The sequence below is a fragment of the Hippopotamus amphibius genome, chromosome 5, assembly GCF_030028045.1.
Source record: "Hippopotamus amphibius kiboko isolate mHipAmp2 chromosome 5, mHipAmp2.hap2, whole genome shotgun sequence".
Classification (NCBI taxonomy): Eukaryota; Metazoa; Chordata; class Mammalia; order Artiodactyla; family Hippopotamidae; genus Hippopotamus; species Hippopotamus amphibius.
Genome location: NC_080190.1, coordinates 2,865,716 through 2,937,804, shown reverse-complemented (window position 1 = coordinate 2,937,804; position 72,089 = coordinate 2,865,716). Strand labels below are relative to the sequence as shown.

Sequence of the window (72,089 nt, the reverse complement as noted above, 5' to 3'; positions counted from 1 at the left end):
ACCTGCTCTTCTTCTGTTCCCCAGGGAAGAAGCACTTTTCTTCAGAAAACACTTGTGACTTGGTTCATATCACACGCCGCTTTGGGGTGTTACGGGGTGAACTGGGAAGTGAGAAGTAAAGCCCTTCCAGGCTGCTCTCCACAGCGAGCCTCCTGCATGGGCCGAATCGTGCCGCCCCAGACACACGTCCACCCAGAACCTTGGGAGGTGACATTATTTGGAAACAGGTCTTTGCAGGTGTAACTAGTCAAGATGAGGTCATTCTGGATTAGGGTGGCCCCAAACCCAATGACTCGTGTCCTCGTACGGAGAGGAGAGACACACACAGGAACAGAACACACAGGGAAGACGGCCACGTGACGGCGGAGGAGCGGCCATCCGAGGAACGCCAGCAAACCCCAGCACCCAGGGGAGGCAGGCGGGACCCCTGCAGCGTCCGGAGGGAGGCGGCCCTCCCAGCACCTTGACCTTCTGGCCTCCAGAGCGTGAGGGAACAGATCCTGCGGTTTTAAGTCGCTCACTTTGAGGTGACTGGTTGCAGCAGCCCCGGGACACTAGGGTGGGGAGCAGCCCCTTAGCCAGGCCCCTGCCAGGGCCCAGGGCCCACCGGGGCTCTGGTTGTGTCCTCTTAGCGGCCAGTACCCGCCCCCCCCACCCCCCGCCCACAGCTCTCACTCTGCCTCCTGAGCTTCCAGGTCCCCTGGCCCTCCTGGAGAACCCGCTCTGTCCTGGGAGGCACCCTGCTGGCACCTGGAGCTCCCGGGGCCCCTTCCTCCGGGTTCCCTTCGCCTTGTGGAAACAGCCACGTTGACGCCACCCTCAGAAGATGCCAGCGTCTCTGTCTGCACCCGCCACCCTGGCGCTGAGCTGCTGGCGGTGACCCCGGCCCCAGCCGCCTCCACGCCCGGCCAGAGAGGCAGCTCCTGAGTGGGTGGCCGAGTCTGCTCACGGGTGGAGCCAAATCGTGGACGCACTTAGGCACCAGCCGGGGCTTCGCTGGCAAAGCAGGGATTTGAGAAACAATTTCTTGTGATGATCTCAGGCATGACGTACGTCAGCTCTGGCCTGAACCCGTGTTGCCTGGGTGGATTCATTTCTCCTCACGCCATCCGACGGGGGTCACGCTCAGATCCCCATTTGACAGGTGAGGTGACGGAGGCCTGGGGTGCCCGAGGTGGCCCTGGCACCTCTGCCAGGAGATGGGGCTTTTAAAGAGGTGACTAAGGTTACAGGAGGTCGTCAGGTCATCTGCTAGGACTGGTGTCCTCATGAGAAGAGACAGCAGAGACACATGAACACAGAGAAGAGACATGTGAGGACACAGGGAGAAGGCGGCCGTCGGCAAGGCAGGGAGAGAGGCCTTGGGAGAACCAACCCTGCCGACCCCTTGACCTTGGACTTCCAGCCTCCAGGACTGGGAGGAGATAAACTTCATTTTGTTTAAGCCACGCAGCCTGTGGTCCTTTGTTATAGCTGCCCTAGCAGACAAATGCAGCAAGCCTCCTCGCTCTTATCTATTTGTCCTTAAAATTCAGTTTTTAAAATTGATTCCTCAACTGATGCTCTGCCAATCCAAGATGGAGGTAAGTGTTTCAAAATCGATGTTGACAGGTCGAGGGTTCCCGTGAACATTTTTGGAAGCCACCACCCCCACCGCACCCCCAGGGTTGAGAGAATGATCCGCTTACCTTTGCAGGCGTGTGGGTCAGGTGCTCCCGTTTCACGGGGTGGTTTCACGGGCTCACGGTACCTGTTTGCAGCCCTGATGTTGGGTCACCGGCGGGAAGATGTCGTGACCCCACGTGGGTGGGTCGTTGGTGCTGTGTCCAAAGCGTTGCCAGTGTTTCCCCAGGCTTCACACTGCCTTGATGACACACAGTGGAGGGTTCTGACCTCGGAGCTCTCCAAGTCCTTCTCCCACGAAATTCAGGGTGCACCTATGCACCCCTGCAGAGTGTTCTCTGTCAGGCGATTTCAGGCGATGTTCACGGAGGAGATATTTCCTCTCTCTCTCTTTTTTTTTTGGTGGGGGTGTTAGGAGCGTTGTACAGATGATGCAGGAGAGGTAAACAGGAAGCACATCATGAGAGCAGAGGGAAGACAATGTGGATGATAATCTGCAGGCTTAGACAGGAGGAGAGAGAAAACCGGCTGGGAGATGAGAAGTGATGCGAGACTCCAGGCTAGCCCGTTGTCTGCAGCTCCTGGGGGTGGGCCGCGTTGATTTCCTCTCTCTTTTGAAATGCACTTACAAATGGTTGTGTTGGTGAGGCTGGAGACTCCACCTGCTCCCAATCGCTGGAATGTTCTCCCTCATCTGAAATGTCTTCCCCCTCAAGCTCCCAAGAATTCATACAAACGTTCCCAGGGTTCAGGTTTGCAGCAGAGCTCCAGTGCTGGCTGCTGCGGTGGCAGGTGGAGAAGGCAATTCAGGCATTCTGTTGAGGTGATAAAAACCCCTCCACGCACACTGAAATGTAGAAACGGAGCAGGGACTCAGAAGTCAGCAGCTGAAACCATTTCCTTGTGGGGCCCCAATGAGAAATAGGTCTGTTAGTCCCCTGGATGCAAGGATAGGGCTGGGCGGTCACGTGAAGAGCAGGTGACTCCCCTGAGCCAGGACCAGGTGCTGAGGTCCACTGGGCATCTCTCTGCCTCCAGCAGTGCTTCTGAGTGGGGAGGACTTGCCGGGGGATGTCCCCACACCTGTCGCTCGTTGGCCATAAGGGAGGTCCTGTGAAGCCCAGACTACGGAGTGTCGGCAAGTGCCCATGACCAGGACTCCAGGCCTGAGATGCTCCAGGGCACACGGCTCTGCCAGCGGCCCCGGCCAGTGGGAGGCAGGAGGCAGGTTGCTATGTGACGTCGGCCAACCCCACGGGCTGTGCCGCAGAGCCGCAGGATGTGGACACCCAGTGTCCCAACGGCTCACAGGACTAAAGGGTCCTGAGTGAGGGGACATCCCCACACCCTCCACCACACTCACAGCCCTGAGGGTTGTGAGATGGAAGCAGAATGGTGGTCTCGAGGGGCTGCAGGGCGAGGGGGCAAAGGGGAGTTTCTTCATGGGAGTTGAGTTTCAGTTTTGCAAGATGAACAGTTCCAAGAGTGACTGCACAACCACGTGAAGATACTCAGTGCTACTGACCTATACACTTAAAAATGGTAAGTTACACTGAAGCCACTGAATTTTTATGTTTTGTGTATTTTACTACAACTAAAATAAATTAAAAATAGCAAGACCCAGCTGAGCATAAATAGATGGGAAAAGACATACCCTGACACCAGTAAGCAGAGGAAAGCTGGGGGGGCTACATTAACATCAGACAACATAGAACTCAAGGCAGCAGTAAAAGAGAGAAGGAGGAGCATCTCATAGTGAACAGAAAGTCAGTGCTTCAGGAACTCTGGACTCGGAGCCCGCACACTGGCCACCTGTCCACAGAGAGTGTCCCTGCTCTTTTTCCTTCTCTGGCTCCCATGCCCAGGTCGGGCAGATTGGTGGGCTGTGCCCTGCCACACCAGGGGGACAATCTCTGGCCAGGGCACAAATGCCCAGAACTCAGCTCTCACTGGGGCCGTGTGTCTGGGAGGGACAGAGGTCAACGCCGCAAGACCTGGCCCTGCCCCTGGGCCCGGCCACCAGCCTGCCCGCTCAGGCCCACAGCCAGCCTCACAGACGGCAGCACCGAGCAGTGACCAGAGGGGCTGCGCAGCAGCGGCCAGGTTTCCCCAAGGGAGGGAGCTCCCGGGAGCTGTGCTGGGAGACAGAGGGAAGCAGGAGGAGGAGAGTGCCAGCCCTCAGTCTGGGGTTTTCCTTCCTGTTTTTAGTCAAAGCAGGAGACGGCACGTGAGGAGTGGACACAGCCTGATGTGTCTGGACCTCAGGGCTCTGAGCACGGCGGAGGGTATGTGGATGCCCCTCCCTCGGTACTCAGGGCTGTGACAGACACATCTTAGCATAATGTCTTCAAGGTTCATCTATTGTTGTAGCTTGTGTCAGGATTTCCTTTCTTTTTTTAAAAATTAATTAATTAATTAATTAATTTTGGCTCTGTTGGGTCTTCACTGCTGTGTGTCCGGGCTTTCTCTAGTTGTGGCGAGCAGGGACTACTCTTCATTGTGGTGCGTGGGCTTCTCATTGTGGTGGCTTCTCTTGTTGTGGAGCACAGGCTGTAGGCACACGCGGGCTTTAGTAGCCATGGCACGCAGGCTCTAGAACATAGGCTCAGTAGTTGTGGTGCACAGGCTTAGTTGCTGCACATTGGCAGGTGGACTCTTAGCCACTGTGCCACCGGGGAACTCCCAGGATTTCCTTTCTTTTTAAGGCTGAATGATATGTCCTTGTATGTATCTACCACATTTTGTTTTTCCATTCATCCATTGATGGACCTATGGGTGGCTGCCTCATTTTGGCTACTGTGAATCATGCTGCCAAGAACACGGTACAAATATCTCTTCACATCCTTGCTTTTCATTCTTTCGGGTGTACACGCAGAAGGGGAATTGCTGGATCATCTGGTAAGTCTATTTTTGGTTTTGAGGAATTACCACACTGTGTTACATAGCAGCTGTGCCATTTTACATTCCCACCAATAGTGCAAAGGTTTCCAATTTGTCCATAACCTTGCAACCTGTTATTTCCTGGTGGTGTTGACTGTAGCAACCTAACATCTGCCTTTTAATTGGCATGCTCAGTTCACAAAAATGTGATGTAATTTTTGATGTGGTTGGATTTAGGTCTGCTAATGTATTATTTGTTTTGCTTGTTCCCTCTGTTTTGTGTTCCTTTGTTCTCCATTTTCTGCCTTCTTCTGGATTATTTGAATATTTAAAAAATTCGTTTTAACTAACCTATCGTGTTTAGCTGTACATCTGTACATGACACTACTAGTGGTTGCTTAGGGATTATAATATACATCCTTGACTTTTCAGTCTAGTTAGAGTCGATACTGTACCTGTATGTAAAGTGTAGAAACCTTATAACTCCATAGGTCCATCTGTGCCCCCAGTCCTTTAATCTATAGTTGTCATGGGTATGGTACCCACACACATGATAAACCCCAGAAGACAACGTTATAATTTTTTGCTTTAAACAGTCTTATGTGTTTAAAGAAATTAAGATTTTAACATTCATTTATATGTACCCACATGTTTCCCAGCTTTGATACTCTTCATTACTTCCCTGAAATATGAATTCCCAACTGGTATCATTTCCCTTCAAAGAATTTGTTTTAGTGTTCCTCATAAATAGCAACAAGTCCTCTAAGCATTATTTAATATGAAAACATTTTCCCTTTTGAAGGATACTGTCCCTGGTTACAGATTCCTAGATTGATGGGTCTGTCTTTCAGCATCAAACACATTGTTCCACTGCCTTCTGGCCTCCATAGTTCCTGATGAGAAGTCTGCAGTCACTCAAATCACAGTCTTCATGCACCATGCATGTAGTTTTCCTTTGCGTGCGTCAGAGATCTCCTCTTTCTTTTGATTTTCAGCAGTTTGATTATGATGCTTAGGCATGGTTTTATTTATATTTATCCTGTTTGGGGTTCACTGAACTTTTTGAAACTCAAATTTATGTATTTCACCAAATTTAAGACATTTCTTGGCCACTCTAACTTTGAACACTTTTTCTCCTACATTCTCTGTTTTCTCTCCTCTCAGGACTCAAATTGCAGATGTGTTAGACCTTTTGATATTGTCCCACAAGTGCTCTTCATTATTTTCAATCTGTTTTCTTTCTCTTCTTCAGATTGGATCATTCATATTCATCTATATTAAAGTTCACTGACTCCTTAATCTATTTCTATGCTGCTAATAAGCCAATCCCCTGAATTTTTTATCTCAAATATTGTATTTTTTTCAGTTCTAGAATTCCTTTTTGGTTCTTATTTTTATAATTTCCACTTCTTAGCTGAGATTTCTTACCTCTTCTTTCACTGCCAGCATATTTTTCTTTACTTAATTGAGTATAGTTATAAAATCTTCTTTAAAATTGTCTTCTAATTACAACATGGGGTCATCTCAGGATTGTTCTCAGTTGATGGACTTTTCTCTTGAAATTGGGTCACATTTTCCTGTGTGGGGGTGTGGGGGTGGGGGTGTGTGTGGGTGTGTGTGTTTCATATGTCAAGCAATTTTAGATTGTATCCTGAATGGCATGTATTGGGAATGTTATGTTGCAGAGAATCTGGAGTGTATTCTAATCCACCAGAGAATGTTGACTTTTTTGTTTAGGTAGGCAATTAACATAACTGGACTTAAACTGCAAACTCTGTGTCTTTAGTATCAGCTCAAATCATGATGCAGATCTTTTATTTTAACTAAACTCCTTTGAGTCTGTCTATAAGCATGTGTGGTTCAAGGGTCAGGCAGAAAGTTGGGTAGAGTTTTTTTCTTTTTGTTCAGAGCTTTTAGTTTTTATATGTAAGAGGGTTAGGTTCAGTAGGAGTTTGCTTGGCTATACCCATATGCTTGTTTCAAACGTACAGATGTTTTGTTCACCTGTCACAAAGCTGGGAGGCCTCTGAGCAGGTGACTTAGTGACAGGTAGAGACACCTTCAGAAGAGATTAGGGAATAAAAAGCCAACTCTCTCTAGGCTGAGGGCAAAGCCTGCTGTGGGCAAACCTACCTGTATCAGTCTGCTCAGGCTGCCACCATTATGTGGCTTAAACAACAGAAATTTATGTTCTCACAGTTCTAGAGGCTGAAAGTCCAAAAGTAAGGTGTCAGCAGGTTTGTTTTTTTCTGAGGTCTCTCTCATTGGCATGTAGACGGCCATCTTCTCCCTGTGTGTTTGTGTCTTTTCCCTCCATGTGCCTCTGTGTCCTAATCCCCTCTTCTTGCAAGGACAACAGACATATTGGATTGGTACCCACCCTGATAACCTCATTTAACCTTAAACACCTTTAAAGACTCTTTCTCCAAATAGAGTCACATTCTGAATTACTGGCAGTTAGGACGTTGATATATGAATTTTGAGAAGGAAACAGTTCATCTCATAACACAGCCCATCAAAGGTTAAGGACAAAAAAAAAAAAGGGATTAAGGACTTCCCTCTCTTACAAGACTGTAATTAATTCAGTTGAGCCACCCATTGGCACCATGTTATCCCTATATTCTGATGGAGAAACTGAGGCTCTGGGAGATGCAGTCATGAAGCTACTGAGTGGCACAGCTGGTGCCCACTTCCCAGGTCAGCCTGCCTGACCAGGAGCCCATTTCAGGTCTTGGGCTCTAGTCCTCCAAGCTCAGTAGGTCATGGGCATCACCACAGACCTCAGGACCTCGCATCACAGGACCAAAATTACCAATTGGGGCAGTTCCCATGTTGGATGGAGGGGTCCAGATGGTTCTGTGGGCTCTGTCTGTAGCTCAGCATTGCCTGCTGGAAGCCCCAACAGCCTGACCCAGAGGCAGGCAGCTCTCTCCCCAGGCCCCCAGCACCAGGGCCTGAGCATTTCTAAGGCCTCACCTGAGAGGAGGGCTCCTGGCTCGTCGGCAGCTGCCTCCTGACTGTGTGGTGCTGCGAGCATCCCACGTCTCAGCGGTCTGTGTTGGACGATCCGAGGGAGAAGCAGACGTGGCTCCATGCAGGTATGAGTCACTGCACAGTGTCCAAGTCCCCGAGGGTGGCGCGGCTGTAGGTCAGCTACACAGCCCCCTTGGGGACTGCCTCGGAAAAGAAAGCTTCTAGAGATGTGTCCTTTATGGAATGGGGTTGGCTCTTCCGAGGTGCAGCTGGAGGGAAGAAGCTGGAAGGAATAGAATTGAAATGTTTTGGAAAATTTGGCTTCAACGTCATTTTAAAGTGCAGATGATACTGAAGAGCATGGTATGGCCCTGAGCTATGGGCCAGCCTGGACCAGCCCTGAGCCACCAGAAAGTCTGGGTAGAGATGGTGGAGGGGAGGGAGGGGACAGACAGGCAGGAAGGCTGCTGGCCGTTACAGCGCTCCACAGCTCTGTTGCTGGCTCATTTTCATGTCATAGAATATTTTTAACCAAGCAGGGTTGCTGTCCCCCAGCTTGCTTCATGCGGTCATACTGAGGCAGTGTATTCGTGCCATTTGCCTCAATTACACAGTCTGGAGAACAGCCTGGCAACCCATCAATCCCTGGTAAAGTATCTGACCAACAAACTCCAAGGAGGAGCATTCACAACCCTGAATTCCACCAGCTCCCCTTTTTTGCAAAAGGAGTCAGGGCGCTTGACCTCCCAGGAGGAGGCGTCGGCTCTGCCCAGCGTCCTAAGGGCCCGCCCTCCCCACGGTGCAGCCACCCGAGTCTCCCCCTCCGAGGAGGTGCCGTGCACGGTGCCCGTGCATCTTGCCATCAGGTAACTGTAGCCCAACACGTAGGGTCACAACAGGAAGATGTGCAATTAAAGGGACAAAAATACCCCAAGGAAATCAACACAGGACTTATTAATATCAGACCCATAGGTGACAACTGTCAGACAATCGGTCAACAAGGGGCCCCGTGTCTGCGTGATCCCAGCTAACCCATTATGATCTTTATGAAGTGTCCTTCTGGGGGGTCTGCATCTGCAGATATGAGGGGAAGCCCCTTCCCTTTTATTAGCAGCTAAGCTCTTTATACTTCGCCCATATTGCAGCAGGTTGGAAGTCTAAGCTTTATTGTCTTATGTTATTGAAAATCCAGATTCCGGCAGGCTTCTCCCTCAGGTCACGCTTTGTCTGCGAATACATTCTCATTTTTCCATGTACAGAGACCGTCTGGAGAGAGGCAGAAAAAGATTAGGACTGTAATATACTTAAATCCAATTTATTTGCCTGGCCAGAAACTTCCACCCTCCACAATTGCTTCCTACCCAAGATGTTGTCTTTCATTCTTTCGTGACAGGGAGAAACACGGGCGCCGGCTCCCGGCAAGTCCAGGCGGAGAGGAAGGGCCTGGGTCCTGAGGTGTCCATGCCTGTGGGGGATGGGACGGGGGTGGGGGTGGGTGGGCAGAGGGGGGCCAGCCACAGACTGAAGTCTCTGGTTCAGAATTTCGCATTTGTTAATAAGGAATGAATCTTCAGTCGCACGTCATTCGTCAGAAGAGAAGCCCGCTCGTTAGAGAATGGCAGGTCCAGAAAAGCCCTCTGGGCCGCTCACTTGTGCTTGGTGTCATCCAGGAGCATCTGTCCCCTGGCCGCTGGCTCCTGCCCAGGTGTCGGCCCCAACCAGGGTGGTCCCTACAGCTGCTGCTAAGGTCCATGTTAGCCTCTGGACACAGGCAGGAAGCCTGGCAGGGAAACGATCTGGGGGGATTATTTTGTTAATTAGTTTGCTCAGCTTCAATGGTGGGGCACCGAGGCCCGCAGGGCACGTGGGGAGGTGTGGGGGGAGGTGTGAACAGCGTCCAGCTGCCCGGAGGGTGCCCTCCCCATCCCCTGCCTGGCAGAACAATGCCTGCCCTGGCCTTGGACCACCCAGCTCATGAATTTGGGACTGGTCGCCTGATTATTACCTGCAGGCTCCGCCCACAGTCAGTGCAGCGTGGCTCAGAGCACAGCCTCTGAGCACCGACTGTGCAGCTCGTCCACAGCAGGCCTCGACAGAGGGAGGAAGCAGAGACGGCAGCCCAGAGAGAAGTGATGAACTGGGGGCCTCTGAGCTCAGGGCAGGGGAGTGGGGCACGGGGACTGGGTCCCAGCTGGCAGGGAGCACCCAGGACGGCGCCCGGGAGAGGCTGCATAGAGTGACCGACGGGGCCGGTTTGCCTGGACTGTCCCTATTAACGCTGAGAGGCACGCGTCCCAGGAAACCTTCAGTTGAAGACAAACCAGGACAGCTGGTCGCCCTGGCAGCCAGAACCCAGCTCAGTGCTGCTCTCTGCCATCTGGATGACCCTGGAAGTCAGCTCACAGCCTGGGCCTGTTTCCTCATCCACACACCGTGGACGATAAAGATGCCTGTCACCTCTAGGAGACCTCGTGGCTTTTCATACGCTGTTCTGTTTGGGTCCATGGCATTCCCTGAGGCACTCTGGATGCCTTTAAGGAAGATAGCTTGCTGTTCCCAGAGGGCCAACGGGTGTGATCCGTTCAGAGTCATGCAGGTCACACGGCATCAATGGTGCAGAGCTTGGGATACGAAGCTGAAGAAGCGGCAGCTCCACAGGCAGCAGTAGGAGGCCTGGACGCTCCAAGCTCTCGACACCTTAGCCAGTTGGGTGCTCCAGGATGGGTGAGGGTGATGGTGACACATCGGAGGAGCAGGAGGAGATGCTGTTGGACCAGTCTGAGCCTGGGTGCCGCCTCTTTAAGGGAATGCTGGGAAACTCAGCTGCCCGCAGCTCCAGCAGGCCCGGGTCCCTGCGCCCCCAGCCCCCAGTCCCTTTTGGGCGAAAGGCACCTTGTACCAGCTAGCCTGTGCCAGGCATCCCTCAAAGAGCTACCCTGGCTGTGTTGTACCATCTTCCTGTCCCTGTAGTGCAAGGTACATGTGAGCATCTGGGTCATTCCAAGGTGAAGGCCATGTCAAGGCTCCTTTTGCAAAACATCTCAGGAAGTGGGCCGTTTGGTTCATGGACATCAAATTCTGTACTGGCATCAAATTCTTTCTCCTTCCTGGAAATAAGACAGCAATGAAAGTGCTTGGTGATTCTCCCCTGGCCCGGCCCCGCTGCCGACCCCCTGTGAATAAAGCGCCTTATTCAAAAGAACAGAAGGAGAAGAGCCCACAGGAGCGGAGCTGGAGGCCCAGCGAGAGGGGGTCCCGAGGGCCGTGGGGGGCTTGGGGAAACGGCACGGCCTCCGTGTCAGGGCACCATTCCTGGGCATGAGCCAATATGCAAAGGGATGCTGTGTCCTGGTGAGGCCCCCCCCCACCCCTGGACCTCTGTGAGGCCTCTGGCGGGGGGGGGCGGTGCTGTGCCACCCTCAGGGCCTCCACCTCCTTCCTGCCACCAAAGGGCAGAGTTGGGGAAATCTGCTCTGCTTCGAAGGAGACAAGGCGTTTCCCGGCAGGGAGGCCGTGGGGGAGGCGTCTCGCCTTGAACTTGCACTACAGCTTCCCTGCTCCCGCCCACGAGGCTGGACAGGTGACTGCCTTCCCAAAGCGCGACTGTCGTGACTGGCTTCCAACGAGCTGTGCCGTGCTGCAGAACACGTGAGAACAGAAAGGGGAAGCTCCGCGTGTCTGACCCTGGCAGGTCATTAAAACGGCAGGGGCCCCTGCCACGTGCGCTGACGACAGCCGCTGCCCTCGTGCCCCCCAACACGGGTCTCAGCATTTCTGCAGCCCCCCGGGCCCAACATCGCTCACTCAGAAACCACGGCACGGCCTGGCTGCGAGCTGCTTTAAGACCTTAACTCCAGACACGCTTTTCTGCCGCGGAATTTTCATTCCAAGCAGAGGCTTCAAAAAAAATGAATGCAGACAAGAAAGTGTGATCAGGCAGCCACGGCATGTCCAGCCACACCCGCGTGGAAGGAGGTGAAGTCACGACTCAGAAAGTCACAGCCCGCACACGGCGTGGCTCGTGTCCGTCAGCGGTGGGGACCACGGAGGCAAACGCTGGGTCTCCTCTGCGAGGTGACCATCCCCTAAACCTATCAAGTGCTCTCCCATAATCCCGGGCAGACCAATAAATGGTTTGATACAAATCAGTTGTAGATTAGATTCTGCAAAGCACGTTTTCCTAGGAAATCCAATTGTACCTGCTTTGGTTTCTGCGGCGGTATTCGTTATTTGGTGATGGTACAGGAATTGTGCTTAGGCTGTTTGAGCGGAAAGGGTGTGATCCTTCATCCGACGGGCGTGGGATGAGACTGCGCCAGGAGATCTGGCGGGGGAGGGGCCGCAGGGGGCACCCTTGGGTCCCGTGCCGGCTGGGCAGCCCTGCCTGTGCCCTCTGCTCGGCCGCTCCCCCACCAGCACCTGCCCCAGGGGCCCAGCCTACAGGCCATACATCCGAAAGCAGGCGTTTGGTGGTTCTCATTGCAATTTATTTTAATTACGTGTGACATAAAAAGACCACCTACAGATGAGACAATGCTGCCGTAAGAGTCTCAAGGTTACTGCAGGGAATACTTCATAACCGAAGTGTGTTTTCCCCAAGGAGTTATACTACCATTTGATTTAATTTTTAATTTTTACATTTTAATCAAAAATAGATCAAATGGTGGTGGTCTCTCCGGGGAAACATACTTCAGATCGGAAGCCGGCCATGCTCCTTTTAAATATGTAAAGCTGCCGTCTCCCTGTAAGTCATGGATGTTGCCTGCTGCCAGCCGCCCCTGCGATGGGCTGGGCGTGTTTCCCGAAGAGCAAGGCCGCCGGCATCTACACCTGCTCCAACCTGTCACGAGCATTAAAAAAGGACGAGAGGCTCGTTTAATCAAGGCACCTCCGCACCGGGTGGGGCCTCAGGTCTCCCCGGGGTGGGGCCCGTTACGTCTCCCACGGGCACTCCCCTTGCCTGGCCGTGGGCAGTGTGGATCACACCTCGGGGCGTGTGTGTGGCACCCCTGTGCACACCTGCTCTGCACACTACACAACAGGCAATAAAACGTTTCCACTGCAAGGCAAGGCATGCATGTTCTCATCCAGGTGGGTCTTCCACCCACGAGGGTCACCGGCTTGTCCCATCACCACCTTGGGGGTGACCCGGACCCCGCCGATATCCAGGTGGGCTCCAAGAGCAGCCACCCCCCCCCCACCGTGTGACCTCAGAGGACACACGTGTACGTTCTGCAGCTTCTCTGGACTTGATGTTCTCACCTGTAAAGTGGGGACAGAGCTGTGATATGCTTCGCTGTGGGGCTCAAGCATCCATCGAAGGAGAAGCGCTGGCCACACACAGGAAGAGCTCCCGAACGTTATCTTGTTAAGGTCTTACTCCTGCCTGGGGGACACAGGTCCCGTGCTTTCTCTCTCATCCTGATGTCGCCACAGGACACTGGAGGCTCTGTTCCAAGCTGGGTGCCTGGTGGGGAAACAGCCTGGACAACGAGGAGAGGGGGAGGCCAGGGCCTCCAACAGCCCTACCCGCCCAGGAGCTGCCTTAACCTCGGCAGTGCCCGCAGCTCTGCAGCCTGCAGGGCTTTCTCAAGTGCCTGGAGCTCCGTCTGTGAGTAACCCGGACACCGGCCCTCCAGGCTTCCAGGTTCCCCCATTACGGAGCCGGCAGATCCCAGGAAGCTGGGGGGCGGGCCCGTAGGCGGGTAGGGAAGTGGGGCAAGGAGAGGGGCGGGAGCACCACCCACTTCCTCTCACTCCTGTCCCTGCATCCGCTGAGCTCTGCCACACCCTGGCCACATCAACCTGGCCCCGGAGACACACTTTCACATGTTTATATATTCCACACATCCCTCTGGTGCCCTAAGTCACGGATGTTCCTCACCTCCTATCAATGTCATTTTCATAAAGACCCACTGGAAGTATTTTTTCTGAATTAGCTCCAGGGAAATAACGCAGTTTCCCCTAAAGAACAGGTGTGCCTCCTTTCTTCGGACCAGCGGGGCGGACACCAGTGCCTGCTGCTGGGGTCACCGTGGCCTCTTCCATTTGCTATGGCTTTGGGACGGCATCGTGGGCCCCCAACTCAGGATGCAGGGTGAGTGGGTTTGGCTGCTGTTCCAGACCCGGGGGGCGCAGGGGAGGTGAGGCCTGCAGTCAGCTTCAGGCTCCCAGGGCCACCCCCTAACCCCACAGTTACACAGGTCCCCGAAGTTCACCAGATTTCCTCACAGACCATGCACACCCCGTGTGTCACAGAGAAGACTCAAGAGTCAAAGGAAGCTGGGGAGACTTGCTCTTAATCCACTATATTATTAACGCAGAGGCCGCAGAATGTCCGGTGAGGGCCCTGGAACAGGGGCTCCAGCCCTCAGCACCGTCCCAGGTGTGTCCCCGAGGGGGGCCGGGCCTGGGCTCACTCGCACGTCACGTGTCCGATCCCAACTCTTGGCGAAGGGGAAGAGCAGGCATCCTGGCGCCAGGCGGGGCTCGCACCCCTGAGACTGGGAGGATGGAGATGCCACCTGGCGGGGCAGGAGGTCCAGCTCGCAGACGCCTCCTTTCTTCCACTGGGTTCTGTCTTCATGTTAGAATCCGTGCTCCACACAGTGCCGTCCTGGGGCAGAGAGTGTCATCGGGGCCGGACAGCCTCTCTCCAAGACACCGGGCGGGTCCGGGTCTCTCCACGCGAGGCTAGGGTGGGTCCCGGGCAGGGAAGCTGCGGAGGCGGCCGGGCTCACGCGTGGTCACTGAGGTGGTTTCTGATTTACAGTCATTTTGTTTGTAGGTTTTGCTGCCAAAGTGACAATTCTTTCTTGGGCTACATGGAATAAGTGCCACTTCCAGTCCTGGGAGGGAGAGCATTCCACTGGCTGAGCCTGGGTGTTTAGACTTTCAGGTCTTCTCATTTAGACTTAGAAAGTCAGGGGAAATATTTAAAATGTTAAATGAAACACAAGATATTCAACTGCGTATTGTTGGGAATCAAAGCAGAGAAAGAGGAAATCCCGCCACATGTAGAAACTGACTGTCCCTCGGTGATACCCTGAGTGATTTTAACCTCATCGCCACGTGTTCCGTTTCAGCCTTCTTGCAGGAGAGAATGACCAACAACGGGGAGACACTTAGAGCTGCGGGTAGGGTCTGGAAACGGGAAGCAGGTGGTGGACTCGGCCAGGAGGTCGGAGCCCTGCAGGCTGCGGGAGCAGGACCAGAAGCCGAGGGGCCTTGGGGGGCCCCTCCCAGCCCTCCCAGCCCAACTGGCTGAGCAGACCGCCAGCCTGCTGCTGGCTGGGCTTCTGAAGTTCAGAAGCTCATTAAAAATCAGTTCCAGTCCACTCTGTGAATACTCACTGAACCCGCCTTGGTGCCAGGGAGCTCTGCCCAGCTCTGGGGCACCACTGAGCGAAGCACCGTCCACACCTCTGCTCGGGCCCGAGCGAACCCTGCACCCCCGCCCTCCAAGGCCAGCCTCCCCCAGGGCTCTGGGAGGGGGCATGGGTAGACAGGGATGGAGAGGCACCTTGGCCAATGGGCTGACAGCCCAGCCAGTGTGCACAGTGACCTGGTGTCACCCATGACGTATAAACGTCACTAGGGCCACAAAAACCAGGCAAGGTGGGAGAGAAAATACAGTGGAATCACAGTAAGACTTTAACATATAAGGTTTCTAAAAGAAATGTGGAAATCTACATGACACTGTCTACCTCAAGTAAGAGTCATGTGAATTCATTTCACATAAGCAGTCAAAGAAACACCAGCTCTGAATGCCACTCTGAGGGCGCACCAGACCATCTTACTCATTTATACAAACTGTGTCAACACGTCTCTTTTCTTAAGACCCAGACTTCCTAGGAGTGATGCAGAGCATGAGAGGATGGAGACAAAGCTCCTTCCTCTGCTGGGTCCATCCCTGCTGTTCACGTGGTTTCGGGGACAGAGTCAGATTCTCCGGGTCGAGTCTCTGTGTCCGTGGTGGCGTTTCCCAGGACAGGGCCCAGAGCACGTCGGGCCCTCACAGGAGTGTGTCCACCTGTGTCAGGGTTCTGCTGTTGAACGTGAGAACGGAGGGACAGCTGGCCAGCTGCGGGGCACTCTGCAGTCCGGGTGGGCATAGCAGCCAATGCCGGCTGCTCCCGAGCCTGGACCTGCGGACACGGGGTCTTGAGCGCATCTGTCAATCACCCCGGATGCCAGTGAAACCACGGCATAAGTGGAACCACCTGGAGGGACAAAGCGCCTTTGTGGAAAGTCTCCTCCTGCTCCAGGAGAGAAGAAACTGCTGGCCATGGGGAGAGGGAGGAGAGGTCCTGCAGCGGCGACCACGGAACGGGGCACCTTCCGCAGGGAGAAGTAGCACCCAAACCCACGTGCAAAGACCAAGAGCAAGGGCAACCCTCCCTCCCAAGTGCCACTGCGGGGTTTTTAATTTTACTGTGGAAAGAACACTTAACACGGAATCCAGCTCTCTTGGGTTTTGAAGTGTGCAACACACAATGTTGACACACGCACCTGGTCGTGCAGCAGAGCCCAGAGCTCAGTCACCCTGCACATCTGAAACTCTATGCCCCACCCTGGCCTGGCAACCACCATTCTGTTGCTTGCTTCTATGAGTCTGACTCTCTTAGATTCCTCATATAAGCAGAACTGTGCAATACTTATTCTCCTGTGATGGGCTTATCTCTCTTCGCATAATGTCCTCCAGGTTCATTCTCGTGTTCACATAATGCAGGATTTCCTTCTTTTTCAAGGCTGAATAATACTCCACTGTGTGTGTATACCATATTTTCTTTACCCACGTATCAGTGGATGGCCATGTAGATAGTTTCCACGTCTTGGCTGTTGTGAATAGTACTGCAATGACCACGGGAGTGCTAATATCACTTCAAGATCCTGATTTCAAGTCCTTTGGCTGTGTACCCAGACACAGGATTGCTGGATCATCTGGTGGCTCTATTTTTAATTCTTTGATGAGCCTCCATACCATTTCCCACAGCAGATGCACCATTTTGCATTCCTCCCAACAGTGGACAGGGGTTCCAGTTTCTCCACATCTTCACGAACCCTTGTTATCTTTGCTTTTTTGGCAACAGCCACCCTAACAGGAGTGAGGTGCTATCTCCATGTGGTTTTGATTTGCATCTCTGTAACGATTAGTGATGTTGAGCATCTCTTCACATGCCTGTTGAAGGCATCATACCTCCTGATTTCAAAATACACTACAAAGCTATAGCAATCAAAAAAGGATGTAACAGTCTAAAGACAGACATATAGACCAATGGAACAGAAGAGAAAGAGCTCAGAAGGAAATCCATGCACATGTGGTTCAGTGATCTTCAGCAAGGGTGCCAAGAAAACACAATGGGGAAAAGATAATCTCTTCAACAGATGGTACTGGGAAAACTGGACATCCACACACAACATAATGAAACTGGACTTTTATACCATACACACAAGTCAACTCACAATGGAGTAAAGATCTGAAACTGTAAAGCTTCTAGAAGAAAACACAGAGGAAAAGCTTCATGACACTGATCTCAGCAATGACATAATATAACACCAAAAACACAGGCAACAAAAGCAAAAACAGACAAGCTGGACTACATCAGACTAAAAAGCTTCTGCACAGCAAACAAAACAATCAACAGAGTGAAAAGGCAACCTATGGAATGGAAGAAAATATTTGCAAACCATATATCTCATAAGAGGTTAATTTCTAAAATACATAAGAAACTCCTATAACTCAACTGCAAAAAAAAAAAAAAAAAACCAAATAACTCATTTTTAAAAGGGACTAAGGACTTGAATAGCCATTTCTCCAAAGATGACACGCAAATGGCCACAGGACGCTGTTGATGATCAGTAACTTTCAGGACCTGGAAAAAGCATTTATGACCCCTGGGTTAATTTCTGCTGCTAATTCAAAGTAATGATGAAGAGGCTTGTCAAAAATGCTGAAAAAATTAAGAGATTTAGATCATCACTGAACTGGCTTTCCTGAAACATGAATAAGTTGGCCTTACCTGAAGAGTGACCAAAAAGATTACTTTTAATGTTATATACTTTTGTGGTGGGCAGTTACATCTTATAACTTTACTCTTAAGGTCATAACTAAATGTGATTTAGGTTTGGATTTTTGTAATTATTTTCACCTAAGTAAATTTAGGTGTCAGTAAATAAATCTTGTTGGTCCTGAATTGGGGCTAAAAAGTCACTATGTATTTAGTAAATGGTCAGGTAGCCCTTGTTGACCTGAGCAGGCCACTGGGAGGGCTTGGGCTCTGGCTCTGAAAGAAAGGGCTGCCCCCAGGCCTCCAAAGCTCCCGGCTCCCAGCGTCACCAGGAGTCAACAAGCGGGAGTCCTGGGACCAGCAGGACAAGGAGAGCACCTTGAGAACCATCACTACAGGCACATGGGGCGTTTCACCTGAGGGGCTGACAACTGTCACAGTGGCTCTATAAGGAGATGTCGGCCCCAAAATACAGTGGAGGAGACGGGTGGCCAGACAGAAACCCCAGCTGAGGCTGGGAGAGTCGGGAGATGCAAACCCACACTCGGCGATGTCTCCATCAGTCACCGTGGGAACCAGCTACCGCCCCCGGCCGTGAGGGGCGCACGGGGGTGGGGGTCGGGGGCTCTCTTTACCAGGCCACCCAGCCTCCCAACTGCCCAGAGCCGGCCCAGTAGATCAAACCGACTTGCCGTCCTGGACCCACCCCGAACTGTCTGTCCTCAGAGCGACTGGAAACTAAGGAACTTGATGTTGTGGCGGAGGCCGCCCCGCCCCTTCTGGAAGGTCACCTGTAGGGATTACTGGTGAGTTCTCGAGAGAGATGGTTACTTCTGCCCCATATAAGCTGTGGGGCAGGGGGGTCTGAGTGTGAAAGACTGAGGGGGCTGAGGAAGGCTCTGAGCAGAAATTTACTGCACAGCTCGAGCTTCGAACAGAGGAGGCATCTCTCTTCTCTTCCTCCTTTCTTCTGCCGACCAGCTCTGCCGTCCCTGCGTGCGGTGGAGGGAAAGGCCACAATCCGTGTGGGCGCCGCCATCCGTGACCCTCCCCTGCAACGCTGACTAAATGACCCAGTCGCCACCCTGTGTCACTGTCCCCAGCCTCCGCCCTCCAGGGATTACGACGGGAGGCCCACCGGCACCACCAACCCCTCCGGGACACCTGAGCGCGGCCCAGAGGAATGGAGTCCTTCCAAATGATGAGGTCCGGGAAGGTGTCCTGATTGCAGGGGAGGGGGCTTCACGACAGAGTCCATGTCAGGGGCGGAGAGAGCCTGCTTTAGCCTCCCTGTCGCTGCTACCTGTGACCCTGGGTGCTGGGCTGTGTGGGCTCGAAGGCCCCACACGAGTGGGCCCTGTTCCAGCACCTCAAATACATCACCGCATCGGCCCCGCTGCAGCACGTTACGAGGTGGGCGCCGCGGTTCCCATTTCACAGGCAGGAACCCCAGGCGCGTGGTTAGAGTGAGGAAGCAGCAGGAGTCCTGGGCCCCTGACCCACCAGAGTCACCACTTCAGGTGCTGGACACAGAGGCTAGGGACTTTTCCAGGAAAACGGAAATGCCTTCCACACTGGAGTCCAGGGGCTGCCGGACCCTCCACGAAGGCCTTGCATCACAGGATCCTAAGTGACTCGGGGGCGCCCCGGCTCTGAGTGCCGTCAATGGCATCTCCCGGGAGCTCATTCAAAAGGCAGCATCCCAGGCCCCTCCCCAGACCTGGAGACTCTGCTTTCTAACCAGCCCCTCCCACGCGGGGGATCCAGGAGCACTTTGAGGCGCGTGGGCAGGTCTGGAGGGGCAGATGCTGGGGTCCTAGAGGCCCGTTCGGACCCGCGGTCTGGCCGCGGACGCGTAAAAAACTACGAACGGGGAAAAATGTTTGTAACAGAGAAGAGATAAACAGACTTAACAGCCTTCATATTTAAAGAACTTCTTAAAAGTAAATGACGAAGACATGCACCTCGACAGGAAATGGCCAAAGAAGGGACATTCACAAAGGACACGCACGTGGCTGGTAACACGCGGCAGAGAGGCAACTCGGGGCCCGCAATTAAAACCACAGAGCTGGTGCAAAGGTCAGACTGGCAGGGATCGAAAAGCGACTTTTGCCAAAACATCAAAATTGAATCTGATCAAGCTTCTGGATCAACGCTCACTTACAGGAAGTCCAGAGGTAAGAGGCGCAGGTAAAACACGGGCGATGCGATTAGCAACAACCCGACACAAACTCTACCAACAAACCAGTTTCCTGCAAATACACTGAGCAGTGGGGGCCGGGGGGCAGCGGGGAGGCCCGCGGTCAGTCTCAGGACGGATCAGCTGGGCAGGTGTGTGGACCTTGTCTGGGTCCAGCTGAAACAAGTCATGAAAAACCAAACAATCATCTATGAAATCAAAGAGGCGTGTAGGAATTTGATCAAAGACTAGAGACTTCATAATATAAGGAATTATTGTAAATTTTGCTTGAGGGCAGACAATCACATTGTGGTTCTGCTTTTTATGCTGTCTCCCTGGGAGGACAGGCTCAAATAATTATAGTTGAACTAGTATTACATCTGGGATTGGCTTCCAGGGCACAGGGAGGGGAGAGCGGGGGGAGGACTGGCCACGGTGACCGTTGTTGGAGCAGGTCAGAGCTAAAGGTGGTCCTTGCACTACTTGTTCTGCCTGCTTTTGTGTGTGTTCAAGATGTTCCAAGTTAAAAAAAAATAAAAGAGTGGGTTCTACTCAGTGTTGGTGAAAGGGAAGGGACAGGGACCACCTTTCCAGAGGGCAGAACACCAGCAATGTAATTTTTAGAATATTCTTTCATGAATATAATTGAAACTTCATAAAAATGTATGTGTGGGAATATTTATCCAGCAATTTTTGTGAAAGCAAGTAGGTGAAAGAACGAAAGACTGACAATGAAAAGGACCTAAATGCACATTACGCAGGAAGTGGGTGAACGCCCCGCACATCTCCAGTCAAAGAAATGAACAATATGCAGGCTTCTTTTTTGGCCGCACCATGCGCCTTGTGGGCCCTCAGTTCCCTGACGAGGGACTGAACCAGGGCCCTCGGCAGTGAAAGCGCCAGTTCCTAACCACTAAACCACCAGGGAACTCCCTACGCAGCCCTTTAGAAGGACGACCTGATACACGCTTACTGACATGAAAAGAGATGTACGCGATGTTGACATCAAAAGCACAGGCCTGTGGGCGTGTCTGCTCACACGGAGCGAGTGTGATAAGGATACAGGCTGAAATGTGAACGAGTCATCTTCGCGTAATGGGATTATGGATGACTTTTATATTTATATCTCATTTCAACTTACCTACAATTAAAACTTTTCTTTAATAAGTATGAATTTGAGGTATCATTTTGAAATGTGTTATAAACACATTTGAAAATAAACTGTATTTCAAAAGGAGGCAAAAACACTGCAAGAGATGTTCACGTCTTCCATAACCATTTACCACGCTTTTCAATTTTCTGAGCGTTTCGTAATTTGCTCTAAGGTTTAGAAACTATTATAAACTTATCTTGTAAAATGATAAAAGGTATGTGTTGATATTTTTGTCCCTACACGGAAAGCAAACGACACATGAATAAAGAACGAATGGAAAATTTAACGGACGTATATTTACGTGCATGTGTATGTAATACACACGCGCAGACGCCTGGTCTGTTTCCTCAGGGTGTTCCTCCCCTTTTGACAAGAAAAGAAAGAGGAAGCACTTCAAAGGGATGATCCCATCTCACACTCGTTCCGTGGAATCTGTGCAGGTCTTGCGTGCTGGCTCACCTGCCGTCGTACCTGTGGTACCGACCCGGCAGGGAGAGGCGGTCCCTGTGCAGGGTCCCTGGGCGGCAGGCCTGCCTCCTGCCTCCTGCCTGTCACAGACTTTAAAGCCAGCCCTTCCCGACCGAAGGGCACAGTGAGGGTCAGAGCCTTCAAAACGCTGGCCTGCTTGTTCCAAGGTGGGGCACCCTGCCACCTCTTACAACGACGTTTTCCTCCGACGACGTGGGAGCATGTTCACTGCATGACATTCGGTTAGAAGTAAACAGGAAGTCCACACCTGGAGGGCAGCCCGCCAGCAGGCCGAGGGTGGCAGTGTGGGGTTTTGTTTTCCTTTCTCTATTTTCTTTTACGTGAACCAGTACTATGTTTATAATCATAAAAAAGCCGGTTAAAAAGTTTTATTGAAACTTCATTCCCCTCATCTGTTTCAGGCTGCAGGGCCCAAAAGGAGGCAGGTTGGGCGGGAGAGAAGGGATGATTCTGGAGCCGGGGTGAGGCCAGAGGCCAGGAGGACGAGGTGGGCTGCAGGACGTGCCGCGGGCTCTGCTGCGCCCGGGCCTCTGCTGGGTGAGAAGGCCGGCTGGTGGGCTCTGAGGGGTGCAGGGGTGGTTCTGGAAGCCTAGACGCCGCACGCTCTACCGCAGGCCTGTTCTAAAGGGACAGGGAAGGCTGAGGCCACACCTCCCAGGGCGCCCACAAGCTCTTCCGTGCTGCCTTTCCTCTTTACCATCTAAGAACTGTAGGAATTCAGGATAAAACTGCTGATTTCCACACGCCGGCCGGCTTCACATCACCCCTCTTGTCACATCCACTCCTCGTGCGCAGCGTTTCCAGAGAAGATCACCTGCTCTGGCCTCAGGGCGGGGGCGGGGGGGGGGTGTCGCAGGGCAGGGGACGGACCCTGAGTGGTGGCCAGGCCTCGTGTCCCCTCGGGGTTTCCCGCTAACGACAGCCCGCGGGTCACCGGATGGGAGTGAGGCTGAGACGCTGGCAACAGCGTGGGGAGGGGAGCCCTGACCTCACGTCCACCAGACCCTACCCAGGCGCCCGTCCTGACCAGGCAGGCTGCTGCGCAGGGGCTCTTCCTCCCCCGGAGGCTTTCCATCCGTGTAAACAGCTGGGGTGACCCGTGTGCTGCTTCCGTTACCAAACGCCTCACTGCGAACCTCCCCATGAATGGGGGGAAAGGCAAGCACTTACACACAAAACAAAATGTTGTGATCTAAGAATCTTCATGTTTTCCATAAAAATTAAGATGTCTACCTCATTCTGAGAAGAGAGAAGCAAAATAAACCCCTTTAAAAACGTATTTTTAAGGCCACAAATCTCAACAGTTTCTCTCTCTCGGCCTTGACTGGCGTTTCATCAAGCCACAGCTCCGCGATCTTACTGGGGGTTAACTACTTACTGACTCCAAAGATGCTGGGGGCAGAAAAGTCAGCGCCTGGAGTGCGTCCTGGGACTGCGGGTAACCCGCCTCAGACGGCGGTGCACGAACCTCCTTCCTGCACCCCGTCCTCCTCCGCCCCATCCTCCCAGTACGAGCCCTCCACGACGACACACCGTGACGGTTTATAGACGGGGCTCCTCGGGACGGGGTGCTGCGGGCCGCTCACCGGCAGAGGACACGGCCGCGTGGATGCCACACGGGAGCACGGCCAGCACAGGGCGGCGTCCGCCTGGCTCTGGAGGGGAGAGGGCCTGGGAGCAGGCCTGCACCTAGAGGTGCCGTCGGGACCCAGCTCTAGGTGACAAGGGCATCTCAGGGAGCCTGCAGTCTCCACGGTCAGACCACGCACTGAAAACCCAGGAGAAGATGAGAAATTCCCATTTTAATATAAAAGGGGTCCCGCGCCTGATAACTTCAGCTGGGGAATCACCCAGAACAGACTGGACACCAGCAAGGACTAAAATTCAGCTTCAGATTATAGAGCATTTTCAATATAAAAATAAGACTTTTAATAAAAAGGGTACACAGTGGCTCTGGATACAGCCACACAACGGTAGAAAAGTATAAAGCGGGAGACATCTGGGTACGGCTCCCTAAGCCACAGGGCTTTCAAACCTCACAGGAAGTTTGATACCGAATTTTTTTACATTTAATTAATGCAATCGATCTTCTTCTCAAGGAAGATGCACTTGAAAGGAGGCTTCGTGAGGAGGAACCCTGGAGGCTTTTGCTCCGGCTCTGGCACGGAGGACGCTGGGATTTCCTGACGGGAGGACACCGGCCGCTGTCTGAACAGGTGGGCGCCCAGTTCCTCCCAGGAGAGGCTGACATCGCTGCCTCTGACACCCAGGCTGACACGAGGGCTCCAAACCACAACTGGAATCTTCCTTTTTCAAGCTGCATCTTCTACCGACTCTCCGCATGGTTAAGGTGTCCCTACAACGATAAAGCGTCGTGGGAATTAACCTTGGCTTCACAGTCACCAACACAAAGCACTGCATTTAAAACAGCTGAGCTGCCACTTATTTCTGAGGTAAGTACATATTTACAGGATATATATATAAAACATCATAATTAAGATATTTAAAGCACTTCCTACAGTGCCTGGTACATAAAATGTTCTCAGTAAATGTTATTTCTCTTCTCTCCTACAGTTCTACGAGAGGGGAAAAAAAAAAAGAATAAAAATATCATTTATATAGATTCATACACAGGATTTTAAAAAATGATGTTTAAACACGGAATATGGATTCCGCAGAAAAGCCCTGCGGCAGGCGCCTCACAGGGGCCAGGGTCCGGAAGGGACCAGCTTCGCGAGGCTCCCCGACCCCCAGAGCAGACCTCCTGTCTCCTCACCTTCGCCCGCAGAAGTGGCTGGGGCGGACCCGCGGCCAGACACCGGGCCGCCATGAAGGAGGGGGCTCAGCCATTATCCAGACATTCTATCACACGCACCGCGATCCCAGCAAGAGCCGTGCGGCTCCGTGGCCCAGGGCAGGGGCTGCGACGTGCCGGCGGGAAGGTCGCCGGGCCGGCTGAGGCCAGGAAGGGAGCGGTGGGCCAGGCAGTGGGGGCACAGAGCAGTCTGGCATCGCTGGTTCCTGGAAGGCGGGAGCCAGCCTGAGCCGCGGGGACCCACAGGAGAGACTGAGGACCAGCCGTTGGCACGGGAAGCAGCACCCACTTCGCGCGGGTGGACCATGGGGCGGTCAGGACAGGGCGCTGCGGCGGCCACTGACCTACCTGGGGGGGGGGGGGGCCAGGGAAGGCACCGCAGAACCTCACAGGACGGGCGAAGGCACCCAGGCAGGAGAACGGCGGGCCGGAGTGTTCCGGAACCGCGGACGCCGTCTGTGCCGACTGGAGCCAGGGTTCACGGCGCACACAGAAGGGGTGGGCGATGTGCCTGGAAGGTCAGGGGAGGTCAGGCGGCGCCAGGCGGCGAAAGCCCCGAGCACCACGGGGAACACAGGGGTCGGGTTTGTCTGATGGGCCTGCGCTTCCGAAAACAGTCTCAGAAGTATGTGTATAGCAGGCGTCCCTTCACAGAAGGGTGTGCTAGAAACACCTGGCTGGACAAAATCAAACTCGTCTCTTCGCTGTGATGCTCGGGGCCAACAGTCTACTGTACAGCAAATCTCCAAAACGTGGGGAAAGGATGCAGCATTTCCCAAACTTCTCTGGCCGGAAACTCCTGTCAGGAGCCCCTCAGCGGCAGGACCCCAGGTGGGGAAGCGCTGCTCTGGGCAGGGGGAGGGGGAGAAGAGGTCGGGCCGACCTGGGGATGCTCAGCTGAGGGGCCGTGGGAGAGGGAGCGGAGGGGAAGGTCAGGAGGCAGGACGGCAGGGAAGGCGGCCTCCCAGGAGAGAGACGGGACTGGGGAGGGTGCCGGGGGAGACGAACAATGCTTTTTAGTAAATCTCATCAGCGTTACTGTCAACACCACCACCGCGTGCTCAGAAACGTTTTTTTAAGGTCTTTACTGAGATGTCTCACTCCTGCCCCCGTCCCCACCCTCCTGGTTGGATGGGGTTTATCTGAAGACAAGTTGGAGGCAGAATGAATAAGACTTGGGACATTTAGACACAAAGAGACATATCAACAAGGGGACCGAGATCTAGAATCTTTCACACAAAAGAACCTGCAGGAATCACTCATTTAAACCTTTCATCCAATCTCTGTTCCCTGCTATGACTTCAAGGTCCCCCATCATCGTGCTCTTCTCCCCACGGTCCAGCTTGTCAATATCCCTCTCAAAGCCCCTCTCAAAGCTCGGACCCCCAGGGGCACCCACAGAGGACCTGACCTGCCCCTGACACAGGAGTGAGGTCTGACGTCCTCAGACTCCGACACACCCGATGGCAGGGACCAGCCACTGGAGGCATGTCTGACGGCAGAGGTCTGGGCACTGAGCCCCTGATTTGATAAAGTCATGAAGGAAGAGGATAGCTGTGCCTTAAATGTCAGTCTTATTATTGACAATTAATATGCCTGTTGCCTGAGTAGGCTGGAAAAGTGACATTAAAAGCAATACTGGGAGATACTAGACTTTTGATAAAACACAATTCCAATATTTTTCCACCAAGCATGAGAAGGATGTCTTCTCAAGAGAGTTTTTTTGTTAGTTTCTAATATTGGGATCAAAGGGACTTAGGTCCAAAGAGACACCTAGACACATCATAATAAAACTGTCGAAAACCAAATAATCTTGAAAGCAGAGAGAGAGAAGTGCCACATCAAGTATAAGGAGCCTCAACAAGACTAACGGTGATTTCCCATCAGAGGCAGTGAGCTGAAAATTCTAGTGCTGAAAGGAAGTCAAGCAAGAATTCTGTACCCAACAAAACTATCCTTCAAAAATGAGAAATTAAGACATTCCCAGATAAACAAAAACAGATAAAATCTGTCATTAGTAGACCTACCCTACAAGAAATACTGACAGGATCCTTCAGGTTAAAATTAAAGGATATTAGTAACTCAAATCCACATAAAGAAATACTGTGAATGAGATTTTTTTTTCTAATTATTACCAATAAATAAGAGTTTCCCTACTTCCCCCCTGCATCCCAGCTGTCTTATTTCAACAGTATACCCTCTGCCTTGGTGCATGCTTTAAAGGGACCCCTCTGGCTGTACCTCTCCATGGACATTCCCACCCAAAGGCCCCGTCCCCTTCTAAAGCAGCAGCCTCCCCCAAGGGGCATTCTCCTGAGATCAGAGCACGTCACTAGTGTGCTTTCTACAGGCCTGCATTGGAGAGGGGTGTGGCGAGCTGGGAGCAGGAATGTGTGCTCAAGGCCCCTGGTATGTAGGACAGGGCCTAGGCTGAGAAGGGGGGTGGGCCAGGGGCCAGCTCTCCCTCATTCCACCATGTCCCAGCGTGGGACTCTGAGAAATTCAACAGTTCTGTATTTGAAGCTGGCCGTCCACCTTGCTGTGAAGGATTGTTTGTCTGTGTAAGTCTGAAATAGTGGCAGAGAGCAGAGCACACACCAAGGAAAAGACGTGATTCCTGAGCTCACGTCTGCCTCTGTTCCACATGGTCCTGAAGCTCCTGCATGCTGGCACCCGTCCTCGCCCAGTCCATGAAGACCATTCCGGGGGCGGGGGTGGACTGCGCGGACAAAGCTGAGTGCCCATCTGTACCCAGCGGCAGCTTCTGCTGAGCAGCTCAGAGCAACAACAAGCTCCCTCTGTTCATAATGGGTATCCTGCGGGATATGCTTGAAGGGCTCTGGTTTGGGAAATGATCCATTTGGACCAGGGGAAGGATGGGTGGCGGGCCCTGAAGTCGGGGAGCTGGGCGAGAGCGAGGTGCCCTCCCACAACCGTCTCTGTTCTTCTGAGGCTGAGTCAGGTGCGCGTGCTGGCCTGAACCCCGGCCCAGGCTCCTGAGGGCTGCAGGTCCGCCCGCCGCAGCAGTGTGACGGGTACACTCTCACCCCAGATGTGCGAGGACCAAGCGCTTTGCAGAGGAGCTGCTGCTGAGCTTGAGAGACAAACCGGCAACTTTAAACATAGAGTATAAGGATGAACACATGTTCCAGGAGATGTCTTGCATTTCAGACTAAAAATATTGTACGCACAGCTTGCCTGGACTTCAAAAACAGGCATCGAGGACAGACTTTCCAAAATCCATACAGGCTGTTTTCTGAGCTAAGTTTGCTTTATCTCAAATTCAATGCCATGGGCTCTAAGGGAGGGACATCCTGGCACCTTGGAGGGGATGTTGATGTCTTTTTTTTTTTTTTTAATTTTATTTTTTATTTATTTTTTTATTTATTATTTTTTTGGGGGTACACCAAGTTCAATCATCTGTTTTTATACACATATCCCCGTATTCCCTCCCTTCCTTGACTCCCCCCGCCTCGAGTCCCCCCCACCCTCCCCACCCCAGTCCTCTAAGGCATCTTCCATCCTCGAGTTGGACTCCCTTTGTTATACAACAACTTCCCACTGGCTATCTATTTTACAGTTGGTCGTATATATATGTCTGTGCTACTCTCTCACTTCGTCCCAGCTTTCCCTTCGCCCACCGCCCCCTCCCAAACCTCGAGTTCTCCGGTCCATTCTCTGTATCTGCGTCCTTGTTCTTGTCACTGAGTTCATCAGTACCATTTTTAGATTCCAGGATGCTGATGTCTTAAGAGGCTGCCCTGGAAAGAGCTTGAGGAGCTTCCAGAGCCCACGTACCCACTGCTGCTGCTGCTTTTAAAAAACATTTTTGTTGTTGTTTTCATTTTTTACCTTTTGACCCCCTTCACCAATTTCTCCCACCACCACCCCCCCACCCCCACCTCTGGAAACCACCAATCTGTTCTCTGTATCTATAAACTTGTTTTGTTTTGGGGGGTTGTTTGTTTTTTAAGATTCCACCTATAAGAGAAATCATACAATATTTGTCTTTTTCTGTCTTCTTATTTCACTTAGCATAATGCCCCCAAAGTCCATCCATGTTGTTGTGAATGGCAGGATTTCCTTCTTTTCATGGCTGAGTAATATTCCATTGTATATACAGCACGATTTCTTTATCCACACAACCATCCTATTTTTGCAGTTCATCTTATATTCAACAATCTTGTCGAACGTTAGTTCCAGTAGTTTTATCTGTAGATTTTCTTGGGTTTTCTATACAGATAATAGTATCAGGAAATAACAGTGCCGTTTTTTTCCTTTCCAGTTCTCATTGGCTTGGTTTCTTTTTCCTTGTTTAACTGTCTGAGTTAGAGACCCTGGTAAGCGGAAGAGGTGACAGCAAGCAAACCTGGGATTCTCTTCATCACAGAAATGCTCCGGCCAAGCGTGATGACCCTTAACCTTCCAGGACAAGCCTTCCGTCCCTGGTTTTACCACGAGTGGGATCTGGAGTGACTGAACGCTGTTTCTGCCTCTATTCAGAGGATCACTTGGTTTTTTCCTTCTCCTTTGACCAATGTAGTGGTTTTTCCCTTTTTTTTTTTCTTTTTTTAAGGTAAGAAGTGGATTTATTTAGAGAGAAACACACTCCACAGACAGCGTGTGGGCCATCTCAGAAGGCGATAGCGGCTGTGGTGGTTTTCCTAATGCAAGTCATCCGTGTGCTCCTTCATGCAGGATTTCTTTTAACCTGTAAAACCACCTGAGCTGGTAGCTTTTGAGAATGTTCCCACGTTATTCCATTGTGATTGGTCTATGTTCTCTCTTCTGGAGTCAATTTTGGCAACTGAATTACTACTGGGGGCGGGGGGCATTCCCACTGCATTGGCCTTCCCAGCGCTGAGCCTAGCACAGCTGGCCCAAGTGTTCACACAGGACAGTCCCCTTTGCATTTCAGAGCATTATTCCAAGGTCCTTGGTGTCCGCTGTTACTAAGGGGGGTCTGTTGTCACTAAAATCATGGATTTCATGGACTGTTCCCTCATGGGTAGCATTCTTTCTCTCTAGCAGCTTCCCAGAATTCGGTCCTTAATGTCCTTCAGTTTTGCCATAATGGATGTGCAGATACATCACATCCAAGACTCAGCAGGACTTTTCAGGAATACAAAAAAGTATAGACTGCAACACAACAAACACCCACCAACCACCACATGCCTTCAGAGATACAACATGACAGACACAGCTGAAACACGCTGCATCCTGGTCCCTCACTCCCTGCCTAGAGATAACCTCCTCACGCTGACTCGATGTTATCACTCTCAGGAATGTTTTAATTCTTTTAGTTAATATGTATCGATATTCTACATGTTAAAAATTATATCTAAACGGTGTATTCTATACATATCCTTCTGTAATTTCCTTTTTTAAGTTTATCCATTCTCACTGCAGTGTATATTTCATTGAATACATATAGCCAATTCACTTCTCCATTCTCCTACTGGTGGAAGTCTACGTTGCTTCTGCCTTTCCGCTAAGCAGTTAGTGCTACAATCACTTTGTACACATTTCCTTGGGCACCTGCGAGTATATACCTAGGACTGAAACTTCTGGGTCACAGGGATACCCACCATCCCCTTTACTAGCTACCTGCTCTCGAAGTCACTGTGCCAGGTGATACTGCCTCCAGTAACGTGGACAGGTCCTTCAACTCACATCCTCACCCACACTTACAACACCAGACATTTTAATTTTTGCTACTCTGATGCTTTACTTGCATGCCCTTAATTATTAGTGAGGCTGAACATCCACTCATATCTACTGGCTGATTGGGTTTCCTCTTCTCTGAACTGCCAGTTCATATACTTGACTCACTTAGCTGCTGCTCTCTGTTCTGTGTGTTGCAAGTGTTGCCCCTGCCTCATGGTATTTTCTTAAACAGTGATGGAGGAATTTTGATTTGCAGCATCTTATGTACACAGTCAAATAAATTAGTCCTTTGCCTTTGGGTTTATTAGGTTTTCTAAATCATCCCAACATCATAAATACATTCTCCTATATTTTCTACTGAAAGCTTTAAAGGTTCATTTTGTTGATTTTTTTTTTTTCACATTTAGGTTCAACTTCCCCCCACTTGCAAGAACTGGATTTCTGTGTGGGGTAGAGATCTAATTTTACTTTTCCTCATATGTGAGTGGCCAACTGTGCTGGCATAATTTTTAGAATAGCTGGTCATTCCCAACTGACTGCAATACAATGTCTGTAATACATCTGGCCGCCGTACATGCTTTGTCTGAAGCTCTTGATCTTCTTCACTTGTCTGTTTGTCTATGCCTAGGCCAATAACACTGTCTTAATTACTACAGCTTTCTAATACATCTTGACATCCAACAGATGATCTCCTTCACTTTGTTCTTCTTCAAAACTGTTTGGCTACAAATGCCTTTCTTCAATTTTGGGAAATTCTCAGCCACTCTTCTTTTCGAATCAGATCTTTTCATTATCCTTTTCTCTCCCATATCCTAAATTCCTTCCTTCTGGAAATCCTAATGAACCTTCTCATTCTTTCTTCTGACTGTTAACCACACTTTTTCTCACTTTATCTCTCTTGCTGTATTTTGGATGATTTCCCCAGATAAATCTCCTAGTTCACTAATTCTGTCTTTGACTGTGTCTAACCTGAGAATTTTTTTTCAGGTTAGACCATATCATTCATTTTTAGAAGTTCTTGTTTGTTTAATCTTCCAATTCTTTTTTCAGACTGTCCTTCTCAGCATCATGGCCGTATTTCTTTTTAAATCATTTTTAAAAATTTAAAAATATTTTTACCTTTATAGTGAACTTCAGGTTTTTTATGAATTCAGATTCTTGCAGGTTTGCATTCTCCTGTTGGTTAGAGTTCCTGACGTGCTCCCCCACTCCACCCCCAGCTCCTCCGTGGTAGATCTGTTTACACAGTTTACATCACTCTGTTGTGATCTCATCCTCAGTGCTAGCTGTTTCACCTCCGGACCCTGTATGCTCTGGGTGGTGGAAGCATGCCTACAGGCGGACTCTGCCTTTGCCACTGTCCAAGGCTTTAAGGACTTTAATAGTCTGTGTCTATTTTTATGTTCACGCTCTAACTTCTGGTTTCTGTAGCGCTGAGACGGAAAAAACTTGGAGCCCACACCCATGATGGCCTGGTATTTTACAGTACAGGCCGATCTTCATATTTTACAGTACAGGCGGATCTTCAAGGCACAGAATTTTATGCAAGGGTCCAAATTCTAGCTCCCGCATCTCCGCTGGCCAAAGTCTCATCTATCTCTGGACCTTAGCATTCTACCCCCATCCCCTGGGCCCATTCTAGGTCCAAACCCAACAACAGCCACAAAGGAATATGTCTGTATTCACTGCTCTGCTTCTTTCCTCATTTATATGAGTAACCATATTTAATGTTTTCATCTGTAGCAGGAGGAGATACATTTGCATTAGCTTAGTCTAATGTGCTTATAGGAAATCTAAATTGCATTTTTCTTAAAATACTAACTTTTCTGTGAAAATTCATTTCATCATCTCTTTATAGTGTAACATTTTATTCCTAGAGAAAGAAGTTTTAGTTTTGTTCTTCTAGTAACCTGAAGGCTCTCTGTTCCTTCAGAGCCTGGAAATGATCTCAACAACACAGTTTAACTTTTTTAAACTATTTTTCTGGCATCCATATTCAGAGAAAACGTTTACTGTCAGAAGCAATATCCGAAGATTTTGTCAGCAAGTCTACTCAAACTCATCTATTTTGGGATTCACACTTGGCTACAGTGACACAGCCAAACTCCTCTCTTGGCCGGCTGCTTCTTCCACAGGTTGAATAATTCAGCCCTATGTCTCAGCCAGGAAGCTCTGATGGTGTCTGGGAGTGACATCTCTGAAGACCCATCGCCTCACTGCTGTGCTTCTCAGGGGGCGTCAGAGCAGGCTGGGCACAGCCTGGGGGTGATGCCGCCACACGGGCTGTAGGCACAGGACCAGCAAGGAGAGCGGGAAGAGGGGTGGGCTGCGGTGTGGGTCCTGGAGCCCTCGCCCCCCATGAGCCACAGCGCATGTGGGCCAGTCACTTAACCCCTGTGGACCTTATCTGCAAACTGACGGGGTTAGACCAATGAACTCTGGGGCCCCGGAGACCCAGACCTCAGGGAAAATGCACAGAACACAATCTGATTCCTACAGGATGATCAGTGAAACCCCCATGGATCCCTTTGTGACTGCCTTTCCTTCTCTCAGGACATAAGAAGAAGGACCGACAAGCTGTTGCTGAAGCAGGACACAAAGAGCGACCCACCGCACGCGGATCTCCTTTCTCAACCTACGTCAGAGCGTGGCATTCTCCCCCTCGCCCCCTGCTCCCGCCTGACACCTGGGCCCAGGCAGCACTCCCGCCGCCTCCACAGGCACAGGAAAGAGAGAACCCTGTTTACACCAGGCTCTGGGTCCATTCCTGCTCTGTGCAGTATTTATAGATGCTACAGACGTAGGAAGCAATTGCTAATAAGACGGACAGGTAAATAAAATAAAGTAAATATTTTAAAGGTCACCCATTTGGAGATAAGAAGTAATACAAGGGGGAAAGCTATCCATTTAGAATCAGAATAATCATCGTTGGGCTCTCCTGCTGTCCCTACAGGGAAAACCGAATCCAGACAGCAGACCACCCCCTCCCCCCGCCCTCTCCTCCTCCCTCACCACCGCCGTCAGGCAATGGATTTCAATGTCACAGAGCAAGTCATACAGAGGCTTGCTAAGGCGGCTCCCTTAGTACTCACCCTCCACACTAATGAAGAGGGTGTTACCCAAAATCAGTCTGTCAGGGGCCGGCAGCAGGGGGGTGGTCCACAATAGCAAACGCAGCGTGCTGTGCATGTCGGCTTTTGTGTGGCAGTTCCCTACCACCCTGGGTAAGAGCCCAGTAACCCGACACACACGGGGGCAAAGGCGTGTCCGTGATGGGCAACGTAAGGGCCTGACTGCCTTTTGCAACCTAACGCCCAGGTTCTCACCGCTGCCCATGACGCCTGGCTGGGACCGGCTCCGCCAGCACTCCCGCATGCCGAGCCTGCGGGCAGCCAAGACCCCAGGCCCACGTTTAAAACCGCAGGCTTTTTGTTTTCAGGAGGATCTGTCCACTCCTTAGGTGATAAGCCCAGGTGGGGTCTAGTCAGAAAAGAGAAACCAATCTTGGTATTTCAAACAGAAGGATGTGGGATTCAACTGCACAAACGATGGAGGAGAAGAGATGTCACACAGGGGAAGGGAGGCACACTTTCCCCCAGGAGAAGCCCCACCCTCCCTGGGCTGAGCCCAGGAGCCACCCAGCAGGAGCTGGGACCCTGGAGGGAGGGACGGAGAGACTGCCTCGGGTGGAGGGAGGGGGAGGGAGTCATGCCCCGGGAAATGCATGGGAGAAGGGCGCGGGGAGCGGCGCTGAGAGGAAACAGACAAGTGACAGTCACGCTCACCCAACTGAGTCTCCCCGAGGAGCTGTAGAGCATCAGTGGCCACGGGCCACTCAGAAAACGGGGCGCTGAGGACACAGCGCCTTTCCCCAGCGAACACCCTAACTCTGTTCTTCCTGTAGTTTTCTGCCTGTTAACGCACCCCCTTTCACGCATCTTCACTTGGTTATCGTGGAGACCTCTCACAGTCTCGCTAGGTTTCACTTAATGGGAAGAATTTCCAAGAGCGTGATTTCCACAGCACACTTGGCGACTGCAGACCCTGTGCCAAGCAGGCTGAGCTGACCGGGAAAGGAAGACGGCTGCAAGGCGTGGCCCGGCCCTGGGCCACTCATGGGAGGAAAGGAGCCTGCTAGAGAGGACGACCATTGCTCTGCTCCTGGACTTGCAGCTTGGACGGTGCAGAGCAGAGAGGGCAGCCCACCCTGGGGTGCAGGGTAGACACCCCAAGTGCCATAATACCAAGTCCCTCCACAAGAATCGGGATGGCTTTGCCCCAGCTGTCAGTAACATGCACAGGGTGACTCGGGGTGAAAAGAAGCTGTTTCTAGATAATAATTTGTACTAGGAGTTGAACTTGAGCAGTGATCACCCTGAGAAACTGTCAGCAAGGACTGAAACAGCCATCCCATGACGAGAGCTGGGATGGACCAAACAGGAGTCTCACGTGCCAGCCTGGAAAACGCGTCTGAGAAAGTCAGCGGAAGAAACCCTTGCAACGACTCACAATAACAACAAGGAAAAGCTTTGCGGGAGAAAGAGGACAGGAACTCAGGCATCAAGCAGAGACACCACGTGAGAATGCACGGCAGAACCGATGAGATTGGCTGATACCCCGCTGAGGTCAGAAACACACCCGAGAACTGGGATGCAAAGGAGGTTCTCAGGGAGAAGCACTAAACAGGCCAAGAAGCACAGGTAAGTTTCCCGTTAGGGCTTCTACACAAACTCCCCCCATAACTGCTGCTTCTCCTTGAGCCAAGGTTGCCACCCCAGGTCCGCTACGGGAACCATGGGCAGGACAGGCGGGCTCGTGTGTGAACGGGGGTGCACTTGTGAATGGAGCTGTGTGTTTAATAAAGTCTTCTGAAATTTGGAATTGCTGCCCAGTGGTGATTTACCATTAAGCACTTCTCCCTGGGATCTTGCATTTCTAAAAATACTATTTGCTTTTTATTTAACACTGAGCCTTTTGATGTTCTAGAATACAAAAATAGTTTCTTATTATTTTAAAAGCTTAAGAGAGAAACTAGCCATATTATTAGAAAAAGAAGATATATGCAGCTATAGTCTGTTCAAATATCAAGAGGTGCGGCTTTTCAAATTCACATTTCAATCTTTATTTACATAAGACTTTTAGAAATAGTAGGTGTAAATATTAAAGCACCCAAGCCTGGGTGAAATTTTATTGAGAATAACTACAAATAAAGGGAAACTGATTTTTTAAAGTCATTTTCTGAAATTTAGATGAAAAGAATATTGAGCATTAACGAAAAAATGATATATTTACATATCAATATAGGTTTTCTGTGCGCAGATTCCTCTCCTAGGAAACACACGGAGGCAAGCTTGGGGAATTACAAAGGAAGGAAAACCCTAATCAAATAGGTACTGTTGTTCAAACAGAACATTAGCTTAAATGATCCAATCAGTTGCTTGAGCCAAATTTTTTCTTTAAGCCGTTCATGCCAGAAGACAACCTCTCCGAGCACTGAGATCCATATTACATCCCAACTGTTTGCCCAACAGCTGGGGTTTGAGAGACACGTGCCAGGGAAGTGGGATAAGAACAAGGAAGGCTCCGAGTCAGTCACCAGCATTAGAGCAACCCACCCACAATGCGCGCGTTCTGTTCATCCCAAATCCAGGGCACGTCTGGCAGTTACAACGAATCAACCAAAACACAGGAAGTTCAAGTTGCTGGATCTTTGATTTCACCACAAAATGCAACATACCCTGCGGAAACGTTCCTGAGGGTGGAGGACAAGATGCAGAGAAGCACATCGTCACGGGGTCGGTCTGCCACCCACCTTCGTCTTCACCCTTGTCTAATGACCGCATGTAATCAGAGGGGCACGTGGGTGATAACGGACTCAGTTCTAGCCCTTGGTTTAGAACAGAATCATTGCCTCTCTCTACAAAACCATCGTCTGCAATGCATCAAGTGACGATTCCAAGTTTACTGACTCAATCTTTTGCCTGTCAAAAACAGAAATGCGTTTCTCTAAAGATCTTCAGGGACTGATCCTGAAAATACTCACAAAGACACACACACACTCACAGACACAAACACACTCACACACACACACAGTCACACTCACAGACACACACACACTCACAGACACACACACTCAGACTCACACAGACCTTCACACTCACACACACACAGACACACTACAGACACACTCACACACACTCATAGACACACACTCACAGACACATTCATATAGACACACTCAGACACACAGACACACACAGACACACTCACATAGACACACACTCGCAGACACACATAGACACAGACACACACATAGACACACTCACAGACACACTCACACTCACACAGACACACTCACAGACACACTCACACGGACACACACACACTCACACACACACTCACAGACACACTCACAGATACACTCATATAGACACACACTCAGAGATACTCACAGACACAGGCACACACACTCAGACACACAAAGACATACACACACACTCACAGACATACACACACACACTCACAGACACACTCACATAGACACCCACACACCCACAGACACACACACACTCACAGACACACTCACATAGACACCCACACACCCACAGACACACACACACTCACAGACACACTCACATAGACACACACACTCACACACAGACACACTCACACAGACACACACTCACAGACACAGACACTCACAGAGACACTCCTGGTTTCTATGTGGATATTAAACACAATTCTATTTTATTGCAATATGAAGACTGCAAATTTAAAATAAAAAAAAACAGCAAGAATTACAGAGGTTTCAAACCTATTAACTTCTTTTCAGAACACGTTCAAACTTAGCAGCGAAGGCATCATGGCGCGAATGCACACATTACGATTTTCTACCCAGCACAGGAGCCGGAGAACCTGACTCCAGCACCATTAAGACCTCCCTTTATTCTGAATTAATGGTATGAATACTGTGCTTCTCCTTCTGAAATCTGTGGTTTATGTGATGTTTATGCCAACTTGAAAGAAAAGCTTAAAGAGGGAAAAGGAAAAAACATTGATTCCTATTTGGATAAGTAAATGAGGTTAGGGCTTTTCTCTAAGATGTCCTCAAATAATCTCTATGTTAACCATATCCAGAGACCGGTTCCCTTCCTTGAACCCCGTTTTTAGAAAGAATTTAAAATGTATATTCAATTTCTAGTTCCAATCTGAAGCTGGAAACAAATTAGTTTGCAGCCGGGTAGAAAGCTAAGAAAAGCTTAAATCAATCTGCACCTTTTTACTTACATCCCGCACGCCTCAGAAACGTAATGGCTCCTTTTATGAACTTTGCTTTATGGATCTAATATTTAAGGACCAGCCTATCTGTGATGTCCCGGCAAGAAGGTTAATACACTTACAGACTCCCCCGCAATGCACCTTGGGCAAGGCTGGGCCCAGCTCCTTCCACCGTCCCGAGGAACCTATTGAATAAATCACAGCCGCAGATGAGTCAGAACAGGGGTCATTTACACGTCTCATCAGACGTTTAAAGGCTGGTTTGGTGGAAGCAGGAACCTACCCCCACACCTGGTCGTCCCTGGCTGCCGTCTGCCCTCAGCGCGGGGAGGTGGCCTCTGGGCTGGGTGTCCAGTGACTCAGGCTCCTCGCTGCCCCACGATGCTGGGACGTGTGCCTTCACCTGGGGGCAGCCCCGCTCCTGAGCTGCGGCTTCTAATCTCCTGCATGCCCGTTTCTGCAACACACAAAATCTCACTTGACATGGCCTCGTAAAGCACACAACACTCTAACCGAATTTGCTTTCTGAGAACCTCAGCTGCAAACACAGACCCCTGTAGAGCTGGGAAAGTTTATAGGACGTTTGAGGAGATGACTTTAAACGTTATCTTTCGGGAATAACCACCATCAATGACACTTAACCTCGTTATTTCTAGCATTGTCTGGTAGTTACTTAGCTTTACAGATTTAAAATAGTCATTTTAAACAATTTTGGCCGAAACTCTTGTAATAAACTATTGTGACTGGCTTATTGATACTGAAAATGTACAAAACCTATAAATTTTGTTCAAGAAACTGGTCATACACTTCAATACATTTTGCCTGGTATCAAGTTACATCCTTTCTTAATACAGTATGAATAATTCACACGTAGATAATTCCTGTCTTCCTGACACTGAAGAGTAAACTAATTTTGTTTCAAAAGCTGCACACCCAGCCCATCACTGACAACCTCTGGGAAAGTCAGCATTTGGCTCCTGCCTCCCCGTGAACTAGAGATGAATTACAAACGCAGTCCTCCAGTGCTTTGTGGGGTAGCAATGACTTCAGTGACACAGAGCTGAGAGGCGGGAGGGGTGGGGGGACCACCCTTTGCTGGCACCACTGCTCTGTCCTGGGTCTCTGGGCCAGTGGGTGGCCCCACTGGTGGACAGCTCCCGCCCGAGTCAGAGAACAACCTGGTACACGGGCGGCCCCACCCCACCTTCAGTCACTGGCATGATTTGTGCCAAATCTGCTCATTATCTGTCCTGTTATTTATTATTTTCTAAATTGGCTTCCTTTACTTAATGGATTTACCTAATACAGAAACCCTCTATCATGGGTTTAGAACCTTCTATCATGCTAGTTTTACTCTTCCCTAACATGCCTTAAAACAGGTACCCGAGGATGAAAACGGAAAACGTTGACCTCTAAGCCCCTTAAACCACTGAGAATAATGCCCTGGGGTAAAAAAAAGTGCGGACTCCAGGCGGCTGAGACAAGGGCAGAGGCACAGTCACCACTCCCCCGCCAAAGTTCTTCCTGAACACCAAGAAATATAGAAAGGTCACAGTCACTTCTGCATCGAACCACACCCCGCGCACAACCTGAAGTTGGAGAATGCTGACATCTGAGAATACGGCCAGTGAGAAAGAAAAGTCACCAAACCCCAGTGCAGGGTCCCCTCTGCTCCAGCCCACACCCCCTGATGCAGCCCTGAGCTGAGCAAGGGCAGAAGGGGAAGCTGTGAGCCGGATGGAGGGAAGACACCAGCGAGGGTGCGGTGCGAGTGATGTGCCCCCAGAAAGCCCGCCTACATACAGCAGCCAGGAGGAGCCTGAGCCCCGGAGCATGGACTTGGGGCAGGGGCTCCAAACTCCACACCATGGAAACAGACAGATGCCATTTAAACCAGCTCTTCTCCAAACTCACAGCTCCTGGGAGGGAAACAGGCAAGAGAGCGGGGGAGAGTGCCCCTTGCGTGCAGGGTGATGAAGATGAGAAGGAGTAACAGAGAAAGTTTAGGGTCCTACAAGTAAGGAGGACCATAATATCAGGAGACTCACACCCTCCCCTGTCCGTCACCAAAACAGACAGACACCTGCTACACCTGGACTCCGCCAAATTAACAGCAGAGCTGCCTTTAGACCAGCAATCTTTACAAACACCCAATAACATAAAAATTCCTGCTGAAAAACAACCAGGAATCAAAAGAAGGTTGTAATTCAAACACTCTAAAAACATAATTAAACAAACATTTGAGGATACGAAAAGCCACCTTGAATTAGAAATGCAGGATGTAAAAACAGAAAGGGACAAAAACATGGAGAAACCAAGAGAGACTTGAGTGAGATCAGACAAGTAATGGAAGGAAAAAACACAATTATCTCAAATGAGGAATAAATTATAAAATGCACTACGGAGAATAAATTCAAGTGAAAATTAATAAAATCCGGCAAAGACGGACAGGAGCACAACCAAGAGAAGGAAAACAACATAAAGGGAAAAAAAGGGTAAGAAAGGAAGCAGCAGGAGTGGAAGACAGAGGGAATAACATTCATAAATCAGAGTTCCGAAAAGAGGAAAACAAAATAATAGAGCAAAGCTAACGTTAAAGCTATAATCTGAGAAAACTTCCCAGAAACAGAAAAATGACTGAATCATAAAATGAAAAGGCTCACAGGGTACCTGGGAAAATTAACCCAGAATGATCAACACTGAGATATATCCTAACAAAACTAGGAGATTTCAAAGATTAAGATAAAACCCTCAAGGCCCATGGGCACGCAGATCAGTGAACGTGCAAGGGAACTGGACTGGCATCTGGCTTTTCAAAACCAACATACGAGTAGGACGACAATGGAGAAACATTCTTTTAAAACTCAATGATAGAAAATATGAACCAAGAATTTTAAATCCAGCAAGCTGTCCTTTAAACATCAAGATTACAGAAAAAGAGTTTCAATATATGTGAATTTAGAGAATACGACACCCATCAGCCCTTCTTGAGGATTCTACATGAAGGTAAGCTTTATCTCACCAAGTGATGACTGGGAAAATTCCAGCATAAGGAATTTTCGTAAGCATTTGAAAGTATTTAGGTGTACAGATGAGATTAAATTTAAAATAAAGGGATTAGGCTGAAAGACTAATGTGCAAATATTATATACTCTGACAAAGCAGAAATAATTCAACTAAAATATGAGAGACGAAGGGAGAGGGAAAGAGGAAAAATTCTGACTGTACAGGTCAACATTGCATAAGTGACAGGTGCATATTAAAGGATACTGGAAAAAAATGGATAAATCAGACAGCAAAGAGTTAAATGATAAAACCGATTACTAAGGACATTAAAATAGGTTTAAGTACAAAAGTAATCACTAGAAAATACAAATCCTCCTAAAACCAAAATAAAAAATCTTAATAAAAAGGCAAAGAATACAGACTGCATAAAGAAATAGCAAATATAAGAAAATATACATAATTATGAAATATTATGACAGAGTTGCAAGCAAATAAATCAGTCACGTCAAATATTCATTAGCTTAACTCACCTATTTAAAAAAAAAAGGTTTTAAATTTGGTTCACAGAATAAGACCCAAGTATATGCTGTATATGAGGCACACCTAAAATAAAGTGATTTTGAAAGGCTAAAAATGAAAAGAATGGACAAACATATACTAGCAAACGAAAAGAGGAAGCAGGAACAGACCAAGGAGATTTCAAGCCCCAAAGCACTAAACGCAGCAGAGGACGTAGTTAATGCTAAAGCCAGAGTTCACAATGAAGACACAATGCTCATGCGCCAAACAATATCACCACCACCTTTATGAAGCCAAGATCATACAGAGACACACGGACACAGAGACATGTGAATCGTAGGAGATTTAATACACCACCCTCAGTACGAGGCAGGGCAAGGTGCAAATAATAAGACAGACAACCTAAACAGTGCTCCCAAACAAAGTAGATCTTATGGATGTATACTGAACTTCATACCCTGATAATAGAGAATCACATTCTTCTCAAGAACCTACAGCACATTCACAACAACTGATCGTATACTAGGTCATAAAGGAAACATCAATAATTTCCATGAGGAAAACTGAAAACAACACTTTCTGGTCACAACGCAATAAAACTATACATTATTAACAAAAACAAAAAACAGGAAGGCATGTCCACTTAGATGTTTTAAAACCTGATCATTGACTTCCAGGTAAAAGAGGAAATATAAACTGAAAGCACAGAATTTTAAAAATAATCACAAGGAAAACACTACCTATCAGAATCTATGGAATGGATTTAAAGCAGTTATTAGAGAAAAATTCATTATACTAACACTTTATCAATAAAAATGAAAGAATAAAATTAATGAATTAATGAATCTCAGCTCATAAAAACTAGAAAAAGAACACCACAGTATCCCACAAGAAACACAAGGAAGGAAATAATGGAAGGAAAAGCTGATTGATGAAGTAGAGGTTTTTCCAATGAAAAACAGCAGATCTAAATCCTGGGGATGTGAGGGTGGAGGGGGAGGAATTAACAAAACAGACAATCCACTGACTAACTTAACTAAGAAAAAAAAGGGAGAAAGCACAAACACAGAAAATAAGAAATGACACAAGGGAAATAAACAATGAAACAGGAGAAATTTTAAAAAATCATAAGAGACTATTTTGCAGACCTCTATGCAAATGAATTTGAAAATATAGATGAAATGGATAACTTCCCAAGAAAATTCAGAGGACAAAAACTGACCCCATCAGAGACAGGAAGCTTAAACAGGAGACTGTTGCAGAAGGGAAAAACAGAAAGGGTTGTAAGCAAGTACCCCACAAGAAGCACCAGGACCAGCCAGTGCCACAGGGGAATTCCACCAGACTTTCAAAGGTCAGATCGTTCCAATGCGCTACACAGAAATTATTCCAGAGCACCAAGAGGGAAGGAGACTTCCCAACTCCTTTCGTGAAGCATGCATGTACAACTCTGATAAATCAGATGAGAAGAACAAAGGAAGAAAGCTGCAGACCAGTATTGCTCACGAATATCAATGCAAAAATAGTACATAAAATATTAACAAGTAGAATCCGATATCACATTAAGCAATCACATATCATGAACAAGTAGAATATTTTTCTAGAAATGAAAGTTGGTTCAGTATTAGGAAATCCATTAATATCAGTTACTGTATTCATAAAGCTAAGGAAATAATGTTATCTCCATGGACGCTGAAAAATCCTTTGACAAAATTAAAAACCCCTTTATAAAAACTAAAGAAAATAGGGATTGAGTGTTATATTATTTTTAAAAAAAAAAATATTTATTTGGCATGCTGGATCTTAGTTGTGGCATGCAGGACCTAGTTCCCTAACCAGGGATCAAACCTGGGCCCCCTGTATTGGGAGTGTGGAGTCTTTTTTTTTTAATTAATTAATTTACTTATTTATTGGCTGCGCTGGGTCTTCACTGCTGCACACGGGCTTTCTCTAGTTGCAGCAAGCGGGGGTGGGGGGGGCTACTCTTCATTGTGTGCACGGGCTCCGCACTGTGGTGGCCTTACTTGTTGTGGAGCACTGGCTCTAGGCATGTGGGCTTCAGTAGTTGCGGTACATGGGCTCAACACTTGTGGCTCACGGGCTTAGCTGCTCCGAGGCATGTGGGATCTTCCTGGGGCAGGGATCGACCCCGTGCCCCCTGCATTGGCAGGCGGATTCTTATCTACTGCACCACCTAGGGAGTCCCAAGTGTTATATTCTTAACATGAAAAACTATACATACCTTAATCCTAAAGCCAGTATCTTATTTACTGGGGAAAGACTAGCAGTATTTCCACTAAGATCAGGAACAAGGCAAGAATGCCCAGCCTCCACCTCTGTTCACCACTGTCCCCGGGGAATTACGTCACCCAACATAGTTACAGGAGGGTCAATACCAAAAGGCCTACAAACAACAAATGCTGGAGAGGGTGCAGAGGAAAGGGAACCCTCCTGCACTGTTGGTAGGAAAGTAAATTTGTGCAGCCACTATGGAAAACACTATGGAGGTTCCTTAAAAAATAAAAAGAGAACTACCATATGACCAGCAATTCCACTCATGCGTTTATATCTGGAAAAAATGAAAACTTAAATTCAAAAAGATACATGCACCTCAATGTTCACAGCACCACATTTACAATTGCCAAGACATGGAAGCAAGTCAAGTGCCCATCAACAGATGACTGACTTAAGAAGATGTAGTATATATACACGATGGAATATTACTCAGCCATAAAAAAATAATGAAGTATTGTCATTTGTAGGCTAGACCTAGAGAACATTATGCTTAGTGAAGTAAGTCAAAGACAAATACCATATGATCTCACTTATATGTGGAACCTAAAAAATACTACAAATGAATATATATACAAAACAGAAACAGACTCGAAGAAAACAAATTTGTGGTTACCAAAGGGAAGGGGTGGGAGGGACAAATTAGGAGTATTGGATTAACAGATACAAACTACTATACATAAAATAGATAAGCAACAAGGATTCACTCTCTCTCTATACACACACACACACACACACACACACACATATACAGCACAGGGAATTACACCCAGTATCTTGTAATAACCTATAAAGGAATATAATCTGAAAAAAAAAAAAAAAAAAAAAAACTTCCCTATGCTGTATACCTGAAACTAACACAATATTGTATATCAACTATACTTCAATAAAAAAATAAAAGGGTAGTACTGGTGATAAACAGACAAACAGACCAATGGGACATAAGTCCAGAAATAAACCTGAATGCATATGGAAATCTGGCCTCGCAAGCCAGCGGGATAAAGATGGACTCTTTAATACGTGGAGTTGGGACACCCGGGCGGCCATTTGGAAAAAGATAAAATACAATCTGTTATCTCACACCATATACAAAAATAAACCTCAAATGGATTAGGGAGCTAAATGTAAAACAATGAAACTATAACTCCTAGAAGAAAATGCAAATAGATGCTTCTTAAACCTCAGGGTAGGGAAAGACCTTCTAACTGTGACTCAAAACCCAGAGCAGCAAAATGAAAATTGATAAATTTGACTATATAAAAATAAAAATGTCTGCAGGGCAAAACAAAACAAAACCCTAAACAAAGTAAAGAGATAACTACAAAGTTGGAGGAAAATATCTGCAGCAGACACCATAAGAGAAGAGCTAATAACCCTAGTATATGAAACTCTCATAAAAATTGTGGGACGGGAACAGTTTCCTAGAGCTATCTGGGATGCTGTCTCCCGGGTTGCAGTCCTAATTTTGCCCCAAATAAACTCAACTCACAACTCTTTAAAAAAAAAAAAAAAAATTGTGGGACAAAGAACCAGAAACCCAAGAGAGAAATAGGAAAAAAAGACATGAACAGACAACTGATGAAGGATGTTATAAAAATGGCCTCCAAACACGGGAAAAGCTCAAACTCACTTATGTTTACAGAACTGCAAATTAAGACAGTATCTAGACACCACTGTCATCTACCAGGCTGGCAAAACTTTTAAAGTGTGATGCTGCCTCTGTTGGTGAGACTGTGGGAAACAGGCACCTCCTACACACTGCTGATGGGAATGCAAATTCTGCAGGGAAATTTGGTGATAGGTAACAAAGTTCATACACATTTTTTAACTCAGAAACTACACCTCTAGGAATCTACCCTCCAGGCACACCGACAACGCTGTGAAAAGTAAAAACTGCACAAGGTTATTCACTGCAGCACTGGTTAAAGTGTAAGATACTGGAAACAACCTAAATGGAGAGCAGTGGGATAAGCGTGGTACCTCCATGCAGTGGAGCACCACAGAGCAGTGAAGACGAGGAGGAAGGTCTCGGGCTGACAGTGATTTCCATGATACAGTGAGTGTACAGTAAAAAGACAAAGTGCAAAAGAATATCTGTAATCCGCTATCCTTCACATAAGAAAGAAGGGGACACAAGAAAGTATGCACCTCTCTGCTCACGTGTGCAAGAGTAATACAGGGAGGATATATCAGCAGCTAAAGAGAGTGGGTGGGAAAGGCTTGGCCAGAGGGGGGCTGGTACCAGCCGTGAGGAAGGGGCCCCAGCCCACTGAGCTTGTTCTTGGGTAGCTGTGAGTCTCAGAACCATAGCAACGTTTCATGTGCCCAAAAAATACGTTCGAAATTTAAATCAACCAGGATGTCAGGGAGAGGGGACCCAAATGGAACACAAAGAATAACAAACCGACTGTATTACAGAAGAAAAACACAGCCCTGGAGGACAGAAGCATCCCGAGGAACCCTGGAAAACACTACTGTGACTAGACACTTCAAAGGCTGATGACAGACAAAAAGAGCCAATTAGAAACTACGGAAATGAAAAGTATAGCTATGGAAAAACTCAAAAGATGACTAAATAGTGAGTCACTGATGAAAAATAATCAACTATGAGACAGAACCAAAAAAACTACCTGGACTGCAGCACAGAGAGTCACAGACACAAAAAACTATGAAAACCAGTAAAGGAGAACAAAGGCAGATTGAGAGGATCCAACATACACACCTCCTCCATAATCGGAGGGTGAAAATAAATAAGTGATGGGGAAGCAATGTGTGAACTAACGACAGAATTCTCCAGAATCAAGGCCGGAAATGAATTAGATTTGAAAATCCAACCAAACACCACACAGGATTGACAAAAAAGAACCTACCTCCAGACATATCACAATGTAATTGCAGAACATCAAGGAGAAAGAGAAACGTAAACAGGCCATGTCTATAAAAGTACCTCTTTTAAAGTAAAGAGGCTGTACGCAAACACTGACTCTAGTTAGTAAATCTGTGAGGGTTACCAGTTTTGAAACTACTTTATTGGCAGACTAGGATTGAATAAATAAGTAAATATACTGTAAGAGCCAGGTTTCTACTGTTGAAGAAATGTTACAAATAAAGAAAGGGAGAAGGCTACAGTGAACCCAGGGGTGCTGGATTAGAAATGGAATTATTCGTATGAGTGCAGTTTTTAATACACATCCAGATAGATATATAGAAATATACACAGATGTGTGTGTATATATATGTAAATACAAACATATATACATTTACCTACACGTATTATTTTATAACGTACACATTTCCTAGCTACGTCTGCTGAGAACAATGGCCTCCTACCAGCAAGACTACCTCTAGCCCCTACATGGTTTCTAAATACCATTCTCCCATTAAAGGAATCTGGGCTCCGTGGAAAGTGGCTGATTCAAGGATGGAGCAGGGAAGTGTAAGAAGAGCCTTAAACATTTTGTGGCACCCAACATAAGAAAGAGGTTTTTTTTGCTTTTTGGTCTTTGTTTTAAAGGACAAGGGCACATCAAAAAGAAGTAGCACCAACCTGAAGGAGTTCCTAGTGGCCAAAGCTGAAACAGCTCAAGCAATAAAATACATAACAATAGCAGTGGATCATAACCCACAGAATAAATACCCGTGAGGGAAGCCAAAACATAAATAACTGAAGAACTGGGGGAGAAAGGATAGTTCTTCCTTGCAGATGAATTCTAATTAATGAGTGTAAAATGAATGCGGGAAAGACAAAATCATCATTAAGTCAATACCACCGTGAAACATATTTCAGGCAAGATTTACTAAAATGATGCTCAATCAGGAGGCAAAGCTTTAAGGATAAATAGGATATCGCACAGTCTCAAAGTATCTCCCCCAGGGTGTTTATTAATTCCAAAGGGAAAACCAGTAAATTTACAGGGGATGAAACTACCTCCATCCAGAGACAAGGTTAACATCACCAGTAATGAGACGTCCTGACATCACCGACCGCTGGTGTGATGCACTAAGAAAGCTAAGGTCACCTCTGTGATATTCGTGCCAAAAGAATGCACAACCTCAACCTCATCACAGAAAGCGCTGCACAAGCCAAACTGAGAGACATTCTTCTGCAAAGTAACTGACCACTGCTCCTTAAAAGTGCCACAGTCAGGAAAGGCTGAGGAAGCATCACAGACTGGAAGCGTCCCAAGCACATAACAGGACTAAGTGCAACGTGGGGTCCCGGATTAGATCCAGGAACAAGGGTGTTAGTGGGAAAACAGGTGGAACTGGAATAAGGTCTGTAGTTTGGTTAATCGTCCTGCACCAATGTGAACCATGCGGGCCACTACTTACACGACGATTCTCTATACTGGTTTTTTTTTTTTCCCCAACCTTTCTATAAGTCTAAAACCATCTGGAAATAAAGTTTTAAAAATGAAGATAAACATCTCTCGTACCCACGGTGGCATGTATACCACACTTCTAGAAAGAGGGATGTAATAAGCCAAACTGCCTTCCCAAATCCACTAATCCTAATTTTCCCCTCTGGAGCAACATAAAATAAACAGTGACACGTGTATGAGATTAGAATCCTTTCCGATGTGTGAAGACAGCTCTCATGTACTTCTGAGGCTTATTCTCTCCAACAAAACTTCCCTGCTGTCTTTCACTATCCCATATCCCATGTCTTCCAGAATCTTCCTATTCTAGTCACCCTGCCCTAGAGTGTCCAACTCGTCAATATCCCTCTCAAAACGAACCATGCAAAATTCTTCCTGCGCACTGTCCCCACCTCCACAGCTTGGTCCTAAGTCTGCAAGGAAAAAACCCCCGCTGGCTGAGGGGTCCCAGCGACCATGTCATCAGGGTCCATGTGAGGCTGGCACCCTCCCCAACGCCTGTCTCCTCCACAGGAAGCACCATCCCATTCCTGCTGCCTACTGAGAGTCCTTCTTTTCTAAATTTAACTGTAGGCTCTGTTACATACTCTTGTTAAGTCAAATTTGATTTCCAAGTTTACTGCCAAATACTGCCGTGATCACGTGAATCGCCTTCACGATTGGAAATACGCAGCCTTCTATCTCACCTGAGTCAGACTGCTGAAGACGACAAGACCAAGGACCTAGAACTCTGGTTACGCAGGATCTGCTCAAGCTTTACACTGCAAAGAGGGGCATGATGTGCAAAGGGGGTTCACTGTCAACTTCCAATAATCTGGGCAGGACTTCCCTGGCGGTCCAGTGGTTAAGACTCCATGCTTCCACCGCAGGGGTGCAGGTTCAATCCCTGGTCAGGGAACTAAGATCCCACATGCTGCGCAGCTCGGCCAAAAAAAAAAAAAAAACTAGGCAAAGGGAAGAAGTGGAGATGCTAAATGTGCCATATGTCATTTTTTTTTCAGATCTTTATTGGCGTATAATTGCTTTACACTGTTGTGCCAGTTTCTGCTGTACAACAAAGTGAATCCGCTGTGTTTATACATATATCCCCATATCCCCTCCCTCCTGAGCCTCCCTCCAACCCTCCCTAACCCACCCCTCTAGGTCCTCACCAATCATCGAGCTGATCTCCCGGTGCTATGCAGTAGCTTTCCACTAGCCATCTATTTTATGTTTGGTAGTGTATATATGTCAATGCTACGCATGTCATTTTATACACAGGTTGCAACTTTCCTCCATCAGTAACATCGCAATCTGTTAATAGCAATAATATTCCCTCCCTTGCTCCTTTCTGAGTAACATCACTTGCCAAAAAGGAAAGCTAAGGGGTGTGGATGGATGACCATGAGCCGGAAGCCATAGTTTCTGGGTGAAATCTACACACTCTCGAATTGCACTCTAAGCTCTTGCTCTGTGGGCTCCAATAACACCTACCACAGTAAGGTCAGCAGACCTGTGATCACCCGCGGTGACAAGCTGACACTTTCTGAGTGGCTCAGGTGGCAGTGTTGGGTCCCCACATCCCGTGACAGGGGAAAGGGGGAGCCACACTGGTACCGAGGTGGTCAGCGAGGGTTGGGATCCTCTAGGGAATGTGGGATTACCTGCTTGGTGGCCCTCGGCCAGGTGAGTGGATTAAATGATCCATGTTTCCTGCTGTTTCCTGTGGATTACTGAAAGCTGGCTGCATATGATACTGACCCATACATTTACTCGGCGAATATTCTAGTTATCATGGACTGGCCTGGGCCAGAGGAAAGCAAAGCCTGCAGAGGCATTGAACGCCGGGATGCTTGTGCTGCACAGTTCGCTCTTTCACTCCCTTCGAGAGAGGCTCTGTCAGCCTTCACAAAGGCAGACGAAGATTTACCACCCAACTAAAGGACTCCTGCTCTGTATAAACAAAATTAAAATCCTGAGTACACACAAAGACCCCACCATTGCTTGATAACTGAAGAGGATCTATCGAACAGCAGCCTCACCAGAGAGGAGCTGAAACAGGAGCATGGTTGGTAAGACGCGTAAATGAAAACGTAAAACGTGTCTCGTGTCCCCACGATGATGGCACACACAGCTGGCAGGTCTGGGTAAGACAGGCTCCCCTCCACGAGGAGGCGGTCATACCTTTGCCACTGGGACTTGTTCCTTTATTGGAAGTGATGGGGCCCCAGTGTGCTTGATGAGTGGGGTGGACTGGAGATGGCGGTAAAGGTCTGACAATTTGGCAGAAATGGGAGTTCAAAGCCCTGGTTCGTAGAAACTGGATTAGAGCTATTTTCCTGATGCACCCAGCACACACAGGTGAGCCAGTGTCAGAGAGCACGCAGAGCACAGCCCAGCCCGGCCTGGCCAGGGCCAGCTCTGCCCGGGACTAAACCCAGACCTGGGGCACCTCTGGAAACCCATTTCTCGACTCTGAGCTTGAGAAGAACATGGAGGATAAAGAAAAAAGGCGCCACCTTCCTTGATCACTTTGACAGAAAGGCACTGTGCATTCTTTTGAATCAACACAGCAAGAAAGCGGCATGCTCTTAACCCTTGAAACATATATAATATATATGCTAACATATGTGAAGCACGTATGCTCTAAATTAGAGTAACAATGTAAACCATTAGAAGTTGGTAATGCAGTTAAAGGTAATTCTCTACACACACACACACACACACACACACACACACACACACGTAATCTCATCTTTCGTTCTGAAGGTGTTCTAAGGATTTTTATTGACTCCTGGAGTTTAGTCTAAAGATTATTTGTATTATAAATGTGTGATGCTGATCAACAGAGTCCTAGTTATCAGGAAGTTTGCTGAGTGAGGTTTTAGAGTTTGACTCTATCATAGAGAAGAGAGTCACTCTTGCTGGAGTAGCTGATGTGGACGTCCATCGGCTCTGATACAGGACCATTCATATTGACGGGCGGCATTAATAAGGGCTGCAGACTGTCGCTGAGAAAGAAAGCGTGTTTCTGTCAAGCAGAGATTTCTTCTCGGTGACACTGTCATTTGGAACAACCATGCGCTCTTGTGGGGGGGGGTTGCTTTCTGCAGCACAGAGTGAACAACAGAAAACACCAGAAGCTAGGTCCCTACTTTAACCCCATGGCATCAGGGCATCCTAGGACTTCAGTCACGTGGACCGTAGAGGGCTCCTCACCTTTCTGGGCACGGGCTTGCGGCCACGCCCTGGACCAAGTCTAGCTCAGCAAAGAGAAGGCAGCTGGTTGAGGAGACTATTGAGGTCGCCGTGGGCGGAGAGAGAGCGGGGCCCTAGAGAAGGGGCGGAGGAGAGCCAAGAAGACCACACTTCAGTTCCAGTTAAAACTAAAAGTCATGAACACACACTCTAGACTCAGGATTCACTTTGCTTGCATGATTTACCAAGGACACTATAAACCTAAATTATGAAAAATCTACTTACCACAGCTGGAACCCGGTAACCGTTCCTTGCAATGACAAAAAACTACAGTTTGGAGTGTTTCCGCATTTATTTCAATAACAAACAAAAATCCTGTGACACAGGAAGGGGAGAGAATTTTATTCCTATTTTGTAGATGAAAAAGATGAAATCGACAAATCTTGGCTAACTTGAAGTCTGGGGCTCAGTGTGCGTTCAGTCTAACTGGGGAAGCAAGGCTGAAACATACACAAAGCAGCACTAAAGACAAGTATAATGTGTGAAAAATATTTCAAAACTCAATATGAAGCCACCGTAATCACGATAGCATGGTCACAGCACAGGGATGCACATACAGATTGATGGAACAGAATAAACCCCCCACTTATGGTCAGTTGACTTCTGACATGGGTGCCAAGACAACTCAATGCAGAAAGGAGAGTCTTTATAAGAAACGGTGCTGGCGTCATACTCATCCACATGCAAAAAGAGAAACTCAGGGCCCTGCCAAACACCGCACACAAAGATGAACTCAAAATGTATCAGAGGGCTAAATGTAAGCGCTAAAAGCATTACATTCTTAGAGGAGAGCACAGGAGAACATCTCTGTGATCTCTGGTTAGGCGAAGATTTTTTTAGATATGACACCAAAAGCATGACTCATAAAAGAAAAAATCTGATAAACTGGATTTCATCAATATCAAAAACTGTTTACAGACCACATGCATGTTAAAGGACTTGTCTCCAGAATAGATAAAGAAGTCTTTCAACTCAACAAGAAGGCAAATAGCACAACTTTGTTAAACAGGCTCAGGATGTAAACAGCAATTCTGCCGACAAAGATATACATATCGTCAATAAATACATGAAAAGATGTTCAACATCATTAGTCACCAGGAAAATGCAAATCAAAACCACAATGCGATACCACTTCCCACCCACTAGGATGGTTATAATCCAAACAAGTGCTGGCAAGGGTGTGGAGAAAATGGAACCCCCATTTGTTGCTGGTGGGAATTTAAATGGTGCAGCTGCTTTGCAAAACAGTTTGGTGATTCCTCAAAATGTGAAGCACAGAGCTGCCTGATAACGCAGCAATTTCACAGCTAGGCATCCACCCAAGAGAGATGCAAACACATGTCCGCACAGAAACTTGTACACGGATGTTCACAGCAGCATCGCTTATAAAATCCCCAGAGTGCAAACAACTTGACTGTCCATCAACTGAGAAACGGTTAAATAAAATGTAGTATTCTCCATACAGTGTAACATTATTTAGCAACAAGAAGGAATAAAATACTGATATATGCTTCAATACGGAGGAACCTCAAAAACATTAGTACGCTAAGTGAAAGAAGCCAGTCACAAGAGACCAGATATCGTGTGATTCTGTTTGTATGAACTGGCCAGAACAGGCAAATCAACAGAGACAGGAAGTAAGACGGCAGTGGCTTAGAGCTGGAGGAGGGGAATGGGAGCAGGTGCTAATGGGTACCAGGTTTCTTCGGGGGGCGGGGGGGGGATTGTGAAAATGTTCTGAAATTAGATTATGAGGACGTCTACATGGCTCTGTAGATACGCTAAAACCACTGATCTGTGCACTTTAACGGAGTGAACTTTATGGTATATAAATTTACAATACTGTGATTTATAAGAAATACATATATGGTCATTCAGGTGACTAAAATGTATTTTTTAGATATATTTGGTCTTAGTCCGCAGTTCCTGGATCACAGCTCCCAAAACCCTTGGAATTTCCCAAGTGACCGGAGCAATGGGAGTATCTTCTGTCGTCATACGTAATACGTGGTCTCTAGTCCTCAGTTCCTGAAATCTCTCCGGAGCCACAAAGGTGAAATGGGTGTCCTGTTATTCAGAAGAAGCCCCTTTCCACCTGGCACGGGTTTATGCTTTTGAAAAGCACCTGGGGGGTGGGGGTGGGGAGACTGGTGGCCCGAGGAACCAACCAAGAGTTCTAGATGGCTGGAACTTTCAGTCCCACCCCGATTTCCGATTGATTTCTGATTTCCAGGGAGGGGAGAGGGGATGGAGGCTGAATCACCAATGGCCACTGGTCAACCACACCTGCATAATGAAGCCGCCATAAAAGCCCAGGGAACGGCTGGGAGACCCTCCAGGTGCCAGTGTGCGGGCCCCAGGCTCCGGGAAGACAGAGCCTCCTTTGTTCAGGAGCCCGTCCTGTGTGTCTCCATCTGGCTGTCGATTCACACCCTTCAACACCCCTTTACAATAAGTGGGTAACCTAGGGAGGAAACAGCTTCCCAAGTTTTGGGAGCTGTTCTAGGAAATTAATCGAGTCTAAGGAGGGGGTCTGGGAACCTCTAATTTATAGCCAGCTGGTAACAACCTGAGGTTTTGATGGGTGTCTGGAGTGGAGGGTGGCCTTGGGGGACCAAGCCCTTTACCTGCGGGATCTGACGCTATCTCTGAGCAGGTAGGGTCAGGACTGAGTTGAATTCTTGGACATCCTGCTAGTGTCCAAGAATTGCTGTGGGAAAGCCTCCCCCCTGCCCCGCGCGTCCCCCCCCCCCCCCACATTGGAACTGGGTCCAGAAACCCATTTAAAATTATACATAAATAAAGCTAATTCCCTTAATGGGCAAATAATCTAAATAGACAGTCCACCAAAAAAGATATGAATGATTAATAAGCACATAAAAAGGTGTTCAACACCACGCATCATTAGGGAAATGCAAATTTACACGACCGTGAATAGCTCACGTCACATATACTAGAATGACCATAATCAAAACGACAGACACCACGAGGACGGAGACAAAGCAGAACCCTCACGGGATGCCAGCGTGGGTGCAACATGCCGCCGCCACTTCTGCACACAGTTTGGCAGTTTCTAAAAAGTTAAACATAAATTTACCATTGGAACCAGTCATCCCAGTCGGGGGCATCTATCTGGCAGAAATGAAAACGTATGTCCACACAGTGATCCCTGTGTGACCCTTCCGAGTTCTCAGCACTGCTCATAATAGCCAAAAAGGACACACAGCCCCAGTGTCCATCCACTGTGGAAAGAATAAACAAAACCTGGTACATCTATACAACGGAATATTATTTAGCAATAACAAAACAAGCTACTCATATGTGCTTCATTGTGGATGAACTTCAAAAACATGATGAAAGTGAAAGGAGGCAGCTGTAAAACCACTCATCGTATGATTCTGTTTACACATATGTCCAGAAAAGGCAAATCTAGAGAAATGGACAGCAGATCAGCGATTGACTGGACCTAGGGGTAGGAGCGGTGACGGCAAATGGGCACAAGGGATCTTTATGAGGTGGAGAAAACAGTCTAAAACTGGGTGGCGATGGCTGCACAACTAAATTGACGAAAAATCACTTCATTGTACACGTAGAATTTTAAAACCCTAAACAATGTGGTCTTGAATAAGCGCAAAGGGAAACCTGGTTAGTCCTGAGCCACAGGCATGGCCCTGAGCGGCCACTACACCAGTCGACATATAACTTTCCCTACATAAGGGACACTTTGAAAACGCCAACAGGTGTAGGCATCAATGTAACCCTCCCTTCATTTCTCTTCCGTTACACACACACATGCGCGTGCGCGCACACACACACACACAAAGTAGGTGCTGACCACCTACCGCGTGCCTCGCTTGGTTCTGGGCACCTGGTAATTAGAGAAGCAGACACCAGGTCATGGTCCTCCACGGGTCAATGCTGAGCACAACAGACACCTCAAAGGGCCCAAACCATGGAAAACTACCTCCTGGCTGACCTAAGCTCACCTTGACATTTCTGTGTCATGTACAAAGAAATCTGCTGGAAACTAGACACGACCGAGGCTACGTGCAGCCGGAGTAGGAATACCTGTATGGGAGTTATAACTGAGCAGGAGTTATGACCGATCAATTTCCTTTTTCTAGATGGGAGGATGGCTGAATACAATTAAATTGAGTACAGCAGACAATAGGAAGTCGCTCAACAGATGATTTCTAAACTGAAACATAGGTAGAGAAAGAAATGACTTGTTTCTTGAGAAGTGGGTTACAATTATTTACAACGAAAAGAGTGGCCACAGAAAGGCAAAACAAAAGGTTTTTGTCAGCTACTATTCATTAGGTTTTCACAGTGGGGATCTCACTCAGCAGATGAGCTATAAAACCTACATCTTAGGGGCGAAACAAGCAAATTTAACTCTGAATTTTCTCACTTTGTAAGTTAGACCCCATAGGGTTACTTGGAGGAGTTAAAGCCATCAATATATCTAAGTAGTTTTGCTGACAAGGACTACCAGCTTTACTGGATAACTTTTCAAGTGTTAGCAAAGGTAGATCTAAAAATTGTCCAAAGAAAGTAGATCTAAAATATCCTCAGCCCTCTAATTTAGGGGCAGCTATTCAAAACACCAAGAATTGGTGAAAATGGCAGATTGGAATTTTACAATTTACTCACATCTAAATTTCAACAGCTGCATCAAAAACATTCCAAGGACTTCCCTGGTGGTGCAGTGGTTAAGAATCTGCCTGCCAGGCTTCCCTGGTGGCACAGTGGTTAAGAATCCACCTGCCAATGTAGGGGACACAGGTTCAATCCCTGGTCTGGGACGATTCCACATGCCTCGGGGCAACTAAGCCCGTGTTTCACAACTAATGAGCCTGCGCTCTAGAGCCCTCGAGCCACAACTACTAAGCCCATGTGCCACAACTACTGAAGCCCGCGCACCTAGAGCCCGTGCTCTGCAACAAGAGAAGCCACCACAATGAGAAGCCCACACATTGCAACGAAGAGTAGCCCCTGCTCACACTACTAGAGAAAGTCTTCACACAGCAATGAAGGCCCAATGCAGCCAATAAATAAATTAATTAATTAAAAAAAAATTCCAGATTGCAACTCAAAATTACCTGCCTTCTCGCAAAGCTCAAGCTTGCTCACCTCTGGACTGAAAGCATGACCTGTGTGCAGGTGTAACTGGAAGGAAAAACTGGTCTACCAATAGAATGGTGCACCTGACAGCTTTCCAACCTACAGAAAACCCACATAGCACAGCTAAACAAAGTCACACCAGGGCTGACGAGCTAAATTCTGTGCAGAAAATATTCAGGTGTTAGTGGTTTTAGTTGGCAGTGACATTGCTGCTGCACTGCACAACCTACATGAACTTTCAAATATTCTAAATCACAACAGACAGAATGCATTTACAATTGACCTTGCACTGTTCAAGCAGTGCCTCAAACTTAACTTTACTGAGTATACGTGTGTGTGTGCTGCAACTTCTTTTTTTAAACTTTGAATCAATAATGCAAGTAGTTCTTCAGGCCAAGATGGAGCAACAGGGACCAGATTCCCCTCCTGCACGAAACAACCAAAAAGGGACAAAATAAATGAAAGAACAGATTTTAAGACACTGACCAACACGTAACAAAAAACAGTGACCCCTGAGAGGGGGACACAAACAGGCTGAGCCCTACACCTGCCCTCCTTTCCTCACTGCCTTGAGTTTCCAGGCTGTGGCACAGCGAGGGGAACCGAGGCAGAGCCTAGCGGACTCCCTGAGTTCAGAACACGGTGCTGAGCGTGGGGGCGGCTCACAGGACAGAGCCCTGGAGAGCGGACAGCGGCCTGAGGGAGAGACAGGATGATCCACACACATTCAGTTGAGTGCTGATCAGCACACGTGTGTAAAACAAGTCCCCAAGGGCAGGAAAAGAGCCACCTGGAAGGACTGGCGACAGCGGTGCATGGTGCTCAGACATGGCTGGGCATACTGCCTAACCTACCAGCAGGCCTGGAAAACCTCACCTGTGACTCACGACACAGAGGGCAGAGTACACAGAAGGATCTTTCCTCAGGTGTAAGGAGTAATTAGCCCTAGAGCAAACCCTATTCTGGTCTCACCGAACAAATCTTAAACGCATGATCCAAAGGCTCAAACTTTTTCCAAGTAACTTATCTGTGATCCAGAACAAAGTTCAAGCATGTTTACAGGAATCTAAAAACATCCAGCACCCCATATGGTAAAGTCCACAATATCTGACCAGCAAAGCAGAAAAATATGACACATAGTGAAGAGAACAACCTATCAAAGCTGGCCCCAAACTGACACAGATGTAAGCATTAGCAAGAAGGACATTTAGAAAGTTATTCTGACTGTATTCTACATGTTTGAAATGTTAAACAGAGATATGGAAGATATTTTAAATCCAAATTAAACATTATGAGTTGAAATCTACAATGTCAGAGATTTAAAAAAAAGTACTGGATGTAATTAACAGTAGATTAGACACTGCAGAAGAAAAGGTTAGTGAGGTTAAAGGCATAGCAATAGAAACTATCTGAAAATAAAGAAAAGAGATTTTTAAAAATGAACAGAGCATCCAATCCAAGAACATGGTATGTCCCTCCATCTGTTTGTGTCATCTTTGATTTCTTTCATTAGAGACGACACAAACAGATGGAGGGACATACCATGTTCTTGGATTGGAATAATCAACATTGTGAAAATGACTATCCTACCCAAAGCAATTTACAGATTCAGTGCAATCCCGATCAAATTACCAATGGCATTTTTCACAGAACTAGAACAAGAAATTTTACAATTTGTACAGAAACGCAAAAGACCCTGAATAGCCAAAGCAATCTTGAGAAGGAAAGATGGAGTTGGGGGAATCAGGCTTCCTGATTTCAGGCTATACTACAAGGCTACAGTGATCAAGACAGTATGGTACTGGCACAAAAACAGAAATATAGATCAATGGAACAGGATAGAAAGCCCAGAGATAAACTACAGTCAACTAATCTATGACAAAGGAGGCAAGGATATACAATGGAGAAAAGGCAGCCTCTTCAATAAGTGGTGCTGGGAAAATTGGTCAGCTACATGTAAAAGAATGAAATTAGAATACTCCCTAACACCATACACAAAAATAAACTCCAAATGGATTAAAGACCTAAATGTAAGGCCAGACACTATAAAACTCCTAGAGGAAAACATAGGAAGAACACTCTTTGATGTAAATAACAGCAAGATCTTTTTTGATCCATCCCCTAGAATAATGGAAATAAAAACAAAAATAAATAAGTGGGACCTAATTAAATTTCAAAGCTTCTGCACAGCAAAGGAAACTATAAGCAAGACGAAAAGACAACCCTCAAAATGGGAGAAAATATTTGCAAACGAATCAACAGACAAAGAATTAATCTTCAAAATATATAAACAGTTCATCCAACTCAATTATCAGAAAAATGAACAACCCAATCAAAAAATGGGAAGAAGACCTACATAGGCACTTCTCCAAAGAAGACATACAGATGGCCAAGAGGCACATGAAAAGCTGCTCAACATCACTAATTAGTAGAGAAATGCAAATCAAAACTACCATGAGTGGGGGGGGACTCGGGGTGTGGGGGAAGTCAAGGAAGGGAGGGAATACAGGGATATGTGTATAAAAACAGTTGATTGAACTTGGTGTACCCCCCAAAAAATAATAAATAAATAAATAAAATTAAAAAAACAAAACAAAAAAAAAACCCCTGCCATGAGGTATCACCTCACACTGGTTAGAATGGGCATCATCAGAAAATTTACAAGCAGTAAATGCTGGAGAGGGTGTGGAGAAAAGGAAATGCTCTTGCACTGTTGGTGGGAATGTAAATTGATACAGCCACTATGGAGAACAGTATGGAGGCTCCTTGCAAACTAAAAATAGAATTACCATATGACCCAGCAATCCCACTGCTGGGCATATACCCTGAGAAAACCATCATCCAAAAAGAAACATGCACTCCAATGTTCACTGCAGCACTATTTACAATAGCCAGGACATGGAAGCAACCTAAATGTCCATCAACAGATGAATGGATAAAAAAGATGTGGTACATATATACAATGGAATATTACTCAGCTGTAAAAAGCAATGAAACTGGGACATTTGTAGAGACATGGATGGACCTAGAGACTGTCATACAGAAGTGAGTCAGAAAGAGAAAAACAAATATCGTATATTAACACATATATGCAGACTATAGAAAAATGGTATAAATCAACCGGTGTTCAAGGCAGAAACAGAGACACAGATGTAGAGAACAAACATATGGACACCAACTGGGGAAAGCGGGGAGGGGTTGGGGGGAATGAATTGGGAGATTGGGATACCAAATTGTACACTCTAAATATATGCAGTTTATTGTAAAAAAAGAAAAAAGAAAAAAAAATGAACTGAGCATCAGTGTTATGACCTCAAGAAGCTTAAATGAAGTATAATTGGAGTCCCAGTAGGCGAGGAGAGTGGGGAAACAGAAAAAAATACTTGAAGATATAATGGCTGAAAATGTCCCAAGTTTGAGAAAAACTATAAACCCACAGATCCAAGAATTTCAACAACCCCAAGCACACAAAAAAATGAAGACAATTATACCAAAGAATGTCATGAACAAAGTGCTCACAGCCACTGATAAAGAGAAAACTAAAAGGAACTAGAGACCAAAAACATTACATTCTAAGGAAGAGAGATGGAATGATGGCAAATTTCTCACTGGAAACAATCCAACTAAGGAGACAGTGGAGCAGCATCTTTAAAGTACTGAGAGAAAAAACTTAGAATTCCATATGTGGTACAAATATCTTTCAAAAATGAGGGTGAAATAAAAGACATACAAAAGGTCAAAATTTTTATCACCTGTAGGTTTGTCCTATAAGAAATGTTAAAGGAATTCCTTCAGGAAGAAAACCAAAATATAAAACCAGTTGGAAATATGAATCTACATGAAAGAATGAAGTGCACTGGAAATGTAACTCTGTGGGCAGACAGTAAGGTTTTGTTCTTGTTACTGAAACCTCTTTACAAGATGACTGACTTTAAGCAGAAGTAGTAATAATGTAGTATGGTTTAGAGCATATGTCAAGGAAAACTGTAGGACAACAACAGCATGAAAGCAGAGAGGAGAGGGATGAAAGTGTATATTGTAAGGTTCTTACATGCACAGTGGTATAGTATCACCTGATGACAGACTCTACAATTTGAAGATGTACATTCTAAATCATAAAGCAAAAAACAAAGTTATAGCAATTAAGCCAACAAAGGAAATAACATGAAATTGTAAAAAATATCTCACTAAACCAAAAAGAAAAAGTAAACAAACAAAACAAAAAGCAAGACGATAGATTTTAATCTAATTATATTGTCACATTAAATGAAAATAAACTAATAATGAAAAGGCAGAGATTGTCAGACTGAATAACAAGAAACGCTCAATTATAGGCTGTCTACAAGAAACATTTTTTTTTTTACAAATCTATTTATTTTTGGCTGTGTTGGGTCTTCGTTGCTGCATTAGGGCTTTCTCTAGTTGTGGAGAGCGAGGGCTACCCTTCGTTGCTGTGCGTTGGTTTCTCACTGCAGTGGCTTCTCTTGCTGCAGAGCACGGGCTCTAGGCTCGCAGGCTTCAGTAGTTGTGACACATGGGCTCAACAGTTGTGGCTCGTGGGCTCTAGAGCGCAGGCTCAGTAGTTGTGGTGCATGGGCTTAGTTGCTCCGCTGCATGTGGGATCTTCCCAGACCAGGGATCAAACCTGTGTCCCCTGTACTGGCAGGCAGATTCTTAACCACTGCGCCACCAGGGAAGTCCCAAGAAACTGACTTTAATACAAAGATACAAATAGATTAAAAGTAAAAAGGTGACATAAGATATATAATGCTAACACTCAAAGAAAGCTAAGGTTGCTATACTAATATTAGAAAACTAGATTACAGAATGGAGAATGTCCCAGGGACATGAGGCAACTTCATAACGACACAGGAGCCATTTAGCCAAGAGGACATACAGTTCATGAGTGTGCGTGTGCATAAGAGCTTCACAACACAGGACGCAAACTTACAGAGCTGCACGCGGAAAAGACACATCTATGATTATATGCAGAGGGTCAATACTGTCTCACAAAAACTGATACAACATTAAAAATATTATAGAATATGGAAAAAACTGTTAAGGATACAGAAGCCATACCCCAAACTATCAACCACCTTAATTAATTAATTAATTAATTGAACACTTCACTCAACAGCAGAATACACACTTTTTCAAGACTGATCATATTTTGAGTCATAAAAGAAGTCATTTCATAGGAAAAACAGTATGGAGGTTCCTCAAATTAAAAATACTGTATGATCTGGCAACCCTACTTCTGTGCATTTATCAAAAAGAATTGAAATCAGCATCTCAAAGAGATATTTAGCATGTCTGTGTTCACTGCACCACTATTCACAATGGCTAAGATGTAGAAACAACCTAAATGTCCATTTCAGATGAATGGACAGAGAAAATGTGGTATATTCAAACAACAGAATACCACTCAGCCCTTAAAAAGAAGGAAACTTTGCAATATGCAACAACATGGAGGGACACTGAGGACATTATGCTAAGCAAAACAAGCAAGATAACAGAAGGCAAGTATTGCATGATTCCACTTGTACGAGGTATCTAAAAGAGCCAAATTCACAAAGCAAAGACTGGAGTGCTAACTACCAGGGGCTGTGGAGAGGAGGAAATTGAGAGTTATTCATCAACAGGCATAAAGTTTCAGTTACACAGATGAACAACTCTAGAGACCTGCTGTACAACACTGCATCTACAGTCAGCAATAATGGATTGTACACCTATGATTTGTTAAGAGGACAGATCTCATGTTAAGTGTTCTTAATACAATAAATTTTTTAAATTAAATTAAAAAAAAAGAAAAAAGTGTCAGTAAACTTGAAAGGATTCAAGTCACACCAAGTATGTTGTCAGACCACAGTGGAATTAAACTAGAAAGCAATAACAAAGATCTCTAGAAAATCCCCAAATATTTGGAAACTAAATTACATGCTTCTAAATAACAAATGCATCAAAGAAGAAATCAAATGGAAAATTATAAAGCATTTTAAACTGAAAAAGTGAAAACAAAACATAACACGCACTAAAGAAAAACTCAGGGGAGATGTACAGCACTAGGTGCCTACATTAGAAAACATGAAAGGCCTCCACCCAGTGACCTAAGCATCCACCTTCAGTCACTAGAAACAAAAGAACAAGTGAACCCAACATGAGGAGAAAAAAGGAAATAAAGAAGATCAGGGTGAAAATTATTGACACAGTAAATAGAAAAGCAATAGAGAAAAATCAGTGAAACTTAGAAAGACATCACACGTACATAGATCAGAGACTTAATATTGTTAAGAGGGCAATATTCCTCAAATTAATCTATAGATTCAACACAACCCTCATCAAAATTCCAGCTGACTTCTTTGCAGAAATTGACAAGCTGATCCTAAAATTCCTATGGAACTTCAAGGAACCCAGAATAGCAAAAACAATGTTGAAAAAGAACAAGTTAGGAAACTCTCACTTCCAGGATTCAAAACTTACTACAAAGCTACAGTAGTCAAGACAGTATGATACTGATATAAAGACAGACATACTGATCAATGGAACAGAACTGAGAATCCAGGAAAAAACCCTCACATTTACAGTGCATTGGTTTTCAACAAAGGTGCCAAGGCAACTAATAGGCCAGAAAGAATAGTCTTTTCAACAAACGGTGCTTGGACAGATCAATACCTACATGCAAAAGAATGAAGGTGGGCCCTTACCCCACACCGTATGTAAAAATTAACTTGAAATGGAATGTAGATCTAAATGTAAAAGCTAAAACTATGACTTTAAGAAAAAGAAACAGGGGTACAAAATGGGAGACTAGTTTTGAAAATCATGTATCCAATAAGGGACTAACATTAAAATATATAAAGAACTACTACAACTTAATAATAAAAAGACAACCCAATTTAAAAATGGGCAAAGGATCTGACAGACCTTTCTCCAAAGATATACAAATAGCCAAAGAAGCACATGAAAGATGCCCAACATCATTAGTTATCAGGAAAATGCAAATCAAAACTACAAAGAGGTAGTAATACTCACATCCACTTGGGATGGCTACAATTTAGAAAACCGATTAAGTGTTGATGAGGATGCGGAGAAACTGAAACCCTCATACACTTCTGGTGGGAACTGTTAAATGTGACAGCCACTTTGGAAAATACTTTAGCTGTTCCTCAAATGGTTAAATAGTTACCACACGACCCAGAAATTCCACAACGAGGTATATACCCAAGAGAAATGAAAATATATGTCTATACAAAAACCTGAACATGAATGTTCATAAAAGCATTATTTAGAATAGCCAAAAAGCCAAATTGTACACTTTAAACACAAGTAGTTTCTTATACCCCAATAATATTGCTAAAAAAGAAAAAGAAAAATGATAGGCAAAAAACTCTGTACTAGCTAATGAATTAATGCATTCTTCTATTTTATTTCTAAAGGACAGTGACAAAGAATGGAAAGAAATTACAACACAAGAAATGGCCACTTATCCCTAGGAAGCAAAAGCTGGGAAAAGGGATCTTGCATCAACCCAGATGAAAGCAGGAAAAATATTAATTTGATGTGGGCCCAGGCATCTCAGGTATGCTCTGCCTAGAGAACCTGCTCTTTACAGAGTTTGTTTGGAAGGAGAGTCCTCAGGAGATGAAAGCCTGAGTAGACTTGAATCTTCAGGTGTCCTGGGCAGACACTTCTACTCAGAAAGGTGTGGTGAGTGTGGTGGGCGGGGGACTGAAAGGGGACAGGCACCGGATGCCCCGGGTCACAGGGTCAACTTAAGCACTTCTCTTCTTCCAGAGCCTACAGCAGTGCTCAACACACAGTAGGTGCTCAAAAAACTTCTACCCAACAGACAGGATCAACACTACTGATACTTACCTGCTACATGTGTCACCACATTAGCCAACCTTACCATGATCAGGACACTAACAAGATCACAAGAGAGGCACCTGACTGTGCTTCATGAGAATCACTCTTTCCAGAGATGTGTCCTGGGGGCTGAAGCCCTAAACTCCACTGCTGGTTTTAACACACAGAGTGTAGAGCCACTAGGCTGTCACAGAGGTAGGAGTTGCATGTCCTGAGTAACCAAATTCTGAAGTGGGGTGTGTGTGAGAGGGAAAGAGGCAGAGAAAGGAAAACTTGGGACAAGAACTTGGCTACTTTGTTGGACTCGATCTGGATTATTAGATCAAAGACTAGGACACATCACAACATCAAAAAGAGCTTTATCAAATTAGGAGGCAATACACCCCACAGCAGTAACATACCACCTCATCCTTCTTTGGTCACCGTTAGGAAGTGTTGCAGCCTCAACCTGGGCACTTAATTTCAGCAATGTCAATCTGAAAGATCACTCAAGGCTTTTTCCATTAAGCCTTTCCTGTTTTCTCTGATCAACAGTGACCTCTGGCTCCCCATCCCTGACAGCCCACGGCACCACACTTTTCATCACTTTAGGGCCAATTTAGGACTTCATTTTGAAGTCTCATGTTTCAGCTCCACACGCCCCCCCATGAGAAACTGTATAGCCCAGCGGTTAAGAACACAGGCTCTGGAGGCAGGCAGAGGGGTTTAAGACCCACTGCCACCACTTGCTAGCTGTGGACCCTTAGGCCAGTTGATTCACCTCTCTGTACCTCAGTTTCCTCATCGGTAATATGGGCGTATTGGTAATACGGGCATAATAACAGATGACTGTGAAACTGATAACCCACATGCCGGCCACTCAAGGACTGGCAGTATCTGCCACGTCCCTCCTAAACGTCTCCAAGACATAGAAAAGCTCAGTGCGGCCTAACAGGAACTGCTCGTTTCCTCCTGCAGTCACACATCAATCTTCCCTCAGTGACAGCAGCACTGCCCGCTCGGATGCTCAAGTCACAACCCTGGGAGTCATCGGGACTCCTCCCTTCACATCCCCTTCCACATGCACTCCACCGGCAACACCTGTCAGTTCTTCCTCCAAAATACACAGGGAAGTCTGCGTACTGTCACCATCTCACTCCCCTCTATCCGCTCTCACGATCTATATATTCCTTGCCTCCCCTCTGCCCTCTGACCACCATCCCTTTCACCTCCCACAGAGCTGCTCTGTGCAAAGAGCTCTTTAAATGTCAGTATGACCACTTTCTGGAGGACAGCACACAGGGAGTGGTGAAGCCACTGGACCAAAGGAAACTGGGTCCTCGGACGTCTCTGATCCGGGTACCACCAGCCCCACACTTGTATTTAGCGACTCTGTGTTCCTCTGCCCTGGGCTCACCTCCATACTGGTATGCAGGGGAGAATCAAACTTGAAGTCTCCGTGTGTCACAGAAGCGTAACCTACGCCCTGTAATACAGCACCAGGGAGCGGGCCGCTGCTGTGACACAACACCAGCGACACTGGCTCTGGTCAAGCAGTGGGTGGGGAGGGTAGAGAGCGCATCACCCCTGATATGCTGTGCAGGACGTCGGAGAAAAACGCCGCCTGCATTAACTCGGAAGGCGCATCCCGTGCTTGCGGAGCCTGCCGGTCCAGAAGAAGCAGACAGAAACCACTCAGAAGCTCGGTGGGGTGGCAGCTCGCTGCTGCTCTTGGAAGGAACCACGACACACGAGATGGAGCGAGAGGCAGCAGCTCACCGGCAGAGGTGCTAGACCAGCGCGCAGCTCAGCCTGCCCTCCTGCTCCGACCCCACAGGACTTCTTCCAGCTCCCTAAAAGCCCACGCGCTTCCCACCCACCCCGTTCTCCCGTCAAGCCTCACATGCATCCGATGGCCGACCCACCCCCAGCGTGCCTAGGGCCCCCATCACCGATCACCTTTCACCCTGCCCTCTCGCAGCAAAGGACGGGCGTGTCTGCTCACCCGGCACCCATACCACAGCCAGCCTGCACGTGGAGGCGCGACTTAGCGACAGCAGCGTGCTGAACGCGGGACACCCCCTGACCGGGACACCTGGGCCCCGAGACCTCGCAGGGAGCCCCCCCCCGCGCACCTCCGCGCAGGCGCGGCCCCGCCCCCCGGCTGCCCCGCCCCGCCCCCCCGGCCCCGCCTCCGCAGGTGCGCACCGCCCGCTCCGGCCGGGCCTGCCCCGAGCAGGGCGCCGGGAGACGCGAGGCCAGGCGGAGGCCCGCTCAGGGCCGCCGTCTCCCCGTTCCTAAAGTCCCGGCCCCGGGGGACTCACCGCGTCCCCCGGAGCCTGCAGCTCCTCTGGCCTCCGCCGGCGCCACCGGCCTAGCGCCAGGGTGTCCATGCGCCCCCGGGCCCGAGTCCGCCTGGCCTCTCATCCCCACCCACCGCAAGGTGCCGCCCGCCCGCCTTCGCCGCCGCGACCACGCCCCTCCGCCCACGTGCCCCGAGGGAGCCAATGAGGGGCTGGGGGCGGGGCCCCGCGAGGCGCGCGGGAGACCCGGCGGGCAGGGCGGCAGGCGGGAGTAGCGGAGGCCGCAGCCTTGAAGAGACGGGAGAATGTCTCCCTCAGGTTGTTGATTCGGGAATACGGCTGGTCTGTCCCTTCTCCGATCACTGAGTCCGCCGTGGGGCTCCAAAGAACTCACTCTTAGAGTTTCGCCGCGATTCGACCGCAAGCTGAGGTCTGCAGGAGGAGAGCCCGCCTCCCCTCTCGTGATTGGTCTGCGGGCTCCGTCTACCTCCGTATTTCCTGTGGCTGGTTGACTGACAGACGGCGCAGCGGGCCTATCAGCATGGGAGGAGGAGCGCTGGCGTCCCTGGGAGTTGTAGTCCCCGGGAGGCCGCCTCACTTCCGGGCGGGGGCGGGCCCGGGGCGGCTTCCAGCCGGGGTTGCCCGGTGCGCTGGGACTTCTCGTCCGGAGGTCCCGGGAGCACCCCGCTTCTCCGAGGCTGCACGCCTGAGCTTCCGGGGCCTGCGAGCCGTGCGGGACGGGGATACCGAGGTCTTGCCGCCCGCACCGCCGGCAGCCCGTGGGCGCCGACCCCAGGCCCAGCGCCGTGCGGGGCTGCCCCGCCCTATCTCAGGGCCGGGAGTCCGCCGGCCTGTCCAGGCTGGGGCGCGTGGGCTCGGCCGGCCCCGGCACCCCGCCACGGAGCTCCCGCCCTGTTCTGCGCCGGGCCCGAGGTCCTTTCTGGTGAAGTAAAATTGGGGTAGGCCAGTCCTTTGACAGTGATCGGCTAGCGGGTCTACTGGGGCACGGCTGGCTCTAGGACAGATGTTTCTGACTGTTTCAGAAAGGGGATGGATGGATGGTTGGGGGCTTCGTGGTTCCCTGCTCTCGTTGGCAGTGTAAGCTCCCTGGAGCTGCTGCAGCCTTCTTGTCACCGTGAGGGCAGCTGGTGGGTAAACCTGGAGGGATGTAGGAAGGCATCTAGGCGCTAACGACGTGAGCTCCTGAACCAGCTCACAACCCGCTGCCCACCCATCTCCAGACTTCTTGTCTCTGTTATTTGATTCGCTGTAAGTTTACCATTCTTCTGCAGTTGGAGGCATCTTTTGTTACAAAGACCTGTCCTTATCCATTGTGGTGAAATGCAGGAATCCCTACTCGGTTGGGCTACTTGCTGCATGAGATTCAGCAAATTTAGTAGCTAAGTACCTCGGCTTTCTCATTTCTAAAAGGTGATGACTCATCGTATCGGAAGGATTGAATGAGGTACATGCACGTAAAGTACTTAGAACAATGCCTGACGTAAACTAAGTACTACTAGTATTTCTAGGACTACTAATTAATCTTGTATCAGAAACCCTTGTGGCCTTCCCGTGACACGGTGATTAAATCCTGGTTGTGTGATGTACAGCATGGCGATTATAGTTCACAGTACTGTATTGTGTATTTGAAAGATGCTAAGAGAGTAGATTTTGAAAGTTCTCACACAGCACACACACAAGATGGAACTGTGGGGTAACGGATGTGTTATTGTAGTAATCATTTTGCAGTGAATCCATAGATGGGATCGTGACATGATACACAGTAAACTCATACCACGATAAATGTCAGTTATAGCTCAATAAAGATGGGGGTGGGGGACCTTGGGTCAGATGTGGTTTTGGAATTCAAAGCTTTTTGGATTCTGTTTTAAAGGGCCATGTATATACTGCATGAAACACCTTCAGTGGGGTCTGGAACAGTATATAATCAAAGACAGTATTTCTGCAGCAAATGTGCGTGAGTATTCACAACTTTTAACTTGAAGTGGGATACGTAAAGGCTGTAGTTTCATGTTAGTTCAAATGAGTTTGCTCCAAACTTAAGGGAAGACTTCTAAGTTTTAGAACGTTTGCATTTCAGAATTGAAAATAAAGTACTATCGTGGACCTGTGTTACTGCCTCTACTTTAAAAACATTGCTTGTATGCGTCTTGCAATTGAGATTAAATGACCTGCTTTGCCGTCCAGTTTCAGTTTCACTGCTCTTTGCACCTAGGGCTGCTTTTTCGGATGCTTGAGCCAAGATCTGGGTAAATGGGGCGACAAAGGCTTAGTCCCTGAAGTAGCAACAGATGGTCTCCTGGACCACACTCTACTCAGGCTCCTCCGAAATCCCTTATCAACTAGGCTCTGACCTTTGGGCTGCCGTGCCCATCCCTGCATTATCCAGTTTCAGCAAAAATCCTGCTAAGTCAGCTTAGCCAGAGGCCCCCACCCTTGATATTTGATCACCCTTGGTATCTGATTGAGCTTCTCATCTCCATCATCCCCCAGGGGATGTCTGATCATGGTGGCCTGCTTTCAGTGAGAATCCTGCTAGGTTGGTTTAGCCAGAATCTTCCCTTACCCCGATGCTTCCTCTTAGAGATTTTGCATCCACTGACCCCCACTCCCCTACCCCACCATGTTTCTTGGCTGTAAATTCCCACTTTCCCTTGTATTTAGAGCCTAATCTCTCTCCCCTCCTGCAAAAGCCCATTTCAGTGGTCCCTAGACCTGTCACAGTGGCCCACAGTGTCATGATTACTCTTTAACACAATTTAGAAAGGTGCAGTTGACCGTAGCTTAGCACACTACTTACCAAACATCCATCATTTGGTCACCAACCACAAGATGTGTACTAAACCTCTCCTGTTATTTACCTACTATATTTAGTTTCTTAATATCTTAAGATTTAAGACTTTAAAAATAATATAAAATACCTGTAAAGTGACAATTTAAAAGACTCATTATTCTAAGTACATTAACAGAAGAAAACAGGAGAAAGCTTCCTGACGTTGGATTCTGGCATATGGTGCCAAGAACACAGTCAACAAAAGGAAAATTAGATAAACTGAACTGTATAAAAATGTAAAACCTTTGTGCATCAAAGGACACTATTAACACAGTGAAAGGCAACCCATGAAATGGAGTAAATATTTGTAAGTTATACATCTGATAAGGAGTTAATATTCAGAATACATAAAGAACAGCTACAACTCAACAACAGAAAACAAACAACTTGTTTAAAAAATGAGCAAAGGACTGGAATAGACATTTCTCCAAAGATGATATACAAATGGCCATGAAAAGATGCCCAACATCACTAATCATTAGGGAAATGCAAATCAAAACCACAGTGAGATAGCTCTTCGTACCCATTAGGAGGGCTACTATAAAACAAGTGTTGGCTGGGATGTGGGGGAGCTGGGACCCTTGTGCATCACTGGTGAAAATGTAAAAGGGTGCAGCCACGACTAAAAACAGTATGGTATTTCCTCAAAAAGTTAAAAATAAAATTATCACATGATCCTGAATTCCACTTCTGAGTATACACACTAAATAATGGAAAGAAGGGATTCGAACACAAACACCTATGTCCATAGCAGTACTGCTCACAATAGCCAAACGGTGGAAGCAGCCAAGTGACCATAGGTGGGCGAATGGATAAGCAAAATGTGGCCCATCCGTACAATGGAGTTTCGTTCAGTCTTTAAAAGAAAGGAGATTCTCGGCGGAGGGAGGGGATATGGGGATATATGTATGAATACAGCTGATTCACTTTGGTGTACCTCAAACGCTGGTACAGAAGTGTAAAACAATTATATTCCAATAAAGAGCTTAAAACAAAAAGAAAAGAAAGGAAATTCTGACACAGAGCACAACATGGATGAACCCTGAGGACGTTATGCGAAATGAAATAAGCAGGTCACAAAAGGACAAGTACAATATAATTCCACTTCCTATAAAGAAGCAGAGTAGTCAGACTCGCAGGGACGGACCGCAGCGGGGTGGTTTCTGGGGGCTGGGTGAGGGGAATGAAGAGTTGGTGTTTAATGGGGGTAGAGCTTCAGTTCAGGAAGATGAAAAGAGTTCTGGACAGAAGTGGTGGTGATGGTTGCACAGCAGTGTGACTGTGCTTAATGCCACTGCACTGTGCAGTTAAAAATGGTCAAAATGGTCAACCTACGTGTATTTTAACACAATAAAAATAAATGTTAACCATTAAAAGTTTCTCTGTGCACCGCTTCCAGTCACCTTGCATACCACCTACAGGGAAAGCGGCTGTCAGGAGGAAGTTACCTGAGTTCCGATTCCCCTGGCCAATTTCCAGCACCGGGGCAAGGGGCTCTGGTTTCTCAGCTTTAAATATGTGTATGAAATGGTGCCTCCTGCGGTGGGATGCTCCGAGCTTACAGTGAGACTACCTGCAGGGCGCCTAGCGTGATGTGCGTGCCGGGCAAGCTTGCAGCTCACCGTAGCTGCTGTGAGGAGCCTCTCGTCTTTCCCAGCCGAGCACTGGGCCATTTGGCGTCCAGGAAGTCTATGGAGAGGTTTTGTTTGCTTAACTAGTGAGGTGTGCTGGGGGCAGGGTTCATTTCTGAGCCTCAGTTTCCTCGTGGGTAAAATAGGAATAAAGCCTTCCAGGGATGTCAGAGCTTCATGGAGTGGCTGTGGGCTGTCTTTCATAACAGGCTCCGCACAGCCTCCCTACGTGGGGGGCGGGGTGTGTGCCGTGCTTGTGTCGTGTGTGTCTGTGTGTCTGTGTGTCTGTGTATGTGTTGGGAGGAGGGGGGAGGGGGTGAAAGACAGTTTTGATTCAACTGTTGCAAAATCATTACTTGTCCTCGTCCAGGGACTTAAACTTCCTCCTTTAAATCTTTAATGACCTCTCTGAAAAACTACTACCTCTGCTCATCTTGTTGGCGTGTAAAAGAGAATGTATATATTATATCTACATACCTCCAGAAACACAGAGCCTGGCATGTAATAAGTGTTTAATAAATGCTCTTTCCCTTCCTTCTTGCCCTCTTATTCAAAAAAAAAAAAAAAATTCCCAGAACTTCCTTGAGCACTAGCATAGGTTATTTTTTTCCTTTGAAATTCACAATTTCTTTAGATATTATTTGACAATATCAGCTATCCTCTTTGCCTGGAAACCCTTCTTCCTAAACTGCAACAGCCGGCTCCTTCTTGTTTTTCAGAGGTTGGGGGAACTGTGCCCTCCTGGGAGAGGCCAAGCCGACAAACCCCCCTTCCTGGTTCCAGTTGCCGCAGGGCCCTGATGACTGGCGGGCGGGGGCTTTCTTTTTTATCCATTGATGTTCCACGTCCCTTCCAGGAGGGCTGTGCCCCAGGGGGCAGAGCCAGGCCCCCAGTCAGCACTCCAGGGATAACCGTCCGCTGGGCACTCACAGCCTTAAGCGGTCCGTTTTGCACCCTCGATTTCACTTCATCCTCACAGCATCGCCACAGGGCTGTCCTCATGTTCCGATAAAGAAACAGAGAAACGTCAGGCTCAGAGATGTTGCCTGCGGTGCCCAGGGCTGCAAAAGGGTGAAGGGCGGACCTGCATTCAGACACAACTCTGTGGATTCCCTATCCTTCTGCTGGCCTTGCCTTTGGTTTGGGTGGAAAGCCTCCTTGTTAAGCTGCAGGTCTTCGTGAAACCCGGTGAGTCTCATCAAACAAACAGCAGTTCAACAAACAGAACAGATCTGCAGTTGCCCCAGGGCCTTAATTTCACCCCACAAGTTTCCACGCGCCGCTGGAGGGTCCAGAGCCGCAGTCGGCTTCTTCCAGGTGAGCCTCTGCTGTACGCAGCCACGAGTAATCTTTATTCTCAATACCCACCTTTGCGTTCGAAGTGGTTCCTGCGTGTGAGGGTGTGGCCACAGGCTTCTCTTAAGAATCTGTGTCCCCAGTGCCCGGCACAGACGGGACCCAGGTGCGTACTCAGAGCAAGGCCGATGAATGAATGAGTTCAGCGGAGCTGGCTGTGTGGCGACGCCTCCAGCCACAGCCCCAGGAGGCCTCAAGACAGGTGCCCCTGCCCTCCCGCCATCCTGCCCTCCTGCCCTCCTGCCCCCTGGGCTGTTGTCAGCTGAAGACATCTAACATCTCTGAGATATTAAATGGGACAATGAGGGACTTAACTGGTGGTGCAGTGGTTAAGAATCTGCCTGCCAATGCAGGGGACACGGGTTTGATTCCTGGTCCGGGATCCCACATGCTGCAGAGTAGCTAAGCCTGTAAGCCACAACTACTGAGCCCGCAGACCTAGAGCCGGTGCTCCGCAACAAAAGAAGCCACCGCAA

At 47.7% G+C, this 72,089-nt stretch overlaps 1 protein-coding gene across 6 annotated transcripts; it reads right to left on the bottom strand.

The window, feature by feature from the left end:
* Nucleotides 1-23,251: 23,251 nt before the first annotated feature.
* On the bottom strand, nucleotides 23,252-65,927 carry C5H10orf143 (chromosome 5 C10orf143 homolog). 6 transcript variants are annotated; one of them, XM_057737569.1, is made up of 5 exons: nucleotides 65,794-65,913; nucleotides 64,887-65,132; nucleotides 37,359-37,524; nucleotides 37,190-37,252; nucleotides 24,436-24,633 (listed from the first exon to the last, which is right to left on the bottom strand). In XM_057737569.1, the coding sequence occupies exons 2-5, from the start codon at nucleotides 64,890-64,892 to the stop codon at nucleotides 24,509-24,511; spliced, it is 360 nt and encodes a 119-aa protein (XP_057593552.1). In that variant the 5' UTR covers nucleotides 64,893-65,132; nucleotides 65,794-65,913; the 3' UTR covers nucleotides 24,436-24,508. The 6 variants fall into 6 exon arrangements, with proteins under 6 accessions (XP_057593554.1, XP_057593552.1, XP_057593551.1 ...); XM_057737568.1 differs by lacking the exon at nucleotides 65,794-65,913 and adding an exon at nucleotides 65,475-65,596; XM_057737567.1 differs by lacking the exon at nucleotides 65,794-65,913 and adding an exon at nucleotides 65,429-65,583.
* Nucleotides 65,928-72,089: the final 6,162 nt, after the last annotated feature.

Excerpts from the sequence above, each read along its gene's own strand:
- C5H10orf143 (XM_057737566.1), bottom strand. The coding sequence starts at position 65,862 with ATGGACACCCTGGCGCTAGGCCGGTGGCGCCGGCGGAGGCCAGAGGAG. Across the intron at positions 37,253-37,358 it reads CGGCAGCCAGGGACGACCAG|GTTCCTCGGGACGGTGGAAG; the intron begins GTGTGGGGGTAG and ends TTTATTCAATAG. Across the intron at positions 24,634-37,189 it reads GGTGCATTGCGGGGGAGTCT|GCACATCGCCCACCCCTTCT; the intron begins GTAAGTGTATTA and ends CTGACCTTCCAG.